Source organism: Eriocheir sinensis, unplaced genomic scaffold (assembly GCF_024679095.1).
Source record: "Eriocheir sinensis breed Jianghai 21 unplaced genomic scaffold, ASM2467909v1 Scaffold761, whole genome shotgun sequence".
Classification (NCBI taxonomy): Eukaryota; Metazoa; Arthropoda; class Malacostraca; order Decapoda; family Varunidae; genus Eriocheir; species Eriocheir sinensis.
The window spans coordinates 13,273-85,361 of NW_026112122.1; the positions used below are offsets into that span (position 1 = coordinate 13,273).

Here is a 72,089-nt window from a genome sequence, read left to right on the forward strand (position 1 = left end):
TTCCACGGCTGGCACGCGTGACTGGCAGCTGCACTGGATTGGGTATAACAGAGTGGAAGGGAAAGTACTGCATAGGTTCGGCGTGTGTGTGTTACTGAACTGTTACTGTAAGAAAAGGGAGATTAGAGGGAAGGAAGAAGAAGAGGAAGAAGGGAAGAGGATGGAGAAATGGACAAGGATGAAGAAAACAGTAAATGATGATAAAGTATGAATGGAGGAAAGGAGAAGAAAATGACAAAATGAGAAGGAGGAGGAGGATGATAAGGCTTGATGGTACATAAGACTGGTTTGGGATGTTGGTCCATACTTTTAAACGTATCGGGCCTCCATTACAACCATTTCCCAAGGCCACAGACAAGATTAACTGGGTTTTACATAAGAACATGAGAACATCACCTCCCTCTTTCTCCTCCTCTTTCCTCTCCCTCTTCTTCCTCCTCCTCCCTCTCATCGACCTCCACTCCCTCTTTCTCCCCCTACTTTTCTGCCTTTCCCTTCCCATCCTCCTTCTCCTCTAATTTATAACTGAATATATACAAGGGTGGGTTGAAAATTCGAGGAGTGTTGCTATCGTGATTAAATTTGACATACTTAAAGTTTTGAGTCTTCTTCATTAATGACTGTATTCTTTCTTTCCAGGTAAACCTACATCTGATGGTCAAAGGAAGTCTTCAAAAGTGAGTAGTATCGAATCCTCTTGAAAACGGATTAAATTCTTGCGCTGGCTGTCCTGGGGTGTTGAGTAGCTCTCTTTCTTCGTACGCAAATGTCTATCTAAGAAGTATTGCACTGCTTCGGCGCCTGTGTTGATGAGGACAAGTATTGATGGTGTATAAGGCTGATTATGAATTTAGGGCTACTTTCACAGTTCGCCATGATGGGTTGGCAAGCCTCCAAACCAATACCAAAGACTTAAAAAAATTCCTTGTATAGTGTTTGGCGTTCATGTTTAGGTTAAGAAATTTGAAGAAACCGTGCGGGAAATTTCTTGTGTTTCTGGTGTTGCGTCGAAAACCTAACCGCTGTGGAGTGTGGAAGACTGAAGAGTTTGGCTCAAGGATTACAGAGCCACTGTGATGGACTGTGCTACTTGTCCTTAGTCTTGTGTGTTAGGTTGTCTTGTATTGGGTAGATTTCTTCCGCGTACTCTGTGTTATTTCAAGCGTTATCCTCACCGTCTCTTTTAAAGCCTTTCAACCCAAGGGAAGTGTGCCTCGACCTGCTAGAAATACAAAGTCTATCAACAATAATTAAAATATAAAAAATAATTAATAAGATAAATCAGATAATCAACACAAGAGGGGCGTGCCTCGATCTGCTAAAAATGCAAATCCTTCCAACAATAAATAAATGAAAATAAAAAAAACTATAAAATAAATAAGATAAATAAGTAGATAAATGGATGAACATAAAGCCTTTCAACACAAAGGAAAGTGTGCCTCAATCTGCAATAAATGCAAAGCCTTTCTACAATAAATATATAAAAAAATGAAAATTGGTACATACAACAAATAAAACCGATAATGAAATAAATAAATAAAGATAAAAAAAGGATTTCAACACGAGAGAAGTCGTAATAAGATGCCTTTCAACAGTGAATCAAAATAAAAGACAATTAAATAAAGAGATAGATAGACGGATAGCTAAATAGCCTTCAACCACAAGAGCAGTCAGCCTCAGTCTACTAACAATAAAAAAGAACTTCACTCAACTCAACCAACTAATTAAAAAAATAATAATAATATCAATAATCCTGTTCATTACAACCATATTCAAATTTATCACCGGGCCCGAAATGTTGTATTAAAATGTGTGTTTGTAGTGAATCCGTAATCAGGAGAGAGAGAGAGAGAGAGAGAGAGAGAGAGAGAGAGAGAGAGAGAGAGTTGCCTGTCACGTCCAATATATATAGCAGAGGTGACAGTTATGACGTACCTGGCAACTCCAATTTTACCGGACGAATGCGAGGCTGCCAGACGGATAAATATTTGAGGGCTGCGTGACTGGCTGCATCGTCCCGTGCTGGGGGTGTCGGTGCTGCTGGTGCTGGGGCTTCCTGGGCGAGACTTGGACTAATATGCAATGTACCCACGAAATGAACGGCTGCAGTAGTGTGAGTCCTCCCGAAATTGGCCCTTCTTTCAGCCACCTCTTTGGATTCTTTTTAGGAGCAGCGAGTTGCGGGCTTTTTTTATTATTGTTTCTTTTCTGTTGTGCCCTTGAGCTGTCTCCTTTGTTGTAAAACACACACACACACACACACACACACACACACACACACACACACACACACACACACACACACACACACACACACACACACACACACACACACACACACACACACACACACACACACACACACACACACACACACACACACACACACACACACACACACATACACACATCAAACTACTTATTACTTCACACAGAGTACATCGGAGAACTAGTCAAAATCGTAGTTCCTGATGGAATAATTTCATAAGTGTTAATTTAGGACTTTTGACAGCTTACATTTTTCCTTCTAAGGTCAGCAGCGGTCCATTAGTTCGTTAAGGGACAAGAGGATTATAAGAATAGTTTATAAGAATAGTTTGGTCTGCTGGTGATGATTTACAGCGGCAGTTCTGAATGCATATTTCAGGTGATCGAGTGTCGTCTATTTACTCCTGATGTCTATTTCAGGTGATCGAGTGTCGTCCATTTTACTCCTGATGTCTATTTCAGGTGATCGAGTGTCGTCCATTTTACTCCTGATGTCTATTTCAGGTGATCGAGTGTCGTCCATTTTACTCCTGATGTCTATTTCAGGTGATCGAGTGTCGTCCATTTTACTCCTGATGTCTATTTCAGGTGATCGAGTGTCGTCCATTTTACTCCTTATGTCTGTTTTACGTGACTGGGTCGGAGGAATCTGTTCGCATTTGTGTCCTTCATAAATTATTCGCATGATACTTTGTTTACTTCACACTACATAACCCGCTGGCCAGTATTAGGAGTCACTATGTTAGACTTGATTTATGTTTTGTTTTGTTTCGTTTTTGTTTGCTAGTTTTCGTCGATTTCTGTGTGCCGTGTTTCGTACCAGATTACACGTGTATGGTCAACTTGAATGACTTTGCGAGGGTTTTAGATGTATTCGACTTGAACTCTTTCAAGAGGAGAGTATCAAGGCACCTCCACCCGAAATTGACCTCTCTTTTGGCCACTCCTTATTTTTCTCTTTTATAGGAGCATCGATTAGCGGGCTTTTCTTTCTTCACTTTCTTTTTGTTGCGCTTGAGCTGCTTCCTTTACTGTAAAAATTCCTTTAATGTAAAAAAAAAAAATAGTGAAGCTTTTAGCATATACGTATTTTAAATTTTATGGAAACTGTGGTCAATGAACTCTGTCTGTCTCTGTAGTGTGACTGTGTCCAGGAATCTGCTCACATTTATATCCTTCATAAATTAGGTACTTTAATACTTTACTTTGTTAATATGACACTACATAAGACCAGCGGACCAGTATTAAGAGTCACTTTGATACTATTTTCCAGTTGATGTCTGTGCAGCGTGACTGTGTTGGGAATCTGGTCGGATTTGTGTACTTCATATATTAGGTATTTTGATACTTTATATACTTTGTTTATTTGGCACGACTCCAGACCAGTGAAACAGTATTAATAGTCACATTGATGCTTCTTAACTTGACATTATATAACACAAGATAAATCAGTGTGGGGATGGTGTGTGTGTGTGTGTGTGTGTGTGTGTGTGTGTGTGTGTGTGTGGGCATTCCTTCACCTCTATTCACACACCACCCAATCGTTCATCACATCGACAGCCTTAATTTCTGTCCGCCATTCAAAGCCATCGCGATACCTGAGCCGTCCAGCCGTCACGCGGACACCTGTAGCCCGGCTCCCACGCGACGCTGTTTACCAAGTCAACACTCCCCGGTCCTTCATCAACGGAACTGCGAAAGGTCAGGAACCCTCGCGATCCGTCCCTTGCCCGGCCAGAGCGAGGCTGTGAACGGATTGGATGAACGTTCCTGCCCATGAAAATACGCCTCTATACTACACTTGCTGCTGGGTATTTGCACTGTTTATAGATACGTTTTTTTAATAGCGTAGAACCAGACTGACAGACAGATAGTAAAAAGTGGGAAAGTATTAAGGAAAGGTCATGTCAGGTGAGTTAATGATAGGCTAGATTGGGTCAGGTCATGCTAGTTTAGGTTAGATTGATTTGGTTAGGATAGGTTAGGAGAAAGAGAGCCGGAGAAAGACAGAAGCAGAGAAGATAGACGGAGAAAAGACGTGATGGGAAAAAGACAGACGGAGAGAAGATACAATAAGAAGAGACAGACTAAGTAAAGATGGACAGAAAACAAAAGTATCAAAGAAGAGGACGTTGCCATAGATATAGGCGGAGAAAGAGGCCGGAAGAAAGAGAGTTGAATTAGTTAGAAGTTGGTGGTTAGGAGAAGCTGGTCGGCCGTGTGTTCTTCAGAAGGAAGGAGAACAAGGGGAAAGTATCAAAGACTCCCGCAAGACACCGCCCCCATAAAGAGAGACGGAGAGAGGCCGGAAAAAGAATGATCGAATTAGTTAGGAGATGTTAAGAAGTTTGTCGGCCGTGTATTATCGAAGAGTGTTTACTTTTAGGACAAAGGAGACAAAACAAAAGGAAAAGTAGTATCAAAGACGCCCGCAAGACGCTATTCCCATAAAGAGAGACGGAGAGAGAGCCCGGAAACAGAATGATCGAGTTAGTTAGAAGTTCGTGGTTAGGGGAAGCTTGTCGGCCGTGTGTTTACTTTCCCCGAGTGTTTACTTTTAAGGGCAAAGGAGACAGAACATAGAGAAAGGAAAGTACCATAGACGCTCATATGACACTGCCCCCATACTTATAGATAGACGAAGAAAATAATAAGAAATAGACGGAGAGGAAACAGACGGAGAGGCGGACGAAAGACAGTGAAAGGTAGGAGAAAGGAAATGATCAAAGACTCCCGCAAGACTCTGTTCCCATAAAAGATTGACGGAAAAAGAGCGATCGAGTTAGGAGACCCTGTTGGTTAGAAGCTGGTCGGCCGTGTACGAGGAGACAGAACAAGGGAAACAAGTATCAAAGACTCCCACAAGACGCCACTACCATAACGAAAGGCGGAGAAAGAGTCCAGAAAAAGAGCGATCGAGTTAGCTGAAGGGAAGGAAGTAAAGTGAGATTAGAGTACCGCGAACTACAGTATAGGAGAAAAGAAATGACCAAAGACTCCCACAAGACGCCGTTACCATAAAATTGACGAAAAACGAGGCCGAAAAACGAGCGATCGAGTTAGCTGAAGGGAAGGAAGTAAACTGAAATCAGATTACCGTGAACTATAGGAGAAAAAAAATTACCAGAGACTCCCACAAGACGCTGTTCTCATAAAGATAGATGGAGAAAGGCCGGAAAAAGATCGACTGAATGAGTTAAAAGAAGGTGATGATTAGAAGCAGGTCGGCCGTGTATTCTTCAGAAGAAGTATCAAAGACTCCCTCAAGACGCCGCCCTCATGATAATAGTCGGAGGAGGAGACCGGGCAAAGAGCGACCGAGTTAGCTAAAGGGAAGGATGCAAACTGAGACCAGAGTACCGTGACGCGCAACCCTCAAGAAGTTCCGCTCTTTGATATGACTTTCCCGGCTTCTGTAAAGACTCGCGCAACAAAGTGACAGAAAAATTACACCTCGGAGTGAGCGTCGACTTCTCTTGGCAGCAGACGAGGCAAGAAAGGAGAGGGAACGGGGAGGTTTCTGGGAAGGGCGAGGCATGGAGCAGGAAGGGCCAATTGTAGCCTCAGATGGGGATGGTGCACTCAGGTCGATGTTCTCAGACGCTTCTTACCCCTCACGTCAACTGTTTCCAAAGGCCGAAAAGGAGATTGATTGGGCTTTCATGAGTGGAAAAGAAGATTAATCGGGTTTTCATGAGTGCTTTTCCACGGTCATGGTACAGAAGAAGGATCAAACTACCACCAGGGTCATAAAAGTACCCCAGGAAATGCCACACACACCTACGAAAGCCTGTCAAATGTGAGTGCTTAGGGACCGGAATGTTTAAGAATATGACCCTCAGACGCTTCCACCTCTCATGTCAACTATTTCCAAAGGCCGAAGAGGAGATTAATCGGGCTTTCATGAGTGCTTTTCCACGGTCATGGTACAGAAGAAGGGTCAAACTACCACCAGGACCATAAAAGTACCCCTGGAAATGCCCCAAACTCCTAAGAAAGCCTTGTCAAGTATGTGTTCTTGGGGCCCGAATTGTTTAAGAACATGACCCTTACCCTCACTTTTCTTCCCTTGCTTGTGTGGGGTGGCGCTTCCTCCTCCTCCTCCTCCTCTTCTTCCTTTTCCTCCTCCTCCTTGCAAGACCGTGGAAGTTGCGAGGAGGATGGAGAAGGGAAGCAGTATATTGGCGGAAGATTTCAAGGGATCGCTGAAGGAGGCTGTGCGGCTCTTAAGTTTATAGATGAGCTCCTGAGCTCGACACAGTGATGAGGGGCGGGAAGTGGCGAGCAGCGAGTGGCGGGCAGGGCGGCGGCGGGGAGGGAGGCATAGTCCTGAACTGTAGTAGTGTTGAAAGTCCGGCCCGGTGTAGGTCAGGTTAGGTTAGGTTATAGTTTGGTTAGGTTAAGTTTGATTGGGATAAGTTTGATTGGGTTACGTCAGGTTAGGTTAGACTGGGTAAGGTCAGGTTAGGTTAATCTACGATAGGTTTGATTGGGGTTAGGTTAGGTTAGTTAAAGTTAGGTTAGGTTACATGTTGGGTTAGGTCAAGTTAGGTTTGGTTGTAGTTAGGTTAGTTAAGGTTAGGATAAACTGGGTCAGTTGAGGTTGGGGTAGATTGGGTTAGGTTAGGTTAGGTTAGAATAAGTTAGGACAAGTTAGGTTAGACTAGTTAAGGCTAGGTTAGGTTAGCTGAGGTCAGGTTAGCTGGTTCAGGGTAGGGTAGATTGGGCTAGGTCAGGTTAGGTTAAATTAGGGTAGGACAGGACTTTTTGCCGGGAAATACAATGAAAATAATTCAGAGAGCATCATGTGATTAGGTCAGATTAGGGTGGGCCAAGTTAGGTCTTTACCTGTACATACTGCCGATAAATACATGATAATAGAATAAAATAAAATAGAATAAAATGGAATGGAATAATATAATAAAATAGAATAGAATAAAATAATAAAATGAGAAGAAGTAGAATAGAATTACGTTATTAGTCACCCAGGGCTCAGGGGCTCGAGGTGGTGCCAATCTTGCATACTCTTCGGAAATATGCGGCCGAGAGAGAGAGAGAGAGAGAGAGAGAGAGAGAGAGAGAGAGAGAGAGAGAGAGAGAGAGAGAGAGAGAGAGAGAGAGAGAGAGAGAGAGAGAGAGAGAGAGAGAGAGAGAGAGAGAGAGAGAGAGAGAGAGAGAGAGAGAGAGAGAGAGAGAGTGTGTGTGTGTGTGTGTGTGTGTCTGGTGGAGGAGAAAGGAAGCACTCACCATAGGGGTCCGCTAATCCTCGCTGAGTTAGGTAATATAAAAGACATGATTCACGCCAATAAAACGGATTTAGATGGAGGAGCAGGCACTCACTCTGGGGTTCTATTTATCCTTGCTGTAGCGTGGATTAACAACGCCGCCTACTAATGCCCCGCCATATGTTTCCTGGGAGGCTGTTGTTAGTGTGTGTGTGTGTGTGTGTGTGTGTGTGTGTGTGGACGGGATGATAGAGAGTGGACTAGCGCTGGCTTATACTAGATTTATGGACAGAATGGGAGAGTTTTCGTGTTAATAATAGTTCAGTGTGAAATGAAAGGTTAGAATATGTAGATGTATAGATGAAGATGGAATAGAGTGGATGAGTGCAATTTATAGACGGAATGGGATTGTTTCTGGGTGGAGAGTTCAATGTGGAAAAAAAAGGTAAGAATATGATGGTTGTGCATTACTGGAGTATTAAGACAGAGTAGGATAGTTTGCGTGATTATAAGTCGGAAACAGTTAAAAATAGGCAGGTGAAGATGAAATAGGCTGATCAAATTATGCGTTACTATTCTATTTACAAGCAGAATTGGATAGTGTGCGTAATTATTGGAAGAATGGGATAGTGTCTGTAGTTATTGTAAGTGGATAAAAAGGTAAAATTGCTGAAGATGAAATACTGAGCGAGTTCTACCTGACGAGAGTTTACAGACAGAATGCTATAGTGTCCGTGTGTTGAGGTATTTGTGGAAGAAAAGTAAGAATATGAAAGTAAAGTGAGATAGAGGAGCGGATCTTCACATCAGTACAATTCATAGACGTGATGGGATAGGTTGTATATTTATGAGGATGAAATAATAGGCGAAATTTGCATGATTATTAGAACTTACAGACGGAGTGGGAGAGTACCAAGACTGACCTCTCCTATGACCTCTCGTACATTTTTTTTAGCGGACTTTTTTGTTGCTGTTATTGTTTTTTCATTTTTACCTTGAACTGCCTCCCTTGCTGTATAAAAATAGAGATTGCGTATTTATAAGTAGAAAATAGATAAAATACGTAGATAGATGTTGAAATAGAGTAGACGAGTTAGCATTACTAGAATTAAAGGACAAAATATGATAGTGTATGTAATTATAAACAAAAAAAGTGAAATATAGTGGTGGAGACGGTATAGAGAGGATGAATTCTGCGGTATATCAGAGTAAACAAGTCAGTATTACTAGAATTTAAAGAAAGAATACGATAGTGTATGTGATTGTGAACGAAAAAAAGTCGAAATACATAGGTGGAGATGGTATAGAGAGGGTCATTTTTGCATTACATTAGAGTAGAGAGGTTAGCATTACTAGAATTTAAAGACAAAATGTAGTAGTTTGTCATTGTAAGTGAAAAAAAAATATAGAGATGGAGAAGGAAGAGAGAGTATGAATTTTGCGTTACTATAATTTAAAGAAAGAATAGGATAGCTCATGTCATTGTAAGTGAAAAGAAAGTTGAAATACATGGATGGAGATGTTACAGAAAAGATGAATTATTCTGCGTTAGTATAATTTTTAAAAGACCAACAGAATATGAAGTTTCCTCCATTCGTTCATTTTTCAGTTTTCACAGCGGGAGTAAAAGCTAAATACCACGATAAGGTTGCGCATAAAGCAGTATATAAATGTGTATAGAGTTCGTATATGTTATAGAGGGCGATCAACTCTTCATTACTACACTATACACAGACAAACAATACATTTTTTCCTCCCCCCCGCCCGTTGTTTGTTGTTTTCGCCGCGGGGCCAAACGATAAACGCCACAATAAGCCTCGTGGAATTACTGCTGTTCGATGCTTGCTAAACTTTTTTCGCTTTACGTCCTTCCTTCCTTCCGCTTGTTCAGTGTTGTGTGTGTGTGTGGAATAGGAAGGGCGAAATGTGCGTGGCTGGATAGATAGATAGATGGACTGATAGATAGACCGGTAGGTAGATAGATACATAGATAGATAGATAGATAGATAGATAGATGGATAGATAGACACATAGATAAATAGGAAGATAGAGAAATAGACAGACAGATAGATAGATTGGTAGGTAAAAAGATAGATAGATAGATGGATAGATAGATAAATTGATAGATAGATACACAGATACATAGATAGATATGAAGATAGATAAATAGACAGACAGATAGACTGATAGATAGGAAGGCAAAGAGATAGATAGATAGATAGATAGATAGATTGGTTGATAGGTAAACATTGAAAATAGATAATTGATTGATTGACTCAGATAGATAGATCGATAGACACATTGACATATAAGTAGACAGATATTTAGTGAGCTAACCATACATTTGGCATTCGGTTCACAGACACTGATCATCAAAAGAAATACAAGACAAAAAAAAAATAGAAAATTGATCAAAAAGAAAAAAAGGGAAGAGAAAAGAAAGACAAAAGGAAAATATGAAAAGAGAAACAAAAAGATGAGAAAAGTAGATGTGAGAAAAGGTGCCTGAAAACAGTAGAAAAGAGTATAGAGGTGAGCATGTAAAAACAGCAGGTGACTAGAACAGCAGCGAATGAAGGAAGGGAAGTAGTTGTTATCCCTTTGGATGCAGACCGCCTACCAGAAGACATCACCAAGCTGCAGGAGTGGAGCAATGAGTGGCTGCTACAATTCAATGAAGAAAAATGTAAAGCCATATACCTTGGGAGGGGAAACCCAGCATACCAATACCACATGGGAAACACTCCACTATCCACCACAGAGGTAGAGAAGGACCTTGGAGTGTATGTTACCAGGCTACCAGTGAAGGGATATCCAGCACACCAATACCACATGGGAAACACTCCACTATCCACCACAGAGGCAGAGAAGGACATTGGAGTGTATGTTACCAGGCTACCAGTGAAGGGATATCCAGCACACCAATACCACATGGGAAACACTCCACTATCCACCACAGAGGCAGAGAAGGACATTGGAGTGTATGTTACCAGGCTACCAGTGAAGGGATATCCAGCACACCAATACCACATGGGAAACACTCCACTATCCACCACAGAGGTAGAGAAAGACCTTGGAGTGTATGTTACCAGGCTACCAGTGAAGGGATATCCAGCACACCAATACCACATGGGAAACACTCCACTATCCACCACAGAGGCAGAGAAGGACCTTGGAGTGTATGTTACCAGGCTACCAGTGAAGGGATATCCAGCACACCAATACCACATGGGAAACACTCCACTATCCACCACAGAGGCAGAGAAAGACCTTGGAGTGTATGTTACCAGGCTACCAGTGAAGGGATATCCAGCACACCAATACCACATGGGAAACACTCCACTATCCACCACAGAGGCAGAGAAAGACCTTGGAGTGTATGTTACCAGGCTACCAGTGAAGGGATATCCAGCACACCAATACCACATGGGAAACACTCCACTATCCACCACAGAGGCAGAGAAAGACCTTGGAGTGTATGTTACCAGGCTACCAGTGAAGGGATATCCAGCACACCAATACCACATGGGAAACACTCCACTATCCACCACAGAGGCAGAGAAAGACCTTGGAGTGTATGTTACCAGGCTACCAGTGAAGGGATATCCAGCACACCAATACCACATGAGAAACACTCCACTATCCACCACAGAGGCAGAGAAGGACCTTGGAGTGTATGTTACCAGGCTACTAGTGAAGGCCAAATCTGTGCCAATCGCAGCTGTCGGGTTAAAATATAAACGATTCAAACAAATTCAAAACACATTCGATTAAAACATCAAACCGGGAGAGGAAAAAAAAAACACTAATAAAAAATGAAACCAATAAGATGTACTGAAAAAAATATACAGGCCTATAAAATAATAATGAAAATATACCACCAATAGAATACAAACAATAAAAACTAGGGTACGAAAATAATATTAGGGAAGGAATAGTCACCCTGAGAAGTCGTCACGTATTCCAGGAACGTTGGCGTGTAGGTGACCGCTTGCGTGCGTAGCTTATGAGTCTGAGGAGTGCGTAGGGCAGGCAACACACGGCTTGAGACTTTGGGCGCAGCATCTGGTTAGTCTCTGTGTGTTGTAGGCTGTACTGGCCATCGGCTCAAGGGTCAATGGATCGGAGATGAGCATTGAGGCCACGCCCAGCTAGTCTTTGTTTATTTTTTATCCACCATTAGCTTCAAAGTCAATGGATCGGAGATGAGCACTGAAGCCACGCGCAGCTAGTCTTTGTTTATTTTTTATCCACCATTAGCTTCAAAGTCAATGGACCGGAGATGAGCACTGAAGCCACGCGCAGCTAGTCTTTGCTGATTGTATTCCCACCATTAGCTTCAGAGTCAATGGATCGGAGATGAGCACTGAAGCCACGCGCAGCTAGTCTTTGCTTATTGTATACCCACCATATGCTAAAGAGTCAATGGATCGGAGATGAGCACTGAAGCCACGCGCAGCTAGTCTTTGCTTATTGTATACCCACCATATGCTAAAGAGTCAATGGATCGGAGATGAGCACTGATGCCACGCGCAGCTAGTCTAAGGTTATTGATTATCCAAAATAAGCTTCAAAGTCAATGGATCGGAGATGAGCACTGAAGCCACGCGCATCTAGTCTTTGCTTATTGTATACCCACGATATGCTAAAGAGTCAATGGATCGGAGATGAGCACTGAGGCCACGCGCAGCTAGTCTTTGCTTATTGTATTCCCACCATATGCTAAAGAGTCAATGGATCGGAGATGAGCACTGAGGCCACGCGCAGCTAGTCTTTGCTTATTGTATTCCCACCATATGCTAAAGAGTCAATGGATCGGAGATAAGCACTGAAGCCACGCGCAGCTAGTCTATGCATATTGTATTCCCATTAAGAGCTTAAGAGTCAATGGAACGGAGATGAGCACTAAGGCCAGGCGTAGCTATATCGTTGGCCTTCCTTTCGATCATAAACTCACTCTATACACATTTATAAACATTGCTTTATGCCCTGTTATAGTTTTCCCCGCTATGAAAAAAAAGGAGTAATGGAGGAAACTATATTATGTTCGTCTGTAAATTTTAGTGAAGCATAACTACGAGTATTATCTGTTCTACCTGAATACAAAGTGCTTTCATTTGCTCTACGGGCTTTCTGTTCCCTGTATTTCCATGTTTCCATGTTTGCCATGTGATCTTCAGGACGCCGGCACACCTCACGCTCTGATATTAATTAACAGGTGAAGGGTCCGTCATGCACGCTATATTAAACAGGTAACTACTCTTTATATAATGTTAGCTGTATTGCATGGTGTTACTCCTCGCTACGCCCCTTAATCCTCACCCTCTCTGATGAGTATTACAACATTAACCCAAATCCTCCCCTTCCTTATAACAACATATTGCTAGAGGGATAAATTCAGCTACGCTGTAGTGCGTGGTGTTACTCATCGCCATAACCCTTAATCCTTACCCTTCCTGATGAGTATTACAGCGTTTGCCTCTATTTTCGCCTTCCTTGTAGAGTATTAGTATTAACATCTACGTAAATACGCTTTATATGTTAGCTATAGGGCATGATGTTATTCCTCGCCACAGCCTTTAATCCTTATACCTTTCCTGATCATATTACAACATTAACCTATATTCTCCCCTTCCTCATAATTTCAGAACATCGGAATTAATATATCTCGTTGCTAGTCACGTACTATTACGTTTGCTGGTAGTGGCGCCTCGAGGGATAAACTCAAGCTCTCCGTTTCCAAGATACAGAAAATTGAAAGGATCCATCTGTGAGGTTTGCCATCAGCGCGAGGAACCAGGGACCATATTCTCAAACATTTCGGGGATCACACACCCACATTTCATAGGGCTTTCGTTACGGGTTTGGGGCATTTCCAGAGGTAGTTTAATGAACCTGGCAGTAGTTTGACCCTTCTTCTGTATTTTGAACATAAGGAAACACTCATGAGAATCCGATTATCTCCTTTTTGGCCTTTGGAAATAGCTGACGTGAGAGGTGGAATACTGACCCTGGAGCACCGTGTTAAGCTGGCGTCGTTGCGGGCGCAGAGAGCGGTGCTGCGGCGCGACACACGGCGGTTCTCAGTTTTACTTCCAGCACCATTTTAAGGCGATCGTTGAGCGGAATACGCCATCATGAAACTCAGCGTATGCGGGTATAAAAGGAAGGAACGCGAGGGTCTCCGGTAGCGCTGCGAACAGTGTGGTGTGGAGAAACGGGCGGACTCAGGGCGTGTATGTGTGTGAGTGAGAGAGAGAGAGAGAGAAAGAGGAGGAAGGGAAAGGTGTAAGAATTTGTTAAACGTGTAGACTCGTAGAGGAAGAAAGAAATGGTGTCTTAGAGGGACCACATCGCCTATAGTGTGTCTAAAAACCACGAACTACAGGGTACCTATGTATGAGTGTTTGAGAGAGAGGAGGAAGGAAAGCCGAAAGATCTGTTTTAGTAGAGGAAGGAAGGAGTGGAGTCATGCATTGGCCACATAACCTATAGCATGGTGTCTAAGAACCAAGGTGTTTATGTGTGTTTACTAGAGAGAGGAATGAAGAGGCGTTAGATATGGTATGCATGTAGAGGAAGAAGTGAAGGGCATTGCAGGGGTCACATTACTTACAGTGTGGCGTCTAGAAACCAGGGACTCAAAGATATGTGAGAGAAAGAGAGGAAGACAGACAGACAGACAGACAGACAGATAGGGAATTAGTTTATAAAGAGGAAAAAAACGGAAAAAAGGAGATGGGAGAAATTAGAGTAAAGAAAAAAGGGTAAAATGAGAGAGAGAGAGAGAGAGAGAGAGAGAGAGGTTATCGTAATCATGTATATGTGTCGTGTGTGTGTGTGTGTGTGTGTGTGTCCACGTACGTTTGAGCACCTGCACCGCACTGATTTTAATTGGCAACACTATCTACTATCTTACGCACACACACACACACACACACACACACACACACACACACACACACACACACACACACACACACACACACATACTCGTTCAGGGTTGAGGAAGGGTTTGCTGTCAAGAGTAAATTGTCTCTTGATTTGAGTCGCCGATGTTTTATGGATGGCGAGGAGCTTCATGAATCGTGCGAGGAAAAAATCTTGTTGGTAATGACACGGCGCTGTCCTTATTATTACAGCAAGAGAGAGAGAGAGAGAGAGAGAGAGAGAGAGAGAGAGAGAGAGAGAGAGAGAGAGAGAGAGAGAGAGAGAGAGAGAGAGAGAGAGAGAGAGAGAGAGAGAGAGAGAGAGAGAGAGAATGTCTCGGTCTGGGTCTGGGTGTGGGTGTGTCAGCCCCGAAATGGTAGATAAATGGACCCTACCGTTTCGTCTTTCACCTTTCCTTTTTTTCTTTTGATTTCGTTCCTTCCTTCCCTCCTTCCCTTCCTCCTCCTCCTCCTTCCCTTTCTCCTTCCCTTCTGCTTGTTCCTTTTCTTCCTCCTCCCTTCCCATCTTCCTTCTTCCTCCTCTTTCTCCTTTCTTCTCTTCATCTTTCCTTTCTCCTTCCTCCTCCTTCCCTTCCCTCTATTAAATTTATGTGTTGGTGTCTTTCTCGTTTTCTTGTAACTCCTCTTTCACACGCCCTCTCCCCTCCTTCCATGTTCCTCTCCTCTTTTATCGCCTTTTTCTTGCTCCTCCTCTTCGTTTCACTGTTTCTGGTCATCACCTCTCTCTGTTTTCCATCTTACGTCTCTCTCTTCTCCTCCTCCTCCTCCGACTCCTCCTTCTCTTCTTTATTTATTTGTTTCTTTATCTCCTTCCTCTTTCTTACCTTACTCTGATTCTTCCTTCCCTTCCTTTCCTTTCCTTCTCTCTTTTCTTACTACTTCTTCTTCTCTTTCCTTTTCTTCCTCCTTCCCTTCTGCTTGTTCTTTCTCTTCCTCCTTCCTTCCCTTTCTCCTTTCTTCGCTTACTCTTCCTCCTCCTTCCCTTCCTCCTTCCTATCTTCTCTGGTTGCTCTTTTTTCTCTTCCTTATCCTTCATCGCAGTCTGGCGAACCACTACATGTTGTGCAAGAGGAAAGAGACCTCGGGGTCACCATCAGCAGTGACTTGAAACAAACAAAACACTGCAAGTCCGCCTGTAAGAAAGCCAATACAATGCTTGGGTTCATATCGAGGAACTTCGAATACAAGACGCCGGGAGTTATGTTATCCTTGTATAATTCGCTGGTAAGGCCCCACCTGGAATACGCCGTGCAATTCTGGTCTCCTAATTACAGGAAAGACATTGAATTACTTGAGAGAGTACAGCGCCGCGCCACGAAGATGATACCATCACTGAGGACGAAGCCCTATGAAGAGCGACTCGAGCGACTCAACCTCTTCACGTTGGAAAAGAGACGACTGCGGGGAGACATGATACAAGTCTTTAAGTACCTGAATAAGCTCAGCAACGTTGATCACTCCAAACTCTTCACGCTACAAACTAACCTGAGAACAAGAAACAACGGAAAAACAATTCAAGCAAAGCGATGCAATACCGACATCGGCAGGAGTTATTTCTCGAATAGAGTTGTTCGCCACTGGAACAGCCTTCCTGCAGAAGTGGTTAGCGCAGAGACCATCAACTCCTTCAAGAAACGCATTGATCGCCACTTTGCTGCAACGGGAGTGAACTGAACGTTCCCAAGAGTAGGTACACAAGTGCTTTAATCCTTCCCTGCAAGCCACTCCTGTGGCAAACGGATTGATTAAATCACTGAACGCAGGCAGCCTAGTAATGAGCCAACAGGCTTTCTGCTGCCTGCTAGTCCATGTTTCCATGTTTATCTCCCTCTTCCTTTCCCTCTCCTTCTCTCACATTTCTTCCTCTTACCCTCCTCCTTCTCTTCTACAGTTCCTCTCTTCCTCCTACCACAAGCCCACCATGGATGACTACCCAGGTTCAACGGGCGATTAATTTAAAGAAGAGAAAATACAACTTGCTCAAGGAAAACGGCACTGACGAGGCACGCGAACAGTATCATCAAAGCCTCAGAGCTTGCAGAACACTCATTCGCCAGCGTAAACGCGACTATGAAAAGCAAATTGCACGCGAAGCCAAGTCCAACCCGAAAAAGTTCTTCACGTATATAAGAACCAAAAAGAAGACAAAATGCAATATCGGTCCCTTAAAAGATGAAAGTGACGTGCTAACACAGGACAGCAGACAAATGGTCGAAATCCTAAACAGAAACTTCGCGTCTGTGTTCACGGTCGAAAATACCCAGTCCGTACCCGAGAGCCCTACCCCACCGATGGGAATCACTCCCCTAGAAATTGGCACAATCGACGAACGGGATGTGAAGAAGTACCTAGACAAACTCGAGACAAACAAGTCCACCGGACCCGACGACTTGTCACCCAGGCTGCTCAAGGAACTCAAGCAGCAAATCCTCAAGCCACTCACCACCATCTACAATCTGTCACTACAACAAAACAAAGTCCCAAAAGACTGGAAACAAGCGAATGTAACTCCGATCTACAAAAAGGGAGACAAAAGTGTAGCCCTAAACTACAGACCAATCAGCCTGACCTCTGTGGCGGGAAAAATCCTCGAGAAGATCATCAGAGACAAACTCGTTAGGTTCCTTGAAGACAACAACATCATTTCCGATGCTCAGCACGGTTTCAGGAACAAGCGCTCTTGCTTAACCAATTTATTGGACTTCTTCCAAGGTATCTATGAAAACTGGGATAATCATATCCCCAGCGATGTTATATATCTAGACTTTCAGAAAGCCTTTGACAAAGTGCCACACGAAAGACTCCTCAAGAAACTTAAGTCGGCGGGATTAGGCGGCAATCTGACAACGTGGATCAAGGACTGGCTCACTGGAAGAAAACAACGAGTTGTACTCAACGGACAGGCCTCCGAGTGGCTCCCGGTCACAAGTGGAGTGCCACAGGGGTCAGTGCTAGGACCCATACTTTTCATCATATATATCAACGACCTAGAACCAGGATTGAAATCCAATCTTTCAAAATTTGCCGACGACACTAAGGTGGGTGGGAAGGCCCTCACAACGGCAGACTGCGAAATTATCCAGAGAGACCTGGACCAGATCACTCGTTGGTCAGAAAAATGGCAGATGTCCTTCAACACTACCAAATGTAAAGTAATGCATATCGGATCCAGAAACAGCAACCACACATACCACATGGGTGGCGAACCACTACATGTTGTGCAAGAGGAAAGAGACCTCGGGGTCACCATCAGCAGTGACTTGAAACAAACAAAACACTGCAAGTCCGCCTGTAAGAAAGCCAATACAATGCTTGGGTTCATAGCGAGGAACTTCGAATACAAGACGCCGGGAGTTATGTTATCCTTGTACAATTCGCTGGTAAGGCCCCACTTGGAATACGCCGTGCAATTCTGGTCTCCTAATTACAGGAAAGACATTGAATTACTTGAGAGAGTACAGCGCCGCGCCACGAAGACGATACCATCACTGAGGACGAAGCCCTATGAAGAGAGACTCGAGCGACTCAACCTCTTCACGTTGGAAAAGAGACGACTGCGGGGAGACATGATACAAGTCTTTAAGTACCTGAACAAGCTCAGCAACGTTGATCACTCCAAACTCTTCACGCTACAAACTAACCTGAGAACAAGAAACAACGGAAAAATAATTCAAGCAAAGCGATGCAATACCGACATCGGCAGGAGTTATTTCTCGAATAGAGTTGTTCGCCACTGGAACAGCCTTCCTGCAGAAGTGGTTAGCGCAGAGACCATCAATTCCTTCAAGAAACGCATTGATCGCCACTTTGCTGCATCGGGAGTGACCTGAACGTTCCCAAGAGTAGGTACACAAGTGCTTTAATCCTTCCCTGCAAGCCACTCCTATGGCAAACGGATTGATTAAATCACTGAGCGCAGGCAGCCTAGTGATGAGCCAACAGGCTTTCTGCTGCCTGCTAGTCCATGTTTTCATGTTTCCATGTTTTACTCCTCTTCCATCTTCTTCCATCTGTCCACTTCACTCGTTCGGAAAAGTCTACAGTGTCTTTTCTCGTCTCGTTATGGATAAGTTTGCTTTTCTCTCTCTCTCTCTCTCTCTCTCTCTCTCTCTCTCTCTCTCTCTCTCTCTCTCTCTCTCTCTCTCTCTCTCTCTCTCTCTCTCTCTCTCTCTCTCTCTCTCTCTCTCTCTCTCTCTCTCTCTCTCGCTTGTCTATCTATCTATCTCTTATCTATCTCTATTTATCTATTTATCCTGCATTATTTCTTAGGTATTTGCACGTACTATTTTACCATCATATTAATCATCTGTATTCAATTTTATGTATTTGGTTTTATGTTGTATTGAGATTGTTATGTATTATGTATTTACTGCTGTGTGTGTTATCTTCATCTATTGGAAATTTATGTACGGTAAGGAAGGTCAGCAACGCACTAAGACCTTAACAAATATACAACACGGTAAGTATCCTATGCAGTGTAGACGAATGAGAAATAGATTCGTCCTCCAAGAAGCTCCACAGCTACATCCATTGTTATAGAAGGCGGCTGCTTGGGGGAAAGGAGGTTGGATTTAGATGTCAATGTGTAGGGAAACGTTAGAAGAGCGGCGATATTTTTTTTAGTTAATTTGGGATACGAAGACAAGTTTATTTTCTTTTTTTAGGTTAGGATAATTTGTTATACAGAGTTATCGGATTATTTAGCAGACTTCAGTGGTGTATTTTAGAGAGACCGACTACAGTGGTGGTCATTGTCTCTTTTAATTTTATTTGCTTTGAGAATTGATACATTATGCTTCCTCATTTTGCAACTAACTCGAATCTGAAGATGGTTTTTACTCTGAATTCAAGCCTGTATGAATTATATGGCTGTATGAGTAGCAATGGAAGAAGATGATGATGATGATGATGATGATGATGATGATGATGATGATGATGATGATGATGATGATGATGATGATGCAAATGATGATGTGAGAGAGAACGAGAGCAAACGAAAGAGCGAGAGAGAACGAATGAGCGAGAGACCAAGAAAACGAGAGAAACCGAACCTGAAAGAAACCGAGACCTAGACAACGAGAGACCAAGGAACCGAAAGACCTAGACACCGAAACCTGGAGACCAAGAAACCGTAACCGACACCAAGAGAACGAGACCAAGAGCCTGAAAGAGACCGAGAGAGAGAGAGAGAGAGAGAGAGAGAGAGAGAGAGAGAGAGAGAGAGAGAGAGAGAGAGAGAGAGAGAGAGAGAGAGAGAGAGAGAGAGAGAGAGAGAGAGAGAGAGAGAGAGAGAGAGAGAGAGAGAGCCCAGGCCAAGCTTCACTCTCCCAGATCATTATGTAGATTATGTTTGGGCAAAGTTAACCGCCCATACATATTTATCAACAGGCATCGCGGTCCTACATATACAATTTCCCCCATTCTTCACATCTCGGTAGGATAGACAAGCCAGGGAGGGGAGCGAGAGGCGCGTGGCTGTGCGTTCTGGCCCTGAGGCAGGACACGAGGAGAGAGGGAGGGAGGCTTGAAGCGCGTCTTGGTGGGTGCCTTCCGCGTGAGGACCCTCAAAAACCTTTACTTCAAGATGTACCCAAGAATAGCCCTGCGTGAGAATCTGAATAGATAGATATATAGATAAATAAGAACATAAGAACGCAGGAGTCTGCAAGAGGCCGGTAGGCCTGTACGAGGCAGCTCCTTTGACCCTAAGCTCCCGTGTATCTAACCCCACCTAACATCGCTGTCCATGAATTTATCTAGTCTATTTTTGAATGTGACAATTGTATTGGCACTCACCACATGACTGCTAAGCCTATTCCACTCATCCACCACCCTGTTAGTAAACCAATTTTTGCCTATGTCCCTGTTAAATCTGAATTTATCCAGTTTAAACCCGTTACTTCGTGTCCTACCCGGTTCTCTTACCAACAAATCCTTATGAATGTCTCCCTTATTAAAGCCCTTCATCCATTTATAAACCTCGATCATGTCTCCACGCACCCTTCGCCTTTCTAGAGAATGCAAGTTTAACTGTTTGAGTCTTTCCTCGTGGCGTGATCTATCTGTCGTGGGGTTTTTCCATTGACAATTGTATGCCTAATTCGTGGTGATATTAAATAATAATAATACATTGATATCCTACTATAACAAAACAACTCCTGCCGATGTCGGTATTGCATCGCTTTGCTTGAATTGTTTTTCCGTTGTTTCTTGTTCTCAGGTTAGTTTGTAGTTGTTTCTTGTTCTCAAGTTAGTTTGTATCTCAGGTTAGTTTGTGGAGGAGGAGGAGGAAGAGGAGGAGGCGGAGGAGCACAAAGTAACACAAAGAAAGAACAAACAACAGCAGACCTGCTGGTCCTTACGAGGCTGTTTGTGACAAGTTACACTAACTATCTAATCAAGGGTGGAAGATGAAGGACAGTAGAGGCGAAGGCTCCTCCCCCCCCCCCATCCCTCCAGCCAAAGCTGGCAGGAAAGGAAAAAGAACCATGCAGCATGGAAAAACTGCATGGAATTTATGTACGAAAGAGGAAAGAACTACCATTACTGCTACCACTAACCAGGCGATAAAAGCGGACAAGGACACCAGTATTCGAAAGAACTTAACGTTATTACGACAATGAGTAATATCTTAGTTGCTGGTTGGATTCAAAACACTTGTCTAATCTATTCTTGAAGGCCGTAACTGTTGTACTATCAATGACATCACAAGGTAGAGAGTTCCAAACATTAACAACTCGATTGAAGAAGAAGTGTTTAGCTTCGTACGACGAAAATCTTTTACCACTTATCTTCAAATGAGGAGGAGGAGGAGGAGGAGGAGAGATGAAGAAAAATGAAGAGGAGAAAAGAGACAAACTACTCCTCGAGGACTCTCTCTCTCTCTCTCTCTCTCTCTCTCTCTCTCTCTCTCTCTCTCTCTCTCTCTCTCTCTCTCTCTCTCTCTCTCTCTCTCTCTCTCTCTCTCTCTCTCTCTCTCTCTCTCTCTCTCTCTCTATATATATATATATATATATATATATATATATATATCCATCACCCTCTATCTATCTCTATTTATGGGGATGTGTTACGAGTGGGGTCCCACAAGGTTCGGTATTAGGTCCACTTTTGTTTATTATTTATATCAATGACTTAGACACAGGAATTAGTAGTGATGTTAGTAAATTTGCAGATGATACCAAGATCGGTAGAGTAATTGAGTCGGATCAGGACGCTAGTATTCTCCAAGGTGAACTCAATAGATTATATGACTGGGCGGATAAATGGCAGATGGAGTTCAATGTAGGGAAGTGCAGTATTCTGAGTGTAGGTAGGAACAACCCCTCACATAACTATTGCTTAAATGACACTCTCATAAGCAGGTTTGGGTGCGAGAGGGATTTAAGGGTCTTAGTGAGCTCTGATCTCCGTCCAAGAGCACAATGCATTCAAGCTAGAAATCGAGCTAATAGGGTACTGGGATTTATTTCAAGGAGCGTAAGCAACAGAAGCCCCGAAGTCTTCCTTAAACTATATTTAGCATTAGTTAGACCTCATCTTGACTATGCGGTTCAGTTCTGGTCACCCTACTATAGAATGGATATCAAAATGTTAAAATCGGTGCAGAGGAGGATGACTAAGATGATTCAGGGGTTGAGAAACTTGCCATACGAGGAAAGACTCAAACAGTTAAACTTGCATTCTCTAGAAAGGCGAAGGGTGCGTGGAGACATGATCGAGGTTTATAAATGGATGAAGGGCTTTAATAAGGGAGACATTCATAAGGTTTTGTTGGTAAGAGAACCGGGTAGGACACGAAGTAACGGGTTTAAACTGGATAAATTCAGATTTAACAGGGACATAGGCAAAAATTGGTTTACTAACAGGGTGGTGGATGAGTGGAATAGGCTTAGCAGTCATGTGGTGAGTGCCAATACAATTGTCACATTCAAAAATAGACTAGATAAATTCATGGACAGCGATGTTAGGTGGGGTTAGATACACGGGAGCTTAGGGTCAAAGGAGCTGCCTCGTACAGGCCTACCGGCCTCTTGCAGACTCCTGCGTTCTCCACAAGTATGAGAGAGTATTAACATGCACAAGGTGTCTTAACCATCCTCTTCCCCGCCGCCTGTGAGGAGAGAAACCAAGCATGAGTCTTGTCAGCCGGGCAGGGAATTGGTCAATGCTATTTGCCATGCCATACACTGCTTGTGGGAATATTTACAGGTTCATCACATGCAGCAAAAACATTCTTCCTTGTTGTTACTAAGGCAAACAGCTGATGTTGAGTTTTATTGTAATGCCTTGAAAACTAAGGACACCTTCCTGTACAAGATACTACAGAGATACTTAGTAGCATAACCACTTTTAATGTATATGAAACTAGTCCAGAATTCTCCATTTCCTGCCTCTTGAGCCACGAGGCTGGGGAGTAAGGCTCAGCACTGCCCACAGACTGGCTGACCAGCTCAGGGCTCTCTCAGGGCCGAGTCCTGGCCAGAGTGGGCACCATGGGCAGCCTCCCTAACCTGAGTCTCCTCTACACCCACCACTGAATGGGTATCACGTATCAACGGGGCTGTGCCCTTCCTCCCCAGGGGGCTCTAAACTCTATGCAGAGATCTGTCACTTATGAGCTTCATGCCTTCTCGGGGAAGGTAGTGACGGACAATCCTGAGTCTATTGTGTGATGAGATCATGGTGAATTACACACACACACACACACACACACACACACACACACACACATTTCTAACTAACAGGGACATGAGGACAATAATCAAGGACAAGGCTTCCAAATGGTGCCCAGTGAGGAGGGGTCCCAAGGTTCAGTGCTGGCAATAATGTTTGCTGTTTATATAAATGATATGGTGGAGGGAGTGACCAGCTATGTGAGTTTGTTTGCAGATGATGCAAAGCTGTTGAGACGAGTCAATGATGTGAAGGACTGTGAGGCATTGCAGAGGGACCTGGACAAAATATGGGAGTGGAGTGGTACATGGCAGATAGAACAACCTTGGGATATGTAAAAAAATAGAGTTTGGTAGGAGTGGTAGAAGATGTGAATACAATTATAAGATGGGAGGTGAGATAATATGCAGAGGAATGGAAGAAAAAGATTTGGGAGTGACTGTCTCAGAGAACATGTCACCGGACAAACACATCAACAGGATAACATAAGGACAGCATTTGTGTATTTTGGACGAGGAGATGATGAAGAAAATAATAGTTACAATGATAAGGCCAAGGTTGGAGTATGCAGCAGTGGTCTGGTCTCCTCACGAAAAGAAGAACATAAAAAAGCTGGAAAGAGTGCAGAGAGTGGCAACTATGGTAGTACCGGAACTTAGGGATCGGACTTACGAGGAGAGACTCAATAGCATGGGGCTCACAACCCTGGAGAGAAGAAGAGAGAGAGAGAGGAGACCTGATAGCGGTGTACAGGGTGGCAAGCGGGGTGGAGAATCTGGACAGAGAGGACCTGTGTGTGTGGAGCGAGAGGGAAACGAGAGGACATGGAAAGAAGTTGAGGGCGTCCACGTGTAGGCGAGATGTGAAAAAGTTTAGCTTCCCAAACAGAAGCATTGAGCTGTAGAATAGACTGGAGGAGGAGGTGATTTGTGCAAGAAACATTCATGATTTTATGGAAAAGTTGGATAAGAGGATATGGAGACAGGACAGCGTGAGCGGAGCTCCTTTCCTGTGTCACAACTAGGTAAACACACACACACACACACACACACACACACACACACACACAGACAGACAAACCCACACACACACACACACACACACACACACACACACACACACACATAAACACACACACACACACACACACACACGGCCCGGTAGCTCAGAGGTAGAGCGTCTGGCTCACAACCAGAAGGACCGGGCTTCGATTCCCCAGCCGGGTGAAGATAAGTTGGGTTTATCTTCTTTCACGTGTATCCCCTGTTCACCTAGCAGTGAGTAGGCACGCGACGTCAGGCAAGGAATTGTGACCTCGTTGTCGCGGTGTGTTGTGTGTGAGTGGTCTCAGTCCTACCCAAAGATCAGTACCATGAGCTCTGTGTTCCTCCGTAGGGAAACGGCTGGCTGTCTCGAGAGAGACCCGCAGCAGATCAAGAGGTGAATTGCACACACACACACACACACACACACACACACACACACACACACATGTAAGAAACAATAAAGACTGTAATTCTGCAAGAAGACCTAAACAAGATTTGGAAGTGGAGTATGGAATGGGAGATGAAATTCAATGTGAAAAAATGTCATGTTATGGAAATGGGAAAAAGTGAAGGAAGACCAAAATGGACATATAAAATGGGAGATGGTGAAACATTAAAGAAAGTTCAAGAAGAGAGAGATCTGGGAGTTATAATGCAAGATAACAAACAGCCAGAGAGTCATGTTAATCAGATATTCGGTGATACGTACAACATGGTGAGAAATATAGGAACAGCATTCCACTACATGGATATGATGAGAAGGTTAATTACCACACCATGACCAGACCAAAGTTGGAATTGCAGAGGCAGTGTGGTCTCCCCATAAGAAGACACACATAAAGAAACTAGAAAGAATACAAAAATGGCTCCAGAGCTGGAGGGATTGACATACGAGGAAAGACTAAAGGAAATGGACCTACCAACACTAGAACAAAGAAGAGAAAGGGGTGACCTAATACAAATCTACAAATTATTGAGCAAAATGTAAGAAGTAGACAACGAGGAGTTACTACTAAAAGAGGAAATTACCGCCAGGAACACAAGAGGACACAGTAAAAAATTGAGGAAAGGAAGATGCTTGAGAGACATAAAGAAATATAGCTTCCTGCAAAGAAATATAGAGCTTTGGAACAGACAAAGTGAGGATGTAGTATTGGCGAGGAGTGTGCTAAGGAAAAGTTGGATGAGTGTAGATACGGAGACGGGACCACACCAGCGTAAAGCCCAGGCCTGTAAAACTACAACTAGGTAAATAGACACACACACACACACACACACACACACACACACACACGAGATCCTTCTCTTTGATCTTCCTGTGTTAGTCTTCCCTAAGCTGGCCTTCCCTTCCCTTCACTCTCTCTCCCTCGCCTTCCATCCTGAACAAACCCTTGCAGCCCTTCATGCTCCCTCTTACTCTTTGTCTAGGAGTGGCCCATCATCTGTAGTCTTGGCCACCCTGCCCTTGGCCATGGCCGGCACCGTGGGCAGCAGCATCTTGGTGGTCAGCTCACGGCCACAGACCTTCCCACGACCTGACCTTTGGAAAAAAGAATGGAGGTGATTTCCAGCAAATACCACTGATAAATAAATGGCCAGGAAGGGGCAAGGCTCAAGTTTAATACCTGTGGACACTACGCTGCTTTAATAGCAAGATCTCACACACACACACACACAAAAAAAAAAAAAATATATATATATATATATATATATATATATATATATATATATATATATATATATATATATATATATATATATATATATATATATATATATATATATATATATATAAAGATTAATCTGAAAAAAATTTAACTAAAAAAGTATAAACTATATGGAATATTCTCTCTCTCTCACACACACAAAACTAGGTAAATACACACACACACACACACACACACACATACACACACACACATACACATCCTGCCTCGCCACACCAAGAAACATCAGATTAGCTCAGGCAGTTGTGTCAAGAACAGGAGTGAGTCCTTTGCTCTCCAGTACTGAACGAACATCACATCATGAAGCCAAACACCAGATTCTCAAGTGTGCGTCTAGTGGTGGGTGGCAGGTGACCACGACCCACCTCAGGTGAGGCTGCCCATCATGAGTGAGGCCCCGGCCAATGCTCTCCTCAACAATGAGCAAAGCTGAAATGTCAGGGGAAATTCTCAACAATACTGGCAGCATGGAGCATCACCAGGGCTCAAGGCAGCTCTCCCTTAGTTTCCGAGACATGAAAATAAAGAGAGCTGAGAAGAAGGGCGCGGACTCAGTTCTGGATGACAAGTTTTCCCTGCTCTTCCAGGCACAGTTCAGTGTTGGTGAGGTGGTGTTCCAAGTGTGTCACTGCCTGCAGTGTTCATGGCAGCCAGGAGCCTCATGCTTGGCCCACAGTCTGCTGGGATGATGCATTTGCCAAGCAAGGGCGCACACACTGCCTCAGAAGGTTCCATGGCAACAGGTTTTGGACGTGTTTCATGCCAAATTCCAATCTGCCACAGGAAGAGGCTTGACAGAAGACAACCTAAAGTTCTTAGCTGGAAAGGCATTCAGGAGTCCTCAAGTACAAGATTTCACTAACATGTCATGGTCATGGTTCTGCAAGGAGCCTCTGTCAGGACAGAACTAAACTTTTTGGGAGTGGTTCTTTGAAGGTCACCAAGGAGCACAGCCTTAGAGCTTTTAGCTTTGTGGGACACCCGCAGGCTGAGGAAATGATAAAAAACTCCAAGCCTAGGGCTCCTGCACTTCTCTGACCCAGAAGTTGGGGGAGGCAATATGGCATGGAAGACACCACTAAAGACTGTGTTCAGAGGCAGGTATTCCTGCTCCAGCCTTGTACCAGTAACTCCTTTGTCCGCTGGGTGAGGTGGTAAGGTACAGTCTGGGGCATGTGCTCTAGCAGACCTTCAATTCGTCCTGTACCTGAACCTAAAGAGCAGCAAGTACTACACCACAGCCAACAATGGGTGTGTCAAGCCTCGTCTAATTCTTAACATCCCAGCAGCAGGGCACGTCAGGGGAATCTTAGCCCAGTGCTCCACAAGCAATGTATCCAAGGCATGATGCCGTAGATCCACCTCCTGTGAGCACCAAGCCATCTCATTGTGCTTGGTATTATAAGACACTTTGGCTTCTCACATCGGCTATTTCTGAAGGTCAAAGAGGGGGTCAATCAGGTTATAATGAGTGTTTTTTAAGGGTCATGCTACAGAAGAAGGATCAAACTACCACCGGGCTCATAAAACCACCCCTGGAAATGCTCACAACTCCTAGGAAAGCCTTGCCAAGTATGTGAACTTGGTTAACAAAATGTTTTAATATAGGAGTGACAATGTGTCTCCACAACGCCCCCACAACAACCCTGCTGATTGTCCTGACACCCTGGAAAGCCTGCCAGACACAGACTTCTCAGCCTCCATGTGGTCCTCAGTGTTTGGCAGCGTGACAGACAGGGACTGACTGGAAAAGTGGACACTTGTCCGTGGTGGAAAATATTATTTGCATGCTGTTCACAACTAATGGATGTTAAGAAACAGTACAGAAATCTTCTCATATTTGTCTGTCATAAACCTAGTAAATGTTTATCAGTGTTTGTAGGAGTTCCTTTTGGGGTGTTGTATTAGCTAATATGAATACAAGTGTGCCGATGGAGGCTCATAAGTGCTGCAATCTATTTTTTCATAATAATAATAATAATAATAATAATAATAATAATAATAATAATAATAATAATAATAATAATAATAATAATAATAATAATAATAATTAACAAAATTATGTGGGCCAGGTTCAACACTTTGCTCTTGTTTAGGAAGAAATTAAGTATGATTTGCAGGTACCTGAAAGGATCACTTGACCTTTGGCCTCAACCCATGGAGATTGCTATCAGGAACACTCAACTGAGACTTTCCATTCATACACACACACACACACACACACACACACGCACACACACACATTCTCTCTCTCTCTCTCTCTCTCTCTCTCTCTCTGCGGCTCAGTCACCCACCTTTTCCACTAGTGCAGCAGAGTGCTGTAAAAATCGTTCAGATGGTGAAACAAGCATGAAATTTGGCACAAACATTCCTAAGACTACGCTCTCTTAGAAAAGGGCGCTGGCCACCTGAAAATCCAAGATGGCGGCTATTTTTCAAAATGGCCGCCATCTATGTTGAGATTCACTGGTTTGGGAGCATCTATTGGATGGAATATGCCAGTTTTTTTTTTTAAACCTCGACTTTTAGGTTATAAAAATGTCAAGGCCCTTAGTACTAGCCTGTCTGAGATCAGATGCAGGTGCCACTTTCTCACAGAAAATGCAAACTTCATTGTCATGACTGGTTCGGCGCAGTTTTGCACGACTAGTCTCAGTGTTGCTGGTCTGGTCATTGGATTGTCGCTTTCTTGCACGGTCCAGTTTAGTGTTGTTAAACAACAAGCGACAGTTCACATGGTATTTTGCTGCATTTTTCCTGAGAGTGGCCTCTATGCCATCACCTTCATCCAGCCTTGCTGGATCCATTATCAGTGGCATTTCATTAATTTCACTGAACATGGGAATGTTCCTTGCCAGCATTGTGTACCTATCATGGTCTAGGACATGATGACTTGGAGGTGATATCAAGTTCTCACCTCTTTTGTCCTTCTGACAAAGACAACACAAACTCCAGTTTGTTTTTCTGCTGCTCAATATTGGATTGGCATCACATTCTGCCATGATTTCACTTTTGATTAAGGCCGAGGGGTTATCCTTTTACCACCTTAAACAAAGCACACATTCCTGTATGGGATTCAACTAGGTTCGGTCTCCCTACACCTAGCCCGATCATTCATCCAGTGCCATTTAAGTCCCGTGTGATCTGTACACCATCCGGGTAAGTACATGAACCATCATGTACAGCCCCCATACCCTTGGCTCGGCTCTCCCGCGCTGGCACATCCTGTCTATTCAGGTGCGGCTATCTAACTATAGCTGGTCTGGGGCTGTAAGAAAGCATTTGGGACACTAAACTAAACTATACTACAACTACTAGTCTAAGACTACAGGATTAATAAAGCTGGATTAGCTGGCACTGAACCCCATGCTGAGTTACACAGCAGTGATGTCACCAGTGTGCCCTGGTTGTGTGCAGACATACACTCTTTTACATTTATTAATTTTCCTTCAAAATTGATGAGTTATTCGAAAGAGATGGCCTCATTAGGATCTAAAACCACAGAAACCAAGATCCATGCTTAAAACGATAATTGTTGAACGGGCATTATTTCTCATTATAATTATTGTTTCTACCTTTTCTTGGCAGCCATATAGCCCCCATATTTAAAGGTAAACTGTACTGGGAAGCTACAGAAACATAATATTCACAAGAAATAGTATGGAAGAGCTTTACCATATTGCTAGAAGCAAATACATGCCATTCTAGTGAAAAATTAGCCAAAATCTGTCGATACTGGCCGCCATATTGGAATTTGGCCGCCATATTGAATTTTTTGCGTGGCCAGCGCCCTTTTCTGATAGAGGGAACTTTAAAGAGCACTTGTGCAAAATTTCATGCTTGTTTCACTATCTGAACGATTCTTATGAAATATGCAATTATCTGCTGCACTACACGGCCTGGCCTCCCAGCACAGAGAAGGTCACCCCCACGGCCTTGCTCATCAGGGTCTTGATCCTCACCACACATGACACCTTGGCGCCATTCAGGTAACACTTGACCTGCCGGCAGCCACAGGCTGTGAGGCGGAGGGGAGGAGGGAAGGAGTGTCAGTGAGGGCCGCAGAATGGTCCCCAAAATAGTGGCTTCGGAGCTAGTGACGTTTTCTTACTTTTTGATATCGCTGGGCACATGAGAGCAACAGCATCACACAGCATTGACTCAAAGCCTGTGTACTGCTGCAAGGGGATGAAGGAATGAAGAGGCTGCTTACTCTTGCATAAGGGACTTGGACAGCACAGGGAAGAGCTAAAGTAGAAAAAGAGTTTGTAGGATGGGTCAGGCTGGGTTAGGTTAGAAAGGGGGTGAAAGAATGAAGAAGCTAGTTAACTCTTGCATGAGGAATTTGGACAGCATTGGAATGAGCTAGAGTAGAAAAAGAGTTTGTAGGATGGGTCAGGCCAGGCTAGCTTAGGTGTGTGGGGGGCTGGGTTAGGTTAGGAAGGGGGTGAAAGAATGAAGAAGCTGGTTAACTTTTGCATGAGGGATTTGGACAGGATAGGGATGAGCTACAGAGGAAAGTTTGTAGGATGGGTCAGGCCAGGCTAGGTTAGGTGTGGGGGGCTGGGTTAGGTTAGGAAGGTGGTGAGAGTGAGGAAGCTGGTCAACTCTTGCATAAGGGATTTGGACAGCATAGGGATGAGGTAGAGTAGAAAAAAAGTTTGCAGGATGGGTCAGGCCAGGCTGGGTCAGGTGTGGGGGGCTGGGTTAGGTTAGGAAGAGGAGGGGACAGTGGGATTGGTTGGTTTAGTAAGGGCAGGAAAGAACGAAGAAGCTGGTTAACTCTTGCATACGGGATTTGGCAGCACAGGGATGAGTTAGTGTAAAACAGAGAAATACAGACACACAAACCCTCACATAAAACTCAAAAGATCAACACAAGACTTAACTCAACTTGTGTCTACTCCAACAAGGCATATCCGGACACACTCACCTCCACATAAGAGCCGAGGAAGGCAGCCACAAGCGCCGGGCCAATGTTCACCGCGACAAACAGCGGGTAGGGGAGAGTTAGCGCCTCCTGCTGCACCCCGCAGTCACTGTCTGAGGCCCGGCTAAGGAAAGTTGGTGGGAAACTTAAGACAGTATTCATTTGTTAATCATTTACTAGCATCATAATTCTTTTCATCACTCTCCACTCCCCGTCCTAACCTATCCAAAGATGCCACACCTGACCCAGCCTGGCTTGACCCAGCCTTCAAACTTTTGTTCCACTCAAGCTCATCCCGATGCTGTCCAAATCCCTTATTTTTTATTATTTTTTTTTTTACAGCTAAGGAGACAGTTCAAGGGCGTAAAGAAAAATATAAAAAAAAGCCCGCTACTCACTGCTCCTGAACAGAGGTCAAAGGAGTGTCCAAAGCGAGAGGTCAATTTCGGGAGGAGAGGTGTCCTGATACCCTCCTCTTGAAAGAGTTCAAGTCGTAGGCAGGAGGAAATACAGATGAAGGAAGATTGTTCCTGAGTTTACCAGCGTGAGGGATGAAGGAGTGAAGATGCTGGTTGACTCTTGCATAATGGGTTTGGACAGTATAGGGATGAGCATGAGTAGAAAGTCGTGTGCAGCGGGGCCGCGGGAGGAGGGGAGGCATGCAGTTAGCAAGTTCAGCAGAGCAGTCAGCATGAAAATATCGATAGAAGATAGAAAGAGAGGCAACATTGCGGAGGAATTTGAGAGGTAAAAGACTATCAGTATGAGGAGGAGAGCTGATGAGACGCAGAGCCTTTGACTCCACTCTGTCAAGGAGAGCTGTGCGAGTGGACACCCCCACACATGAGATGTGTACTCCATACAGAGTGAACCAGCATCTTCATTCTTACATCCCATTCCTAACCTAACCCAGCCTGGCCTGACCCATCCTGCAAACTTTCTTTCTACTCTAGCTCATCCCTATGCTGTCCAAATCCCTAATGCAAGAGTAAATTCCGCCGCAATGTTGCCTCTCTTTCTATCTTCTATCGATATTTCCACGCTGACTGCTCTTCTGAACCTGCTAACTGCATGCCTCCCCCCCTCCCGCGGCCCCGCTGCACTCGACTTTCTACTCATGCTCATCCCTATACTGTCCAAACCCCTTATGCAAGAGTTAACCAGCATCTTCACTCTTTCATCCCTCACGCTGGTAAACTCTGGAACAATCTTCCTTCATCTGTATTTCCTCCTGCCTACGACTTAAACTCTTTCAAGAGGAGGGTATCAGGACACCTCTCCTCCCGAAACTGACCTATCTTTCGGCCACCTCTTTGGATTCTTTTTAGGAGCAGTGAGTAGGGGGCTTTTTTTTTATTAATGTTTGTTTTTTGTGTGCCCTTTAACTGTCTCCTTTGCTGTAAAAAAAAAAAAAAAAAAAAAAAAAAAAAAAACAGCACCTTTATTCTTTCCCATCCCCTCACTCCCCTTACCCAACCTAACATACTTGCCACAGCTAACCTAGCCAAGTGTATCCCATCCTCCCCTTTCCTTCCCAACCTAGCCAAGCTCCCACACCTAACCCATCCCCCAGCAGTCCCCCTTCCCAACCTAGCCTAGCCAAGCTCCCACACAACCCAGCCTAACCCATCCCCCTCTGTCCCCTTCTGTCCCCTTCCCAACCTAGCCTAGCCAAGCTCCCACACCCAACCCAGCCTAACCCATCCCCTTCTGTCCCCTTCCAACCTAGCCAAGCTCCCACACCTAACCCATCCCCCTTCTGTCCCCCTTCCCAACCTAGCCTAGCCAAGCTCCCACACCTAACCCAGCCTAACCCATCCCCCTTCTGTCCCCCTTCCCAACCTAGCCTAGCCAAGCTCCCACACCTAACCCAGCCTAACCCATCCCCCTTCTGTCCCCCTTCCCAACCTAGCCTAGCCAAGCTCCCACACCTAACCCAGCCTAACCCATCCCCTTCTGTCCCCTTCCCAACCTAGCCTAGCCAAACTCCCACACCCAACCCATCCCCTTCTGTCCCCCTTCCCAACCTAGCCTAGCCAAACCCCACACCTAACCCATCCCCTTCTGTCCCCTTCCCAACCTAGCCTAGCCAAACTCCCACACCTAACCCATCCCCTTCTGTCCCCTTCCCAACCTAGCCTAGCCAAGCTCCCACACCTAACCCATCCCCTTCTGTCCCCCTTCCCAACCTAGCCTAGCCAAGCTCCCACACCTTACCCATCCCCCTTCTGTCCCCCTTCCCAACCTAGCCTAGCCAAACTCCCACACCTAACCCATCCCCTTCTGTCCCCTTCCCAACCTAGCCTAGCCAAACTCCCACACCTAACCCATCCCCTTCTGTCCCCTTCCCAACCTAGCCTAGCCAAGCTCCCACACCTAACCCATCCTAACCCATCCCCTTCTGTCCCCTTCCCAACCTTGCCTAGCCAAGCTCCCACACCCAACCCATCCCCTTCTGTCGCCCTTCCCAACCTAGCCTAGCCAAACTCCCACACCTAACCCATCCCCCTTCTGTCCCCCTTCCCAACCTAGCCTAGCCAAACTCCCACACCTAACCCATCCTAACCCATCCCCCTTCTGTCCCCCTTCCCAACCTTGCCTAGCCAAGCTCCCACACCTAACCCAGCCTACAGCACACCCCTTCTGTCCCCATTCCCAACCTAGCCTAGCCTACCCCACCCCCCCCACCCCAAACACCAGCAGCAGCAGCAAGGATACACATCTGGAGCCAGGAGTATTTGCATTTGGAGAGTGACTTGATGGTAATGTCAATCCCACACACAACAAGAACCGTGAGCAGCATCACCAGCCAGCGCGCCGCGTCCTTCTTCCCACAAACGTGTAGCCCTGCGTGCGCTCCTCGTCCAGCCAGGCAGAGTTGACGCACGTGTCGTAGTCCAGGCTCTGCGGACACAAGGCTCGGTTAGGGGGAGAAGAAGCTGAGCAGGAAAGGAACGGGGGAAATTGCCCTAGAAATTCATGAAGTAAAAATTGCCCTAGAAATTCAAAGATAAGTTAAAATTGACATAGAGATTCAAGGAGTTAAAATTGTTTGTAGAAATTCAAAGGTAGGTAAAAATTGTCGTAGAAATTCAAAGATAAGTAAAAATTGCCATAGAAATTCAAGAAGTAAAAATTGCTGTAGAAATTCAAAGATAAGAAAAAATTGCCATAGAAATTCAAAGATAAGTGAAAATTGCCGTAGAAATTCAAGAAGTAAAAATTACAGTAGAAATTCAATGATAAGTAAAAATTGCTGTAGAAATTCAAAGATAAGTAAAAATTGCCGTAGAAATTCAAAGATAAGTAAAAATTGCCGTAGAAATTCAAAGATAAGTAAAAATTGCCGTAGAAATTCAATGATAAGTAAAAATTGCTGTAGAAATTCAAAGATAAGTAAAAATTGCCGTAGAAATTCAAAGATAAGTAAAAATTGCCGTAGAAATTCAAAGATAAGTAAAAATTGCCGTAGAAATTCAAGAAGTAAAAATTGCCGTAGAAATTCAAAGATAAGTAAAAATTGTCGTAGAAATTCAAAGATAAGTAAAAATTGCCGTAGAAATTCAAGAAGTAAAAATTGCCGTAGAAATTCAAAGATAAGTAAAAATTGCCGTAGAAATTCAAGAAGTAAAAATTGCTGTAGAAATTCAAAGATAAGTAAGAATTGCCGTAGAAATTCAGAGATAAGTAAAAATTGCTGTAGAAATTCAGAGATAAGTAAAAATTGCCGTAGAAATTCAGAGATAAGCAAAAATTGCCGTAGAAATTCAAAGATAAGTAAAAATTGCCATAGAAATTCAAAGATAAGTAAAAATTGCCATAGAAATTCAGAGATAAGTAAAAATTGCCGTAGAAATTCAAAGATAAGTAAAAATTGCCGTAGAAATTCAAAGATAAGTAAAAATTGTTGTAGAAATTCAAAGATGAGTAAAAAATGTCGTAGAAATTCAAAGATAAGTAAAAATTGTTGTAGAAATTCAAAGATAAGTAAAAATTGTCGTAGAAATTCAAAGATAAGTAAAAATTGTTGTAGAAATTCAAAGATAAGTAAAAATTGTCGTAGAAATTCAAAGATAAGTAAAAATTGTCGTAGAAATTCAAAGATAAGTAAAAATTGTTGTAGAAATTCAGAGATAAGTAAAAATTGCCTTACAAATTCAAGAAGTAAAAATTGCCTTACAAATTCAAGAAGTAAAAATTGCCTTACAAATTCAAGAAGTAAAAATTGCCTTACAAATTCAAGAAGTAATAATTGCCTTACAAATTCAAGTAGTAAAAATTGCCTTACAAATTCAAGAAGTAATAATTGCCTTACAAATTCAAGAAGTAAAAATTGCCGTAGAAATTCAAGAAGTAAAAATTGCCGTAGAAATTCAAGAAGTAAAAATTGCCGTAGAAATTCAAGAAGTAAAAATTGCCGTAGAAATTCAAGAAGTAAAAATTGCCGTAGAAATTCAAGAAGTAAAAATTGCCGTAGAAATTGACCGAGATGAGTAAAAATTGTCTAAGAAGTTCACGGGTAGATAAACGCTGCCTTAGAAAATAGAAACAGATATAGAAATAGCAAGTTTAGGAGAGGTAGGCAGGGCTGCGTTAGGTGGAAGGAAGCTACTCAGGAAGAGGGAAGGGAAAAATTGTATTAGAAATTCACAGATAAGTAAAAAATTGCCCAAGAAATTCAAGGAAAGGTCAATGCTGCCTTAGAAAACAGAAATAGAAGTAGAAAGTTTAGGAAAGGGAGGCAGGGCTGTGTTAGGGTGGAGGGAAGCTGTTCAGGAGAAGGGAAGGGAAAAATTGTATTAGAAATTCACAGAGATAAGTAAAAATTGCCTGAAAATATGAAGGATAGGTAAACGCTGCCTTAGAAAACAGAAACAGAAATAGCACATTTAGGAAAGGGAGGCAGGGCTGTGTTAGGGTGGAGGGAAGCTGTTCAGGAGGAGGGAAGGGAAAAGTGCCTTAGAAACCATTATTTGTTTTATATTTCACAGCACAGGAAGGAAGAGAAGGGGAAACAAAACCATTCATGAAGAGGAGGAAGAAGATGAAGAAAAAAAGTAGAAGCAGAAAAAGATGAAGGGACAGGAGAGGAGAGGTAAAAACTGCCTTAGAAATTCAAGGCTAATATAATAATAATAATAATAAAAAGAAGAAGAAGAAGAAGAAGAATATAAGGAGTGAAAAATGTCTTACTTTTTTTATGTACTATAGACTAGTTATTTTGAGAGAGAGAGAGAGAGAGAGAGAGAGAGAGAGAGAGAGAGAGAGAGAGAGAGAGAGAGAGAGAGAGAGAGAGAGAGAGAGAGAGAGAGAGAGAGAGAGAGAGAATACACACACACACACACACACTATAAGAGGAAGTGGTGGGTGAAATAAGGACTTGGAAGGTGGAAAATGAAAAAGCAAATGTAGTCCTTTTAAAGAAGTGATCGAACAACAATTGTAAGAAGACAAGGAAAGGGTAGAGAAGGAGGCGGTTAAGGCCTTGAAGAAACATGAGGAGCTGGTGTGAGAGGCGGCAGACAAGACCAAGAGTGTGCTGATGTTTGGCATGAAGGAAAGGAACATAACATACACACCAAGAAGGGAAAAGGAGGAACGGAAATCTGTAAAAGACTTACTTAAGAACTTAAATGATGAAGAACGGCAAAACACTGAGGAGGAGGTGGAGGAAATCTATAGGATGGGCCCCTACATGGAAGGGAAGACCAGGCCAGTTAAAGTGAGATTAAGATCACAGAAGCCAACAGAGGAATTATTGTACAGGACAACTAAGTCAAGGGAAACAGAGGGATGCAAGAAAATATATATATAGATATATATATATATATATATATATATATATATATATATATATATATATATATATATATATATATATATATATATATATATATATATATATATAAAGAAAAATAGAAAGGAAGAAATGAAACAAACTTCTAGCAGAGGCAAAAGAAAGGAGTACTGTAAAATCTGAAGAGGAAAGAAGAGGTATTTTTTTGGAGAGTTCTGGGAGATCGGGTGAGGAAATGGCACATAAGGGAAAAGCCGAAAGAGAACAGAAGCTAGACGAGATTGCAACTGATAATGGATGTATACGAATGTAGACGGGATACTGTCTAGTAAACTGGAATTACAAGACTACCCACAGGAAAAGGAGCCCAAGATAGTATGCTTAACAAAAACTAAACTAAGTGAAGACATCCAAATAGTGTTTGATAATAACTACAATGTATGGAGGAAAGACAGAAAGGGCAAAGGTGGTGGAGGAGTGATGGTAATGACGAGGAAGGAGGTATTAGTAAAATCAGTCGTATATGGAGGAGAGGCAGAAATAGTGAGTGTTAATCTGGAGAACAAAAACAGAGAAAGGATGACGATTATAGCAACGAATGTACCACCAAGAACTAGCTCATGGAGTAGAGATGAATATGAGGCCATGATTGAGGATACCATTCAGAGTTAAGTAGACTACTCAAGACAAACAAAAGACTTCTGCTAGGAGGTGATTGTAAGTATAAGGAGGTAAATTGGGAGATTTCTGAAAGTGGAGGTAGTAATACGGCATGGGGGGAAAGGTTTTTAAGATTGACGATGGTAGACGATGATGCAATGGGTGAAGGAAAACACAAGATATAGAAGTGACGACGAACCAGCGAGACTGGACCTGGTGTTAACAAAGGGAATGCACTTGATGAGTGAATCAAGGTATGGATGCCCTCTGGGTAAGAGTGACCACGTGATCATAGAGATGGTAACAGAGGAGGAAGGAGGTGAAGGGGATGATTCCTATAAAAGAAACAGGTTAAGCTATAGGAAGGCAGATGCGGAAAACCTCAGGAAGTACTATGGAGAGCTGGACTGGGATGAGTTAAAGAGAACAAGTGAAGTGCAAGAAAAGTATGACATTTTCCTGGAGGCGTATAAACCAGGGGTTATGAAATTTGTACCAGAATACAAACCTGAAGAAAAAGGAAAAAAGGACTGGTTTAATGCAAGGTGTGCTGAGGCAAGAGAAAAGAGACAAAGCTTGGAAAAGATTGAAAAGAAATAAAAACCAAAGGAATAAAGAAGATTTTAAGGTAGCGAGAAATGAATACGTGAAAATAAGGAAGGAAGAAGAGAAGGGACATGAAAAGGATATTGTGGAAGGTGCAAGGAACAACCCAAACTGTTTTACAGATTCATAAATGGAAAGATCACACCAAGGGAAACAATGGAAAGACTGAGCGATGGGAATGTGATAATTGAAGATCCTTAAGACATGACTGAGCAAAACAAAAAGTTCCAGCAAGTCTTTACAATAGAATCAAATTTCAAGTTACTGCACCACCACAACCGCACTGATGATTTTTCAGTACCGCGCCACCTCTGGCAGACAGCTATACGAGCCTGTTTGCAGATGATGCAAAACTGCTAAGACATATTAGGAGCAGTAAGGACTGTGAAATCCTCTAAGATGACCTGAACAAGATTTGGAAATGGAGTATTTAATGGGAGATGAAATGTGAAGAAATGTCATGTAATGGAAATGGGAAAGAGTGAAGGGAGACCAAAATGGACATATAAAATGGGAAATGGAGAAATATTAACCCGGCAGCTTCGGCGGACCCCGTTTGGGGCTTGACTCAAAACCCCTAATTCCAGCTAAGTGTAGGTGGCGGCATAGTGCAACCCACCATGCATGGTCATTGTGGTGGGTGAGTGATCTTGAGGTGGGCTTATTTGTCACAGGTTGTGTTGTAAGGTCATGGCAGACTGAATTAGCTACCCATACAGTAATCACTTGTTAAATTCTCTAAAGTAGACAACAAGAGACTCTCGGCTAGATGCCGCGCGTCACGACTGCTTGTTTTGTAACAAACACTGCCCATAACAATGGAGTAGAAGTAAATATTTTTAACGGCTTTATGGTTATGAGAGGAGTACTCTGATATACGTTCCATGCTCTTTTCTTAGTCTCAAAATGCAGTGTAATGTTGCCGTTTCTCGGCCACCTCTCAGCTTTCCCATAGCCGAAGAACACGGGCTAAAGAGAGTTCAAGAAGAGAGAGATCTGGGAGTGACAATACAAGATAATCAACAGCCTGAAAGTCATGTAAATCGGATATTCAGTGATACGAATAATATGGTGAGAAATATAGGATTAGCATTCCGCTACATGGATAAGGATATGAAGAAAAAGTTAATAACCACTATGATTAGGCCAAAATTGGAATATGCGGAGGCAGTGTGGTCTCCCCATAAGAAACACAAAAAAACTAGAAAGAATACAAAGAATGGCAACAAATGTGATTCCAGGGCTGGAGAGATTAACATATAAGGAAAGACTAGAGGAAATGGACCTACCAACACTAGACCAAAGAGGAAAGGGGAGACCTAACACTAATTTATAAATTATTGAGCAAAAAGGAAGAAGTAGATAATGAGGAGTTACTACTAAAAGAAGGAATAAACACCAGGAACACAAGAGGACACAGTAAAAAATTTAGGAGAGGAAGATGCTTGGGAGACATAAAGAAAAATAGCTTACCGCAAAGAAATATAGAGGTTCGGAAAAGACTAAGTGAGGATGTAGTATCGGCAAAGAGTGTGCAGAGCTTTAAGGATAAGTTAGACAAATACAGATACGGAGACGGGACCACACGAGCGTAAGCCCAGGCCCTGTAAAGCCACAACTAGGTAAATACACATAATAACAGCCAATGTCTCCCCTAAAACCAAAGGTTGGAATGAGGCAAGATATAACACTATGCTGGAAGACACAATACGGGCACTGACAGATGAAATAAAAAATAATAAAAAGGTATTATTAACAGGAGACTTAAATTGCAGAGAAATGAAATGGGAAAATTAGACAAGAGAGGGTGGTGAAAATACCTGGGGAAGTAAACTATTGAGGCTGGCAACAGATAACCTGGTGACGCAGTGGGTGCAAGGAGAAACAAGGCTGAGAGGGGATCACCAACCATCAAGACTTGACCTAATTTTCACAAAAAACGTGGAGTTGGATGAAGGAGTCAGTCACGAGTGCCCCTTAGGAAAGAGTGACCATGAACTATTGGATAAGAAAACTTTGGAAGGATGTGAATATTGAGATGAGGCTTATAAGGAAAAAAGGAAAAACTACGTTAGGGCAGATTACGTTGGACTCAAGACTCTTCGGCGGGGTAGACTGGACTGATATGAAGAGGAGTACTGATATTCAAGAGAAATATGACATTTTTATGAATATTTACAACAGAGGAACAGAGATATATGTTCCATACTACACAGTAAAAACTAAAGGAGAGAAAACATGGTTTGGATGGAGGTGCGGAACAGCAAGAAGAAATATCAATAAAGTAAGGAGGAATTTAAAGAAAAGACCAAATAAGAACACTAGGGACAAATATAAAAAGCAAGAAATGATTACGTGAAAATAAGGAGAGAGGAGAAAGCTAAATTTGAAAGAAGAATAGTTTCATATGTAAAGAAGAACCAAAAATGTTTTATAAATTAGTAAACGGGAAGTTAAAAAGAAATGAAGGAGTGGAAAGGATGAAAGAAAAAAATGTATTCTACGAAACAGACAAAGAAATTGCAGAAATATTAAATAAAAAATTCATAAAGTGTTTACGAAAGAAACCGACTTTGACTGGGGCTCGGAAATTGCAATGAAGGGAAATTAAATCTTGTAAATGTTGAGAAAGGGGAACTGTTGCAGCTGATGAAAACCTTAGAGGGAAGGAAAGCTACGGGACCGGATGACATCTCCGGTCAAGTGCTAAAAGAGTGTAGAAATGAATTACTGGAGCCACTTCATGACATAATAACATGCTCTATGAATACAGGAAAAGTGCCCTTAGAGTGGAAGAGAGCGAACATTATACCAATTTATAAAAGTGGAGATAAAACTGAACCACTAAATTACAGGCCAGTCTCTTTGACAAGTGTAATGTGCAAGATTTGTGAAAGTATAATAAAAAACAATGGGTTGATCATTTAGAAAAGGAAAACATGATAAATGAGGGACAGTTTGGATTTAGAAAAGGGAAATCGTGTGTCACCAACTTACTGTGTTTCTACTCAGGAGCAACAGACAGCTGGTGCAAGAAAGAGAAGGGTGGGCTGATTGTGTATATCTCAATTTGAAAAAAGCTTTTGACAAGGTTATGCACAAAAGGTTAACCTGGAAACTACAACTGTGGGGAGGAATGGGCGGAAAGGTTATAATGTGGATGAAGGGTTACTTAACGGGAAGAGAAATGAGGACGGTGATTAGAGAAGAGAAATCAAATTGGAGGAGAGTAGAGAGTGGAGTTCCTCAAGGCTCAGTTCTGGCACCAATAATGTTCATGATATATATAAATGATATGCCCATGGGTATAAAAAGTTGTATGAGCCTTTTTGCAGACGATGCAAAGTTAATGAGAAAAGTGAGGACGGAGGAAGACTGTGAGGAGCTGCAAAAAGACTTGGACAGGGTGTGTAGATGGAGCCAGTTATGGGAGGTGGAGTTTAATGCAAACAAATGCCATGTTATGGAAATGGGGAAAAGTAAAAAAAGACTGAGGAAAACATACAGGATGGGAGGAGACAACTTAAAGGTGGTACATGAAGAAAAGGATTTGGGAGTAACGATGCAAGACACACTATCCCCAGAAAAGCATGTAAACAAGCTGTTTGGAGAAACCTACAAGATGCACAATATAACAGGAGCTGCCTTGTATAGGCCAACCGGCCTCTTGCAGACTCCTTACATTCTTATGTTCATTCCATTTTACAGACAAATAAATGATATAGAATTGCAACTAAAATGGTCCCAGAACTCTTGAATATGACGTATGAAGACAGACTGAGGGAGATGGACTTGACGACACTGGAACAATGAAGGGAGAGAGGAGATCTGATCACACTGTATAAGTTGGTAAATAAGTTTGATGAGGTGGATAGGGATGATCTCTTCTCAACTGTGAGGACACAGGGGCTGAGAGGACATGGAAAGAAACTTCATAAAGGAACCTGTTTGAGTGACTTCAAAAAGTGGGTATAGTTTTCCACATAGAAGTGTTAACACATGGAACAGCTTGCAGGAAGAGGTGGTGGAGGCGAGCAGTGTCCACCAAATGAAGGAAAGGCTGGATGAATGTATTTATGGAGACAGGACTACTAGAGCTTAGCTCGGGCCACCTAGACTACAAATAGCTAAATACACACACACAAACACACACACGCACATCTATCCTTCCCTCTCTCTTCCTTTTCCTTCCCTACCCTTTCGTCCTTTCCTTTCTCTTTCCCTTCCCTTGAGTCTAGTATGGATCAAACCATGGGTGCATGAGTCTCCCCTTCCCCTACACACACACACACACACACACACACACACACACACACACACACACACACACACGTGGAACAGACTTGACGAGGAGACTGTGTGCAAAAACGATTCATGAATTCAAAGCCAAACTGGATAATAAGCGTTATGGAGACGGGACAGCACGAGCCTAGTACGGCTCTTTTCCTGTATTTCACAACTAGGTAAATACACACACACACACACACACACACACACGGCAGGCTATGGCAGACAGCACCTGTGTGAAGACTGCCGCTGCCCGTGCCTCCGTCATGCGTCCCTCCGTGGTGATGGTGTTGAACAGCTCGCCGCCGCCGCCAGGGAATTCCACCACCAGATGAATGTGCAACAGGGTCTCCACCACCCTGAAGAGCCTGCAGTGATGAAATGGTGGTGAGGATGGTGATGGTGGTGGGAGGGTGTGTTACTTAACCACTAGAGCGGAGGTTCTTAAATTTTTTGCTAGCTACTTTTCTCCCAGAGTTGACGCCCCTCTTGGAAATTATTAGCGGCAGCACACCCTCCAGTTCAAGAGCCAGTGCACTAGAGTACTGGTGTGTTACAGGTACACTCTCTTCACTTATACATCAAGAATAAATATCTAAGTCGTCCCTCAATAACTGTTCTCTGTCAAGGTTGTGTGCCTGCCCAGACTGTGCAATTCCGTGTTCACCACTACAGACTGTCTCACACACACCCTGCTGCTAATGCTGACAATGATGATGATGGTAACTGCAAGACAGCATTTAAAAGTTACACCTCAGTTTCTGGCAATGTGAAAAGTTTGGAAAGTTTTGTTTAGTTGGTGCAACATATGTGGTCGTATGCTGGAGAGAGGGAAGGGGAAGGAATTATAGGAGAAGGGAACAGATCACAGGAGACGGGACACAACCCCCGATTAATACCTGGAACCCATTCACTGGTGGGTGGACAGGGGTGTAGGATATCGGAAAAGCCGCCCAAATTTTTCCACTCCGCCCGGGAATCGAACCCAGGCTCTCTCGGTTGTGAGCCGAGTGTGGCAATGTGTAGCAAACACAATATACGTGCAAATGAAATGCACACTAATTTATGATCGCAGGAACCGAGGTGTTCTCCTACCGTGACACTACTGACTAGGTTATCTTGGGTCGTTATAACAAGGTCGAGTATGTTATTTTGTCGAGTTGGCTCAGAAACCATTTGGCTTAGATAATTTTCTTCTAGAAATTCGATCATTCTATGTGACTCTCGCCTTCTGTACCTGACAGTGTCGCCCAGTCGATATGGGGAGGTTAAAGTCTCCTAATATCAGTGAGTCGTTGTTATTAAGTGACTGCCTTAAGACGCTGTACATTTCAAGGTCGTCATCGAGTGATTGCCCGGGAGGTCTGTAGGTGACAGATACATTTAAATTGACTTTTGCAATGTTTACTCGCACGCACAAATGTTCAACGTCACTGTTTCCCGGAGTTTTGTCAGTGGGTTGCAAATAGTTTTTGACAAAAAGGGTGACGCCACCGCCTCTACGGTTTACACGATCTTTGTTGAAGAGTCTGTAGCCATCTATGTTGTATTCGGAACTTAAATCATGTCGATAAATGTTTCGGTTATAGCAATTATGTCAAAATTTTCTGTCAGAGCAAGACATCTTAGTTCATCAAACTTGTTTCTTAGGCTACGAGCATTGAAACTAACAATTTCTAAGTTATCAAGAGGCTTGGTAATAGAGGTGGTGGTACTTGCGGGATCACTGTTACGGGTTTGTTGCGATGCACGGCATCTATTTACACGGGCGGGGTGGAGGGACGTGGCTGAGGGTCGTTTTCTGATCGGGTGTCACGTACTGCGTCGTTGAGGAGCCTTCCGAATCTTGCTGCCCCGATGGGAGAAATGTGTAATCCGTCCCTGTGGAAGCGCTCACTTTGTCCATAAAAATTGTCCCAGGCATTAAAGAACTCCACGTCAAGCTCCCTACAAAGAGTCTGTAAGCGGTTGTTTAGGCTGAAGGCCTTACTGAAAAAGTCGCTCTCTGCCCAAGTCCGTGGTAGAGCTCCTGAAATCAAAATGTTAGGGTATTTAGTCTTATACTGCTGGATGAGCCTACGGTACTTCTCCAGGAGTTCCTCAGACCGGGTCGTGGTGACGTCGTTCGTACCTGTGTGAATAACAAACAGTGAATCATTAGTAGCCTGGGGGGAGATCTCCTCAAGAGCAGCAGTTATGTCGTCGATCCCAGCACCAGGATAGCAATAGTTCCGTCTTCGACGAGGAACTCTGCCGAAGAACTCAACGACCTGCTAGCGAATCATGGAGTCACCCACCAGGAAGGTGCTCTCCTGCTCGTCCTCCTCCTCCAGAATGGCAAACCTGTTGAAGCAATGAACAGGATAAATCGCTTGTCTGGCTGGTTTGGCTCCTCCATTCACGACGGTGAAGCCATCATGGTCGGTGCCACTAGCATCCTCCCGTTGCGTGGTGTTGTCCGCTGGTGTCGACGGTACCGCTGAGGGCAAGGGGGCGGTTGGAGAAGGGTTTGGCACCACAGCAACGTTAGCCTGGATGAATTCCTGCAAGGAGGCAACAGTGCGAGAAAGCTCTATTATTTTATTCTGACCTGCTTCCATCTTCTCTTCCTGCTCCTGCAGTCTTGTCTCGAGATGCTGCCTGGTGAGAGAAAGCTCTATTATTTTATTCTGGCCTTCTTCCATCTTCTCTTCCTGCTCCTGCAGTCTTGTCTCGAGATGCTGCCTGGGGAGAGAAAGCTCTATTATTTTATTCTGGCCTGCTTCCATCTTCTCTTCCTGCTCCTGCAGTCTTGTCTCGAGATGCTGCCTGGAGAGAAAGCTCTATTATTTTAGTCTGGCCTGCTTCCATCTTCTCTTCCTGCTCCTGCAGTCTTGTCTCGAGATGCTGCCTGGGGAGAGAAAGCTCTATTATTTTATTCTGGCCTGCTTCCATCTTCTCTTCCTGCTCCTGCAGTCTTGTCTCAAGATGCTGCCTGGGGAGAGAAAGCTCTATTATTTTATTCTGGCCTGCTTCCATCTTCTCTTCCTGCTCCTGCAGTCTTGTCTCGAGATGCTGCCTGGAGAGACACAGTCGACAGACAGCAGAACGCCCTGTAAAAAAGTGAGCTGAGAAGCTACCGTTACAAGTACTGCACTTCTTCGGCGCCCTCTCTCTCTCTGTGTGTGTGTGGGTGTGGGTGTGTGTGTGCCTGTCGATTTTGTGAAAGAGGAATCTCTGGCATTATTATGATTTTCTTGTTGGGATCTCTACTAGTCTCTCTCTCTCTCTCTCTCTCTCTCTCTCAATGTGTGTGTGTGTGTTTGTGTGTGTTTGTTTGTGTGTGTGTGTGTGAGTGTGTGTGTTTGTTTGTGTGTGTGTCGGGTTATCATGAGACTCTCGTTTACCTGCGGATTAGCGCAGTCACTGTACCCTTGACCCAGCCTCCAGAGAGAGAGAGAGAGAGAGAGAGAGAGAGAGAGAGAGAGAGAGAGAGAGAGAGAGAGAGAGAGAGAGAGAGAGAGAGAGAGAGAGAGAGAGAGAGAGAGAGAGCCTGCTGCTGCTGCTGATCTCAGGGAGAGAGAGATTTACACAGATATTGAAACCACACACACACACCTAATGGTCCACACTGGGCGGCCTGCCCTTAAACCTGCCCTGAGTGAAATTATATTAATCAAATGGCACCAAGACTTTGCATTTCTACTTTAGTGATACTGAGGTGAAGGAAGTGTTAGTCAAGCTTGTTTTTAAGGGGAAGAGAGAGAGAGAGAGAGAGAGAGAGAGAGAGAGAGAGAGAGAGAGAGAGAGAGAGAGAGAGAATAAATAGAACAATGAAGAAAAAATATGCAATTGAAATTGAAATGACAAACGATGACCCAGAGAGATGCAAGGGTCAGGCCACAGAAAAAGAGCAAGTTTGGAGCACTACAATGACCCAGAGAGATGCAAGGGTCAGGCCACAGAAAAAGAGCAAGTTTGGAGCACTACAATGACCCAGAGGGATGCAAGGGTCAGGCCACTCACCAGCACAGTAGACATCCTCTGGTCCGCCCAGGAGGGTGTGCCGGAGGGCCAGGAGCACCTCATCCCCTGGTCTATGGTGCTGGTGATGAGGGGACCAGCTCACCCACGCCCAGGCCAGGAGATGCTGCTCAGCTTCTTCACACAGCTGGGGACACAGGGCACAGAGTTATAGTGATAATACTTTCCTATAGGTTCATGGTACACCAGAAGGGTCACACTGCCATCTTTCTTTATTTCTGTTTAGGTATTTCAATTGTTTATTTTCCAGAGAGAAGGAAAACAAAACTTATCCAAGTTAGGTAACAATAGTTTTGTGAACCTTCCCACCATGGCAGTGTTATGAGTTACAGGAGGCAGGAAAGCTGTGTTACTGATGCCAAGATTCTGAGTTTAAAGAGACAGAGAGAGAAAAACTATCCAGGTAGGGTATAGTTAGTTTGTGAAACTTCCCAACATGGCAGTGTTATGAGTTACATGAGGCAGGAAAGCTGTGTTACTGACACCAAGATTCTGAGTTTAAAGAGAAAGAGAGAGAAAAAGTATCCAGGTAAGGTTACGTTAGTTTTGTGAACCTTCCCACCATGGCAGTGTTATGAGTTACATGAGGCAGGAAAGCTGTGTTACTGATACCAAAATTCTGAGTTTAAAGAGACAGAGAGAAAATATATCCAGGTAAGGCTGCGTTAGTTTTGTGAACCTTCCCATCATGGCAGTTAGATCAGGCAGGGAGGCTTGCAAGGCTGTTTTACTGACGCACAACTTCTCAGAGTTTCAGGAGAGAGAGAGAACGAAACTATCCAGGTTAGGTGAGGTTAGTTTTGTTGTGGCTTTCTGAGGTGGCTGAACTATGCTACACCTGGACTGACTTTTCTTTTTCCTTTTTTTCTTTATGATTATTTTGGGGCAATCACTGTTTCAAGGGAGAAAACAAAACTATCAAGGTTACTTTAGGTTAGTTAGTAACAGTAGTAGTAGGAGTAGTAGCAACAATTACCAAAGACTAGAACCTTATATTCGTTCCTTCAATAATGATGATAATAATGATAATAATAATGATAACAATATTAATGATATTAATAATAATAATAATAATAATAATAATGATAATGATGATAATAATAATAATGATAATAATAATTGGCATGGTACTTATGACATAACTAAGATTTAACTCATTAGCAATTATTTATTTATCAATTATTATTGTCATTTATTTACCATTACTTTATTAAGTTAGTTTTGTGTGCCTTCTCACATCATGGTGATATTTTGAGGCAGCAGAACTAAACTATACATTTACCACATTTTTTTTTCTTTCTTCTTTATTACTTTATATTTAGTGTAAGCAAGAACAAAAGGTGCCAACAGAGAGACAGGGGAGCCACCAGGAACAAAATAGCATTGCCTGCATCAGGAGACACAGTGCTATCAATGTAACCAGTCTGTCTGCCTTGCCTTCCTGCCTAAACACACCACCGGGCCACATATTCCTGAAGTCTCTGCAGGTGTGTGGTTCCTGAGTGAAGACTCTCGGCTGTAACTTGAAAACTAACCACGGGCCATTCTGGAAAATACTTTCATTGTGATTCCCGCTCAACATTATCTGTAATACTTCCTACCTAACCTTACATAGCCTAACCGCCAAGTGGCCACAGACTACCCACATGCTGTCCAGAAGGCCACCCATCAATCCAGACTCTAGAAGAAACCGCCCAGTGAATCAAGAATGAGTTCAAGGGGGCAGCATGAGCCAAGCATAACTGGCGCCACAATAAAAAATTGCCTGCGCCATGACAGCCTTGGGCCGACCACCATCCAGGCCCCTGAAGAAAGCCTACCGGAGTTACAGGAGGAGATGTAAAAAAAAAAAAAAAAAAAAATCTATCCTGCCCTGTTCAAGAGTAGGCGGAACACACCCGTACAGACTTCAGGAATATGCATTCCTGCCACCATCAACTCATATTTACAGGCATTCCAGGCCTCCCAGGCACAAAACCTCAGGTGGGATTATTCATGAGAGGGTCGCCTAATAATTTTGAGATGCTGACTGCTTATTTCTGGACAAAATATGATGCTGTTTATTATGGAGATAGTATTCATTTCCAGATATCACTATTTGATTGACTTTTCAATGCCTGTTGTACACCCGTCACCTCCCACTGCCTCAACATAGCTGACAGAGAGGTTCACTTTGCTTACTGATTAAACTCAGCGCTCACCAAGATCACAAGTGGACAAACCAGAACAAAACCAGGCAAATTAATGTTTTTTGCTGCTGTGTGTGTTCCCCCAGTGAGCGTTGGACGCCAGCGACTTACTTATCCAAAATCTCTAGAATCACACCCAAGCTTATTGAGGAAAAAAATGGACAAACCAGAACAAAACCAGGCATATTAATGTTTTCCTGCTGTGTATTGCATGGTGGACACCAGAGCCACTCATTTCTACAGGAGGCATTTTTCACAACACCGGCGTGCATAGTGGGCCACCCCTGCCCTGCACTGTGTATTCCCGCCACCCCTCACTGCCTGCCCAGTATATTTAAACTAACCAAGCCTTACTTTACGTAACCTAGCGAACAGGGGGACTTTGCTCCCTCTCAACCCCCTTCTATTTCTAGGAAGTCCCTTGTTAATGCTCTGCATTCAGGCACTAAAAATAATCCATGCTGTAAGCATTAACTTGGCCAGAGGTGGCTGTGCACGCTTTCCTAAATATTTTGCAGAGTCAGTCTTATTAATTGAATGCTGTTTCAATCATCTGTTTATATATTAAACCTTTTTTTCACTTCCTTCTCTCTTCATGTAACTTAGTATTGAGCTGGTCATCCTTCCATAGGTGTACCTCAGGACCCCTGGGTAAGGAGCACACTGTGGTAACCCAATGTGACAGAGATGAGCACCAAGGCAATGAGTAGCTATGCTCTAGACCCCAAACTTCACCTGTCACAAGCTTACCTCTTGAGTCTTTAATTTGACAGAGATGAGCACTGAGGCAAGGTGTCCCGGAGCGATGGGTGCCTGTACCTGCACCCCATAGGCCCCCCAGGGTAACGGAGCTACGCCCTGGAGCAACGAGGACCTGGGGAAGGCACACTGTGGTAACTCCGATGTCACGCCCGCCCTGTTACAACGCAGGATGTGACAAAGATGAGCTCTGAGGCGACGCGCACCTATAGTAGTAGTAGCAGCTATAGCATAAGCCCTAAACTTGACCTTACACTCAAATTTAAGGTCTGCAGGAAGAGGGAAGAGAGAGGAAGAGGAGGAGGAGGAGGAGGAGGAAGGAAGAGAGTACGTAGTAGAAAATTTTACCTAACCCTCACCCAGCACCCATATTTATAGGTCTACCGCTCCACTAGACCGCCCAACTATAAGCTTACCGATGCCCCAAGGTCTCTCCCATAGGCCTACTTACTTTTAAAGGCGGGCGAGGTCAGGAACGTGAAATAAACGTAGATCATTTTGAACGCCGCCCACACGTGCACCTCCCCGCGGCAAAACGTAAACAAACCGAGTCGACGCGTTCTAGCGGCTCCTTTTTTTCTTTTCCCTTGTCTCTCCATCTTTTCTTTCTTTCTCTTTGCCTTTTCTCTTCCTCGTTTGTCTCATTATCTTCCTTTCTCTTTCTTTTTTTCATCCTTTTTCTTCTTTTCCTCCGTTCGTATCTCTCTCCTCGTTCTAACGGTTTCCTTTTTCCTTTTTCTTTTGTCTCTTCCTCTTTTCTTTCTTTCTCTTTGCATTTTCTCTTCCTCTTTTGTCTCCTTATCTTCCTTGCTCTTTCTTTTTTCATCCCTTTTCTTCTTTTCCTCCGTTCGTATCTCTTCGTTCTAGCGGTTCTTTTTTTTCTATTCTTTCTTCCTTTCTCTCTCTTCTCTTTCTCTTTCTCCTCCTTTCTTTCTGCCTTTCTTCTTCCTTCCTTTCTTCCTTTCTCTTCTTTTCCTCCGTTCGTATCTCTCTCCTCGTTCTAGCGGTTCATTTTTATATGTATTTTTTCTCTTAATTATCTTTTATTATGACTTTTAAGGTTGAATCAAGGAATATTAGATTAGTTTAAATATAAAGGGAATATAATCAGACCTTAATTATGGCATCGTTTTTCTCTTTTCTCTCCGTCTTTTCCGTTTCTCTTTCCTCTCCTTCTCTCTTATGTTTCGCTTCCTTCCTTTCTTATCCTTTCTCTCCTCTTTAATTCTTCCCTTCGTATCTTTTCTCTTCTTCCTTTCTCTCTTTTTCTCTTCTTTTATCTCCTTCATTCTGTTTCCTTTTCTTCCTTTCTTTCTCTCCCTTTTTCTTTTTAGAAAAAATATTTTTAGAAAGAAGTTTAAGAAGTAGTGTAATTTTGTTGATCTCAAAATGTTCCTCCATCATCTGGCTCTTTAGGCTGCTAATATGACGCTCGTAGCTATTTCCAGTTTTCAGATGTAGGCGACGAGAGACAAGTCTCTAAATCGTGCGAGCCATCCCCACCCGCGGCGATGGCTCGGCCAGGGAGGTGGGACGGTACGGACACACATAATACTCGCCATAATATTAATATAACTTAAGCTTGATTGGCTAATAAACAAGATTATATCTTCTACAAAACATTTGTATAAGGACAAAAGTATCCTCTCAATATTTAGAGGGAAAAAAATAAAAGAGAGCTACAAGGAATCTCAAAAATTTTGATATGTCTTCCTTCTCTTTTCACAAGCATAATATCGGAATATAAATCAACCAAATTAACCTTTTTATAATCGTTGCAACACCTATCATGTTTAAATTGATATAAATGTAATAAAAATCATGAAAAAATCCACCGTCCGAATCATCACGACTCTAAAAAGCAAATGTGTGGTCACGTCCTTTTCCAGCACGAGGCTTCACGGGTGATACACGGCAACACCTTCGCCGGGCATCGCTGCGTCACCGAAATAATTTACATCTCGCTAATTGGCACGTTTTTGAAGCGAGAGCTTACGATACACCCTGACAATATTACATACGAGATGCAAAAAATCATAAAATAGGACTTGCATCGAAAATAACAGCTCTGAGGGCGTGGTTGTCCCTTTGTGGGCCAAGGCAACAAAGTTTTGCACATTCACACAAAATCTCGCGGCACTCAGTCCCATACACTTTACAATAAGTGCTATGGCCGGACCATCCCACTGTCCGAATCATCACCGCTCTCCCCTACCAATTAAATAGGCTACACTAGAGGGGGGGAGAGGGAGGGAGGTGGTTTGGGAGAGCTAAAAATAGACAAAAGTGTGTTCATGACATTGGCTAGAGCGTTTGTCGGGACGAGAGAGAGAGAGAGAGAGAGAGAGAGAGAGAGAGAGAGAGAGAGAGAGAGAGAGAGAGAGAGAGGTTAGGAAGGGAATGGTAGGGAAAGGTGGAGACAGGAAGGATTGTGAAGAGATGGGTATGAATGGGTTGAGAGAGGAAGTAAGGAATGGGATGAGAAGGGAAGGGATGGGAAGGGAAGGGAAGGGAAGCAATGGAAAGGGAAGGTATTTATGGGTTGGGATAGGTTGAGAAGGGAAGGGAAGGGAAGGGACGTGAGGGGTAGGGAACGGATGGGTAGGGTAGGGAAGGGGAGTGATGAGCAGGGGAGCAACGGGACAGGCAGGGAAGGGAGCGGAAGGGACGGGACGGCAAGAAAAGCGTCGGGAAGGGAAAGGTAGGGAAGGGTTAGGAAGGCAAGGGTATAGGGTTGGGAAGGGAACAGATGGGATGGTAAAGGAAAGGGAAGGACAGGGATACTTTCCTTCCTTTCCTTCCTTCCTTTACCATTCCATCTGTTCCTTGCCTTCCCAACCTTTCCTCCTTCCTACCCTTCCATTCCTTTCCTTTCCTTTCCTTATCCTTTTTCTGATACTTTCCTTCCCATCCTTCCCTCCATCCCTTCCTTCCATACTCTCCTCTTCCTATCTCCTCCCTTCCATTCCTTTTCCTTTCCTAACTTTTTTCCGATTGGTTGGGAAGGAAGGAACCGCTAGGATGGTAAAGGACGGAAGGGAAAGGAAAGGGACGGGAAGCGAAGGTATGGGCAGGAAAAGGATAGGAAAAAAGGGTAAGGAAAGGCGAGGAATGGACGGGAGGGGTAGGGACGGGAAGGAAGGGTGGGGAAGGGGAGAGTCTCGAATGGAAGGGATGGAGGGAATGGCAGAGGGAAGGGGAGAAGGGTGGGTATCCGTCTATCTGTCTGTCTGTTTAGTTTCTCAAGAAACGTATTTTACTGTATTTTATTATTCTTTTATATCTCTTAACATTTTTGCTTCTATTTTTCTACTTCTATTCCTAATCATATTTTCTCTTGCTATCTTTTTCTTATTTTTTTCCTCTCATCATTTTTATTGTATTTTTTTCAATCCTGTTCTGTATATATCCTTTTACTGTCATCTTTTTCTCATTCCGTTTATTATCATTTTGTCTCTATCTTTATCTCTATCTATCTATCTCCTCAAGTCTGTACTTTTTTCTTCTTCTTCCTTTTGTTTTCTCTCCTTTTCTTCCTCTCTTTTCATTCTAGTTTTCTTTTCCCTCTCCTCTCCTCCTCCTTCTCTCTCTTGCTCCTTTCTCTTCTTTTCCCTTCTTTCTCTTCTCTTCCTTTTCTCCCTCTTCCTCTTCCTTCATTTTTTTGTTCTTCTTCTCCTCCTCCTCCTCCTCCTCCTTTCCTTCTCTTTCCTCATGCCTTCCGTCTCCTCTTCATCCTCCTCCTTTTCCTACTCCTTCATTTTCTTCTACTATTTCTTCTCTTCTCCCTCTTTCTCATGCCTTCCTCCTCCTCCTCCTCTTTCGCTCCTGGGTACGCGGACGCCTTTCCCGGAGGCGCCTCCTCCTGACCTTGGAGGTGTGCCCTTCTTAACCCCAACACAGCTGTCCATTGCTTTCTCTCTCTCTCTCTCTCTCTCTCTCTCTCTCTCTCTCTCTCTCTCTCTCTCTCTCTCTCTCTCTCTCTCTCTCTCTCTCTCTCTCTCTCTCTCTCTCTCTCTCTTGATTGATTGATAGTTTATTGTTGCAAGTAAAACAACAAAGGAGAAAGGAGGAGCATGCCATCCCAACCCCCAGGCAGTACAGAGTGTGATTATACAACTAAGGATACATGTGTAAGAAGCACCAGGCAACTCAAACGATACTCTGGTAGGGGACAAGTGTTAAAAATAAAGGCCTTGATTTAGTCAAGGGAGCAAACATAAGGGACTGTACATATGGACTACAATCTAGGGGCAAATGCAGGATACTCACTAAGCACAGCTGAAGGAACATTATTGTTAATGAACCAGCCCGCCAGCCCAGGCAGGTCCCAGTGGCCCTGTGGGCGGTAGGCACTAATAGCAGAACATTGCAGGACATAGTGTTTGAGCGTGTGACCCCCTGGCCTGACACACAAGCGGCAAGGTACAGGGTCAGCCCCACTGACCTCCCAGTAATATCTATAGCCCAGCCTCAGCCGCATCACCACCAGATCATAGGATGCACTCAGCCTACCATAAGTGTGGGTGCGGATACTTGATACCTGGGCATAGTGAATGCTGGAGGGACTGCCATCCTGACACCTCAAGGCACTCTTTATTCCAGTTCTTCCTTTCCCTCTCTCGTTATTTATATATTTATTTCCTGTTTCATCTCTCTCTCTCTCTCTCTCTCTCTCTGTATACAAATTCTTCATTTACCACTCTCGTTATTTATATATTTAATTCTCTCTCTCTCTTTATTCCAATTCTTCCTTTCCTCTCTCGTTATTTATATATTTAATTTTCCTCTCTCTCTCTCTCTCTCTCGTATAATTTACTTATATATTTTATTCTCCCTTCTTGCTTTCCTTGTTCTTGTTTTCCTTCACGAAGAGAGAGAGAGAGAGAGAGAGAGAGAGAGAGAGAGAGAGAGAGAGAGAGAGAGAGAGAGAGAGAGAGAGAGAGAGAGAGAGAGAGAGAGAGAGAGAGTGTTTCCCCTATTTTTAAGAGGAATGTCTTCACTTTCTTACCATTGGGACTCGGTCACTGATCTGTTCACGTTGGCTATGTATGTTTTCTCGTCTTTTCCTTGACGAATCTTAATAACAATAACAATAACAGTAAAATAACGATAATAACAGTGGTAATATTGTTGCCGTAGTGAGGTGAAAAGCTTGGGAAACCACAGCATATATCTTTTTCCGTTTTTCCTCCTCGTCCTTTTATGATCCTGATGAATAGAAGAATTTGGGGGCAAAGGCTGCGTTTACATAGAACTATACGGTATACGGTATACGATATTCGCTATTCGGTATACGCTATACGCTATACTCTATACGGACACGGCGGGTTACATAGGGCTGCACACGTACACTATACTTCCAGTCGGATGCCGTCAACATGGATTCTTCAGACGAAGCTATTAAACAATCATAAAATATGCAATGATGTTACTCACAGAAGTTATCCTCTTCTACACCTTCGGGTGGTCAGACTCAGTTCAGTCAATAAACTGAAAGTACCAGACTCACGAAAAAGCGACAGCGATTGTGACTGGATTGAGACGTGGATGATACTCGTACGCGACGTGTACAGATCCTCTGTGTCCATCCTTTCAAAACGTGCTACCCGAGTATAGCTCAAGGCTGCGTTTACAGAGCTATACTATACGGGTATACGGGCACGTTTTCGGGGCACGCGTATAGCTGAAATCTAACAAAGGGAATTCCATATACCGCGCTACATAGGAGGGCACTATACGAAATGCCGTATAGCTGCGTATAGTATAGTATAGCGAGAATCGAACATGTTCGATTTTCGTGCACCGTATACCGCCAGATAACCATCGTGCTTAGTTGTGGCAGGCTGTATTTTTTCCAAGGTAAGTTAATAAATACATAGATTATTGAGATTCATTTCAGCGGAATTTCGAAGCACATGCACAATTTGCATTTTAGCATTAAAAAAAGTATTTTGTAGCCTATTTGTATTTATATTTACTATTTAGAGTTAAATAATTTGAGGAGAGAGAGAGAGAGAGAGAGAGAGAGAGAGAGAGAGAGAGAGAGAGAGAGAGAGAGAGAGAGAGAGAGAGAGAGAGAGAGAGAGAGAGAGAGAGAGAGAGAGAGAGAGAGAGAGAGAGAGAGAGAGAGAGAGAGAGAGAGAGAGAGAAAGGATGGACACCGTCTCATCAGGATGATCGATCAGGTTCTGAAATGTGGTGTGGAACTCCCCCAACTCAGGTCTCATTTGGAAGTGCTGTCGTACCCATGTTTTTCTTTTCTTCCCATGTCTCTCCTCAGCCTCCATCAGTAAAAAGAGAGCCACATCTTCTTCGTCTGAAGAATCCATGTTGACGGCATCCGACTGGAAGTATAGTGTACGTGTGCAGCCCTATGTAACCCGCCGTGTCCGTATAGAGTATAGCGTATAGCGTATACCGAATAGCGAATATCGTATACCGTATACCGTATAGTTCTATGTAAACGCAGCCTAAGTAAACGCAGCCAAAGAAGGAGGAGGAGGAGGAGGAGGAGGAAAATAAAGGAGGAGGAGAAAAAAGATGAACAGCGAAGACGACGAATGAGAAGGAGAAGGAGAAAAAAAAATGAACAGCGAAGAAGATGATGAAGAAGAAGAATAAGAAGAAGGAGATCGAAGGAGGAGGAGGAGGAGGAAGAGGAAGAGGAGGAAAAGAAGATACAGGAGGAGGAAAAAAAAGATGAACAGCGAAGAAGGAGAATGAGGAGGAGAAAATAGTAAGTAGAAGTAAGAATAATAGTAACAGTAACAAAAAGGAGAAGAAGGAGAGAATTAGAAGAAGAAGAAGAAGAAGAAGAAGAACCTTCGACTCGGCTCGGCTCGGCTCGGCTCGGCACGGCAGTTCCCGGCTTGGCGTCCCGTTGCTCGTGACGGTGTGATCCCGCGAATCATTTTTGTTCATTTTACTGTAAATACGCGGTGCCAGCGAGCCATGGCGCCACAGCAAGTATAACAAGTGCCAGAGATTACTTGGGTGCCATTCCTTTTCCGCGGGAAGGCTTAGAAAAGGAGGTAAAGGCGTAGGGGAGGAAGGGAAGATGGCGGGGGAAGGGAAGATCTTAACCCGATGTGCCAACGTTATTTTTCGTGTTTTCGTGCGATTTACGTGTATCCCAAAGTGCCGAGTGCGAGGAAAGGAAAGCAAAGGTGCCAGTGATCTTATAGTGGCAATCCTAGCGTGTGGGGTAAAGCATATAAAAGGCTGGAAATAAGAGAAAAGTGAAGGGAATGGCGGGAGTGAGTGTTAATGGTGGATTTTTCAATTTACCTCGAATTACGTGTTTGCCGGAGCGTCACGGTGCAGGGAAGGTGCCGGTGACCAAGTGGTGCTGGACGTGGTGATGGAGAGAGTTAGGAAAGTAAAAGAGAAGAAGGTGAGAAAAGGCCTGAAATTTGTGTGTGCAAGTGTGTGTGCGTGCGTAGATGTGTCTGCGGCTATATAATGTAGCAATATTTATGTAACTTTCTAAACTTAATGAACACCCCAAGAGACTCTAGTGAAACGAGAAAGTGTGTGTATGCCGTTTCATATCTTGTCCATGTAAGAGAGCACGTAACTTCTTGTAAAGCTTCTATATACGTATATCTTATGGACCATTAAATGAAGTTTATACACTTAATTAAGTCAACAAAGCAGCAGTCTTACTCACCCACTGGTCCAGCACCCTCAGGCCCTCCACACAGCCGAGGCAGCTCACGGGCCGAATCGGAACGCACCCACGCCCTGGTCCTGGCCTGCTGCACGAGATCCATGGACGCCTGCATGTGGTCGGGGAACCTGGTCCAAGAAGCGATCTGAAGGACTTCACCGAGGTCATGGAAGAGCTACGGGTCATGGTAGACGGCCCTGCAGCGACCCCGGCAGGCAGCGTGTGTACCGAGCCATGCAGGGAGGGGGAGGACAGAGCGAGGCTGGATGGGGGTGTCTGGAGGAGGCTGGAGGGATGGATAAGTGGGTCAAGGTCGTCGGTGAGTGTAGGCGCCCGGAAGGGGCACAAGGGGTATTTGGAGGGCCAGTACGGGGTCATGGAGACGGTGGAAAACTCAGGAAGACCAAACGAGGAAAAGGAAACAGCAGTGCCATCGGGAGCATCAGCAGCAGGAGCGGTAGCAGATGCCTTCGTCTCGGCAGCACCAGTAGTAGTAATGCTGGAGGACATCGTGAGGAAGGAGGTATACGGGTAGCGGGGGAGGGAGTGGACCCACGGGAGGGCCTTGGGTAGCCGACTTGCAGGACACTGGTTATTCCGTGCCATGGAAGGGGGCGCTCTAGTCCTCCTCCTCCACCGCCTCGCTTCCGCCGTCATCGCTCGACTTCGCTGTGGAAAGAAGACGACGTTAGAATATGGGTATGAAGTGATAGTGACAGGTACACACGGAGCACACACTCACCCTGCAGCACACCTGCATGAACACCACCAGAGAGAGAGAGAGAGAGAGAGAGAGAGAGAGAGAGAGAGAGAGAGAGAGAGAGAGAGAGAGAGAGAGAGAGAGAGAGAGAGAGAGAGAGAGAGTCTAAATATTTGAATTAATGTCCGTCAATGTAATCATGTCTATATAAATATATAAACACACACACACACACACACACACACACACACACACACACACACACACACACACACATATATATAAATATATAAATATATATATATAGATATATATATATACATATACACAGATATATATATATATATATATATATATATATATATATATATATATATATATATATATATATATATATATATATATATATATATATATATATATATATATATATATATATATATATATATATATATATGTATAATTTTTTTTTTTTTTTGCAACAAAGGAAACAGCTCAAGGGCACACAAAAAAGTGAACAATAGTAAAAAAAACTCGCTTCTCGCTGCTTACAAAAAGAATCCAAAGAGGTGGCCGAAAGAGAGGTCAATTTCGGAAGGAGAGGTGTCCAGATACCCTTCTCCTGAAAGAGTTAAAGTTGTAGGCAGGAGGAAATACAGAAGAAGGAAGATTGTTCCAGAGTTTACCAGCGTGAGGGGTGAAAGAGTGAAGATGCTGGTTAACTTTTGCATAAGGTGTTTGGACAGTATGAGGATGAGTAGAAAGTCGCGTGCAGCCGGGCCGCGGGGGGTGGGGGGGGTGGGTGGGGAGAAGCATGCAGTTAGCAAGTTCAGAAGAGCGGTCACCTTGAAAATATCGATAGAAGATAGAAAGAGAGGCAACATGGCGGCGGAAATTAAGAGGTAGAAGACTATCAGTAAGAGGAAGAGAACTGATGAGACGGAGCCTTATATATATATATATATATATATATATATATATATATATATATATATATATATATATATATATATATATATATATATATATATATATATATATATATGCACATCCACCATCTGGCTAAAACTTCATTGTCATTCTATTATTATATACATATGTGTTTTTTATCTCTCACCTAACTCTACTATGTAAAATTCTTTGACTATTTGAACTCTAAAGTGGAGCACATCTTGACTCACTCTCCCTTCGCTGCAATCTCCATCTTGGGAGATTTCAATGTTCACCACCAGCTTTGGCTTTCATCCTCTTTCACTGACTAGCCTGGTTAACAAGCCTACAACTTTGCTCTCCTCAGCGACCTAGAGCAGTTGGTTCAGCACCCTACTCGTATTTCCGACCGTCTTGGAGACAGGCCCAACATTCTAGACCTCTTTCTTACCTCTAATCCTTCTCCTTACTCTGTCAAACTGTTCTCTCCGCTGGGATCCTCCGATCATGACCTTATTTCTGTATCCTGTCCTATCAGTCCTGTACATCCTCTGGACCCACCGAAGAGGCGATGCTTTTGACATTTTGCTTTAGCTCGTTGGGATGACCTGAGGACATACTTTTCCGATTTTCCGTGGAATGATTACTGCTTCCAGGAGAGAGACCCCACTGTGTGTTCCCTGCACATCACAGAGGTGATTGTCTCTGGAATGGAGGCATACATTCCACGTTTTTTCTCTACTCCTCATGCTAAAAAGCCTTGGTTTAATCATGCTTGTTCACGTGCTGTCAATGATAGAGAGGCAGCTCACAAAAGGTACCAGAGCCTTCAAACTCCCGCTTGCTTTGACCTTTACATTTCAGCCCGGAATCGTGCCAAATCTATTCTCCGACTTACCAAAACTGTTTTTATCGATAGAAAATGGCAATACCTTGCTTCTTCAATATTCGGCCTGTGACTTCTTGCATCTAGCAAAAAATATCTCCTCCAATTTCACTTCTTCCTCTTTCCCTCCTCTCCTTAATCTTGACGGCAGCACTGCCGTCTCATCTGTGGCTAAGGCTGAACTCTTCGCTTAAACTTTATATCTGATCGCCAGCATGGGTTCCGCATGGGGCGTTCTACTGGCGATCTTCTTGTTCTCTTAACCGACTCTTGGTCATCCTCTCTTAGCCGTTTCGGTGAAACTTTCTCAGTTGAGCTAGACATATCGAAAGCCTTCGAAAGAGTATGGCACCAGTCTTTGCTCTCTAAACTGCCCTCTTTCGGATTCTATCTCTCTCTCTGTTCTTTTATCTCCAGTTTCCTTTTCGGCAGTTCCATCTCTGCGGTGGTACACGGTCACTGTTCTTCCCCTAAACAGTGGTGTTCCACAGGGCTCTGTCCTATCACCCACCCTCCTCCTGTTATTCATCAATGATCTTCTTTCCATAACAAACTGTCCTGTCCACTCATACGCCGACGACTCCACTCTGCATTATTCAACTTCTTTCGATAGAAGGCCATCCCAACAGGAAGTACACGACTCCAGACTGGAGGCTGAATGCTTAGCCTCAGACCTTGCTATCATTATGGCAGAAGGAACTTTGTGTCCTTCAATGCCTCAAAAATTAAATTTCTCCAACTATCAACTCGACACAATCTTCCAAACACCTAGACCCTATTCTTCGACAACACTCAGCTGTCACCTTCTTCAACACTAAACATCCTCAGTCTATCCTTAACTCAAAATCTCTTTCTATCTTCTATCGATATTTCCACGCTGACTGCTCTTCTGAACTTGCTAACTGCATGCCTCCCCCCCTCCCGCGGCCCCGCTGCACACGACTTTCTACTCATGCTCATCCCTATACTGTCCAAACCCCTTATGCAAGAGTTAACCAGCATCATCACTCTTTCATCCCTCACGCTGGTAAACTCTGGAACAATCTTCCTTTATCTGTATTTCCTCCTGCCTACGACTTGAACTCTTTCAAAAGGAGGGTATCAGGACACCTCTCCTCCCGAATCTGACCTTGCTTTTGGCCACCTCTTCTGATTCTTTTATGGGAGCAGCGATTAGCGGGCATTTCTTTTATTATTGTTTTTGTGCCCTTGAGCTGCCTCCTTTGTAAAAAAAAAAATATATATATATATATATATATATATATATATATATATATATATATATATATATATATTACATGTGACCTATAGCCCCAGTAGGCTAATTCATATGGGCCTGATGGTCGGTCCGAGCCCGTCGTGGCGCAGGCAGTTGTTTATAGTGGCGTCATTATTATTGGGTCATGGTGCCCCCGGAGTTCATTCTTGATTTCACTTGCGCTGTACATTTTCTTGAGTCTGGGTTGATAGGTGAGCTTCAGGACAGCATGTGGGTAGTCTGAGGTCACTCGGCAGTTACTGAAAAATCCCAGGACAACGCGCGGATTGGTGGGTCGGCACGCTAGCCATTCAGCCACCGCCCCCCCCCCCCCCCGTTTATATATATATATATATATATATATATATATATATATATATATATATATATATATATATATATATATATATATATATATATATATATATATATATATATATATATATATATATATATATATATATATATCTATATATATATATATATATATATATATATATATATATATATATATATATATTTATTTTGGGAAAGCTGTGGCTGAGTGATTAGTGGTCGACCGCATTCGCCGCGTATTGGATGATGCGTGTTCGAACTGCCGCTACCACCTAGGATTTTTCAGTCACCGCCAAGTGGCCTAAGACTACTCACATGCTGTCCTGAAGATCACCTATCAACCTGAACTCTCGAAGAAGCTGCCCAAGTGAAATCAAGAATGAGTTCCGGGGAACAGCATGAGGCAAGAATTATGGAGCCATTATAAATAATTATCTGAGCCTTAACGGGCTCGGGCCAACCATCAGGCCCCTAAAGAATTTACCGGCGCTATATAAATATATATAGATATATATATATATATATATATATATATATATATATATATATATATATATATATATATGTTTGTTTGTGTGTGAGTGAATGTATGTATGTGTGTGTATGTATGCTTGTGAGTGTGGTCAGGAGGAGGATGGGAAGGAAATGAGAGAGAGAGAGAGAGAGAGAGAGAGAGAGAGAGAGAGAGAGAGAGTCGGACAGGCAGACAGACAGAGAGAGCATCATCGGTTAGGTAGCAACAAAAAATAAAGATAATCTAACAACAAACAAAAACGAGAAATGGACTCGGCGGGACACAGCACGCGGAGAACTGACATCAGGAGGACAGCCAACGCAACAGTGACGACCCAGAACATGTACAAGTCAGGGCGGGCAGAGGGCGAGCAGGTGGAGAGATTACATTAGATCATTGGCCGGAGCAGGATGGAGTACACTAACATCAAACAGAGAAAGGTAGAGGAACAGACAACTGGGAAAGGCCTTTTTAATAGACTAGTAATAACTTACGATGATGAATATTAGAGTATTGCAGTCACTTAAGTTAGAGCATTTGCCGGAGCAGGATGGCGTAATCTAACATCAAACAGAGAAAGGTGAAGGAATAGAGATGGACCATTGAGAAAGACTTCTGTTCTGCCATAGACTGACGATACGAAGTGTACAGTGTCAGTCCCTAAAGTTAGAGCATTTGCCAGAAGTAGTAACAAATGTACGGAAGTGGGGGTAATTTGGAAGTGGGGGGGACTGGAAGTGGGGGTTGGGGGGGTCAGCGGTCAGCGGGGGGGTTACGGAAGAGGGGGTATCTGGACCCCCCCCCCCCCTCTCTTTTACCTTTTCACCCCCCCCCCCCCCCCCCCTCACCCCCTCTCGGACTAGCGTACGGAAGCGAGGGTGACGGGAGTAGGTCGGTGCCAGCAGGAGGGGGTGACGGGAGAAGGGATACTTGAAGGGTTAAGATAAGATCTTTCTTTGACCCTCGAATGACCACGAGATTATAATCACGGAAAAGGTTAAGGACATTAGGTTAATGACCAGGCTGAAATATGAATTTACTCTCTAATGCAAGTCCGAAAATAAAATAAAAAATCGCCATTGAACGTAAGACTCGATAAATTATTTAAGTTTTTGCTGGATGTATTGTATCATTATCTTCTTATTTCTCATTTCTCAACTTGTTTCTTCTTATTTCTTTCCTCAACTTATATATATATTTTTTTACTCCGGTTATTTGGTGCCATCTAACCCTAAACACTGCAGCACCAAGTCTTTTTTTTCTGATTTATCGAATTTACCTTTTCCGTGAAAAAGGGATCATGTAATGTGTGTGTGTGTGTGTGTGTGTGTTCCATTCCTCCGATTCTTGAGAAATCTGCGGCTAGCTCGAAATTTTGTGGGCCATCTTTTTTAGCCGATTATATGCTCCGAAGCGGAATTTAGTGAGGATTCTTATGGTATCTTCAAATTCCTCATACGTCTATTAGTTCCCGAGTTACACCGAGAAAACTGAATTTTTTTTTCTCTCGTCAGAGTAGCCTAACAAATAAAAAATCACTCATTAATTAATGTCTTATATTTCATTTCTTAACTTATTTCTTCTTATTTCTTTTCTCAACTTGCATTTCTTTATATTTTCTGCCTGCTCTTCGGTGTCATATGACCTTAGACGTTGCCGCATCGAGTTTACCTTTTCCGTGAAAAAGGGATCGTAATAATGTGTGTGTGTGTGTGTGTGTGTGTTCCATTCCCCTCCGATTCTTGAGAAATCTGCGGCTAGCTCGAAATTTTGTGGGCCATCTTTTTTAGCTGATTATATGCTCCGAATCGGAATTTAGTGAGGATTCTTATGGTATCTTCAAATTCCTCATACGTCTATTAGTTCCCGAGTTACACCGAGAAAACTGATTTTTTTTCTCTCGTCAGAGTAGCCTAACAAATAAAAAACACTCATTAATTAATGTCTTATATCTCATTTCTTAACTTATTTCTTCTTATTTCTTTTCTCAACTTGCATTTCTTTATATTTTCTGCCTGCTCTTCGGTGTCATATGACCTTAGACGTTGCCGCATCGAGTTTACCTTTTTCCGTGAAAAAGGGATCATGTGTGTGTGTGTGTGTGTGTGTGTGTGTGTTCCATTCCCCTCCGATTCTTGAGAAATCTGCTGCGTGCTCAAAAGTGTGTGGGCAAACTTTTTTAGCTGATTATATGTTCCGAAGCGGAATTTAGTGAGGATTCTTATGGTATCTTCAAATTCCTCATACGTCTATTAGTTCCCGAGTTACACCGAGAAAACTGATTTTTTTTTTCTCTCGTCAGAGTAGCCTAACAAATAAAAAACACTCATTAATTAATGTCTTATATCTCATTTCTTAACTTATTTCTTCTTATTTCTTTTCTCGACTTGCATTTCTTTATATTTTCTGCCTGCTCTTCGGAGTCATATGACCTTAGACGTTGTCGCATCGAGTTTACCTTTTCCGTGAAAAGGGATCGTAGTGTGTGTGTGTGTGTGTGTGTGTTCCATTCCCTCTGATTCTTGAGAAATCTGCTGCTTGCTCAAAATTTTGTGGGCCAACTTTTTTAGCCGAATATATGTTCCAAAGCGGAATTTAGTGAGGATTCTTATGGTATCTTCAAATTCCTCATACGTCTATTAGTTCCCGAGTTACACCGAGAAAACTGAATGTTATTCTCTCGTCAGAGTATCCTAACAAATAAAAATCACTCAAAGCTCCTCATCTACGTTCCTTAGAAAGATTGCCATATGTTACTATTAAGAAACTTATCCCAACAACTGCAAATTTGACGCACTTTCAGCGAAAACTTAATTTTAATAATTTTTATTTACTTTTATGGCGCGTTTCGCGTCATCGTCCGCCAGAACCTTTTACCCTTGATGACATGAAATGCGTCATCGTGCGCGAGAGGGTTAAATAAGTCAGATTTATCTCAAATTCACTGTCTGGGCAGACAAATATTCGGAAATGAGAAGGCAAACCAGTTTGTAGATATATATAAATATGCCGTATATTCACGTCCTTATGGATATCTTCTTGTTGATTAGGGTATAAATACTCCTGAATCCCTACAGTTTCGCTCAAACATTGTTGGAGAGCCTCCCAGATGAACGCGTATTCCAATGGTGAACTCCAGGAAAAAGGAACTCTTACACGTTCTATACTCCCAACATAACGAACCCTATGGTTTAAGCTCTCAGCTACTTCTGATCTTACTCTCTTAAGCCTTTGCAGTTACTTTCTTAAACCATCGAAGCCCGCCTTCCTGAAGTCAGGTATTAAGTGTTGTTTCTGCTGACTCTATCCTCCCATTTAATATTAAATTTAATTTCCTTATGATCACTGTTACCTAATGAACCACCAAACTCAATGTTGCTTATTATGTCCTCTTTATTAGTTAACAACAAATATAAAATATTTTCTTCCCTCGTTCGCACTGTTTTGTATATAGAACGAACTTACATTAGCTGAACTCACACTGTTTTGATTATAGAACGAACTTACATTAGCTGAACTCACACTGTTTTGAATATAGAAAGAACTTACATTAGCTGATCTCACACTGTTTTGAATATAGAACGAACTTACATTAGCTGAACCCACACTCCTGGAAGAAGCTAAAATTTTCTAAAGGCTACAATAAAATCAATATGACCGATGAAGATACGGCACGTCACAATGAACAAACTCACTGTCTTCTCTGTAAATACGGGTTTTAAAAGGTAAAGGAGTAAAACATCATGACCATGAAAAATCAGGAAACAATTACATGGAAGCTTATTGTAATAGATGCAACCTTCAAATGAAAAAAATCACAAATTGCAGCGCACTCTCATTGCACATTATGCGGATTACGACATGACGTTAATCCCGCGTGAATTAACGCTACCTGGCTTTGAAAATCAAACTAAGACCAAAACATTCAGTTCAGAAATACCATGAAGTCATCATAAATGACTTGAGATTTATTGACACGTATGTCTTTATGTCTGGTTCACTCGCGGCTTTAGCGAACCAATTCATCAGCACTGGGAACGAGCCCATGTGCACACAACAGATGTTGAGAAAGATGTGCCAGCACCTGCGTTACCATTATTGATCAAGGGAAAGCAGGTTTTTTGTTATGACCATATGGACTCGATGGAACGACTTTCTGAGACACGTTTTCCATCCCGCGAAGATTTTTTTCAATTCGCTTCAAGAAGCAGAACTTTCCGAAAGTGATTATAAACATGCTCAGAATGTTTGGAAAGTAGCTGGATGTCAGAGCCTGATGGACTATTTGTTGCTTTATGTAAAAGTGGATGTTGGCCTTCTATGTGATGTCTTCCTAGAGTGGAGAGGTATTTTGAAAACCCAGTGGAGGTTGGATATTGTAAATTATGTTAGCCTGCCAGGATTTGCCTATGACTCTTTTTTGTTAAAAACACAGCAGGAATTAGAGATGCTTAGTAGCCCACACATATATCATTGCATTCAAACAAATGTGCGTGGGGGCTACACAAGTGTTGTGCGTCGTTTTGTACGCACCAATAACATCTACACGAACCCTCAGTTTAATCCAAAACATGATAGAAACACTTTCCTTTCATATCTTGACTTCAACAGTCTTTATCCCACTGTAATGCAAGAGAAGTTACCATGTGGAGATATGAGAAAACTAGATGAGACAGAAATGCACTGGTTTTTGAGCGGGAGGGGGGCTAGGTCAATCAAGCAACCGATGGCGATTTTGGATACCTCATTCTGTGCAATACTGAGGCTGTCTCACGTGAAGTCATTGAGAAAACGGATGACCTCCCACTGACCATCAGAAGACACAATATCATCAATAGAGATATATCGTCAGCCGCACGAATGGTATGAAGAAGAAAACCGTCCAGTACCGTGTAAGAACATAAAACAGATTGGAACACATGTTGCTCAGGAGAAAATGCTGTTTGCTCTGTCCCTCCTTTAACTGCTATTCAACTAGGCCGGGTTGTTAAAAAGTGCATGCTATTTATATGTTTCAGCAAAAGCACTTTCTTGCGGACTTCATTCAGGATAACATAGAAGCCCGCAAAAGTGCTACTTGCCCTATCAAGAAAACTGCAATCAAATGTATTTCAAACAGCATTTTTGGTCGATACCTGATGAACGCGGCCAAATATAGTGAAGACATAGATATTGTCACCAACCGCGAAAAGTTTTTGAAGCTGGCCCGAAGTCCTTACTTTAAACGCGTTGTACCCTCAATGATGGTCATGTAGTTGTAGTTCGCCATAAGAAATATTCACAGGCGAATCATCCAAACTACATTGGCTACTACGTCCTAGAGCTGTCCAAGCTGCGACTATATGATTTCTTTACAGTATCATGAAGGCTCATTACGGGATCGGGCGAAACTAGTGTATTTTGACACTGATTCATTAATAAAATAAACTGAAACTCTGATCTATTAACAGAGTACTCGCAGGAACCCTTTAAAAGCTATATAGACACAAGTAACTTTAGCTCCTCACATTCCTTGTACAACACAGACAACAAAGGCAAGCTCGGATTTCTCAAGTCTGAAGTGAGGGAAAGAACCATCTCAGAATTTGTAGGTGTAAGAACAAAGTGCTACTCCATCCCCATGGCAGACAGTGACCGGTTGAGTTCAGCTAAGAGCGTTCCAAAGCTCATAAAGAAAACAAAATTGCTCATCAGCGATACAAAGACGTCCTATTCCAGAAGCAAACATTTACCTTTGGCTATCAGGGATTCACAGTGCGTAATGGACGAATGAGTACAGTAAAATATCCCAAGAGAGGGATATCTGTAGTTCAGGACAAAAGACACTGCTTTAGCACCTTGGAGTTACGACCTTACGGTCATCCCGATAATTCTACAGGGGTAGAGGAGGAGGAGAAAGGAAGCTGTAATCATAATTTGACCAAATTCCAATAAACATTGAGTGTTTGACTTGTTTATATGTCCTTATCAAAAAAATGAATGAAAAACAATAATTGTCTTAAAATTTATTCGATTTGTGGAAACATGTAGACAAAACGCGTCTATGTTTCGATCTGGCTCATATAAAAAAAAAAAAGGAAAAGATGGACCATTGAGAAAGACTTCTGTTCTGTCATATGACGATACGAAGAGCAGGTCAGAAAGTTAGAGCAGAAATATAAAGAAATGCAAGTTGAGAAAAGAAGTAAGAAAAGTTAAGTTAAAATGAGATATAAGACATTAATTAATGAGTGTTTTATTTGTTAGGCTACTCTGACGAGAGAAAAAATCTTTCTTTCTCGGTGTAACTCGGGAACTAATAGACGTATGAGGAAATTGAAGAAAACATACGAATCCTCACTCAATTCCGCTTCGAGCATATAATCGGCTAAAAAGATGGCCCACAATATGTCGAGCTAGCATCAGAGTTCTCAAGAATCAGAGGGGAATGGAACACACACACACACACACACACACACACACACACACACACACACATGATCCCTTTTTCACGGAAAAAGGTAAACTCGATGCGGCAACGTCTAAGGTCATATGACACCGAAGAGCAGGCAGAAAATATAAAGAAATGCAAGTTGAGAAAAGAAATAAGAAGAAATAAGTTAAGAAATGAGATATAAGACATTAATTAATGAGTGTTTTTTATTTGTTAGGCTACTCTGACGAGAGAAAAAAAAATTCAGTTTTCTCGGTGTAACTCGGGAACTAATAGACGTATGAGGAATTTGAAGATACCATAAGAATCCTCACTAAATTCCGCTTCGGAGCATATAATCGGCTAAAAAAGATGGCCCACAAAATTTCGAGCTAGCCGCAGATTTCTCAAGAATCGGAGGGGAATGAAACACACACACACACACACACACACACACATGATCCCTTTTTCACGGAAAAAGGTAAATTCGATCAGAAAAAAAAAAAAGACTTGGTGCTGCAGTGTTTAGGGTTAGATGGCACCAAATAACCGGAGTAAAAAAAAATATATATAAGTTGAGGAAAGAAATAAGAAGAAACAAGTTGAGAAATGAGAAATAAGAAGATAATGATACAATACATCCAGCAAAAACTTAAATAATTTATCGAGTCTTACGTTCAATGGCGATTTTTTATTTTATTTTCGGACTTGCATTAGAGAGTAAATTCATATTTCAGCCTGGTCATTAACCTAATGTCCTTAACCTTTTCCGTGATTATAATCTCGTGGTCATTCGAGGGTCAAAGAAAGATCTTATCTTAACCCTTCAAGTATCCCTTCTCCCGTCACCCCCCCTCCTCCTCCCTCCCTGCTGGGCACCCCTACTCCCGTCACCTTCTCGCTTCCGTACGCTAGTCCGAGAGGGGGTGAGGGGGGGGGGGTGAAAAGGAAAGAGATGGGTGTGGGGGGTAGGGAGGGGCTCCAGATACCCCCTCTTCCGTAACCACCCCGCTGACCGCTGACCCCCCCAACCCCCACTTCCAGTCCCCCCCACTTCCAAATTACCCCCACTTCCGTACATTTGTTACTACTCACACACATACACGCACGCACGCTCGCACCCTGCACGCACGCACACACGCAGACAGGCAGGCACACACGCACGCATGCATGCACGCACGCACGCACGCACGCACGCACACACACACACACACACACACACACACACACACACACACACACAAGCAAGCACGCATGCACGCACGCAGGCAGGCAGGAAGGCACACATGCACGCACGCATGCATGCACACACACACACACACACACACACACACACACACACACACACACACACACACAAGCACGTACGTACGCACGCGCGCACGCATGCACGCACGCACGCATGCACGCACGCACGCACGCACACACACACACACACACACACACACACACACACACACACACACACACACACACACACACATACTGTTGTTGGAATATCTGGTATTAGCTTATCGAGAGCGTGCGCTAATACTAAGATATTTGTGAAAAAGTGCAAAAAAATTATTGCCTCTATTAATAATTTTTCTATGGGGCTCTTAAACATATTTTGCTAATAAATCTAAGAGGGAATATATATATATATATATATATATATATATATATATATATATATATATATATATATATATATATATATATATATATATATATATATATATATATATATATCTATATATATATATATATATATATATATATATATATATATATATATATATATATTATGTCGGTCCCTCCATGTACGCAACTTCCTTGTTGGTTTGCAAGTGGTGAATGCTGACCCACCCACTGACGAAAGCCCACCCTCTCTGGGTGAGATCAGGGAGGCTGTGGCCAAGTTGAGTGGTGGGAAGGCACCTGGTGCCTGTAACATCAGCGCGGAGCTGCTCAGAGGTGGAGGTGAGGCCATGATCCATGGGTTGCATGTGGTCTTGACTGCCGTATGGCAGTCCGGTACCATTCCTCCTGACTGGAAGAGGGGGTTGGTAGTCCCTATCTGGAAAGGGAAAGGGGACCGCCAGGACTGCAACAACTACCGTGGTATTACACTGCTCAGTGTGCCAGACAATGTGCTTCCCCACCTATTACTGATGCGAGTTCGCGGCTAGCTCCTGAAGCTGCTGAGACCTGAACAGTCTGGGTTCACGCCTGGTAAGTCAACAACTGATCGTATCCTAGCGCTTCGCGTACTGGTGGAGCACCGAGGTGAGTTTCGACAGGGGATGCGTGCAGCCTATGTCGATCTCGAGAAGGCGATTCATTCAGTGCATCGTGAGGCACTCTGGTATCTTCTGCGACTCCGTGGGATTCTTGCGAGGACTATTGGTCTGCTGACTGGCCTGTATTCTGGGACAGAGAGTGCTGTGAAGTGTGTGTGTGTGTGTGTGGGGGGGGGGGGGGCTCTCGAGGCACTGCACGAAGAGGCGAAGCCCTTGGGACTCCCAGTCTCCTGGGCCAAGACCAAGGTACTCTAGTTTTGTGGCTTGTTGGAAAACACAGTATAGTCTGTTCATGCGTGTGGCGAGGACGTTGAGATCTCGGAAAGTTTCACGTATCTTTTTGGCGTAGTTCATAACAATGGTCAGCCTTGCCAGGAAGTCTTACGGCGGATTGGTCTGGCTCAAGGTGTAATGGACTCGCTCAGCACAAGTATATGGCGTTGTCGATACCTATGCAAAAGAGCAAAGATCAGGATCTTCAAGTTCCTTGTGCTACCTGTCTTATTCTATGGTTGTGAGACATGGACACTAAACAGGGACTTGTAGACGCGGATTGATGTCTTTAGTAAAGAGTGTCTACGCAGAATCATGGGGTATCACTGAAATGACTTTGTGTCAAACCGGCGACTACTCCATGAGACTGATTCGACATATATTACCTGCATTGTCCGTCAACGACAACTCAAGCTATACGGGCACGTGGAGGAGGCCAAGGGGATGCCCACAGAGTTCGTGGCTTGAGCAAGTCGATACATCCTGCCGGGAGGTACTCGGGTTGGGAAGGGGGCCTGCTTGGAGACTCGCCCGGAGGGACCCCCGGGCATAGCGTCGTGGGGTGGATTAGGCGTCGCGTCCCCCATATATATATATATATATATATATATATATATATATATATATATATATATATATATATATATATATATATATATATATATATATATATATGTCGATTCAGCGGTGGCTGAATCGACAGAGTAACACCACGGCGTTCAGGAGGACGCGAGTTCAATCCCCGCCCGGTGCCACCAAGCTGGGATTTTTCAGCCGCCGCCGAGTGGCTTAACACTACCCACATGCTGTCCAGAAGACCACCTATCAACCCGGACTCTAGATTCTAGGATTAAAGATGAGCTCCGGGAGGGCAGCATGAGCCAATGCAAGATGGCGCCACTATAAACACTCGCCTGCGCCAGAACAGGCTGGCCCGACTATCAGGACCCACTGGGAAGAAGCCTTGGACCGACCACCAGGCCCCACTGGAAAAAGCCTACCGGCGCTATAATCCGCGACGTAAAAAAAAAAAAAAAAAAATATATATAGATATATATATCTATATATATATATATATAAATATATATATATATATATATATATATATATATATATATATATATATATATATATCCTAGGAGATTTCAATGTTCACCACCAGCTTTGGCTTTCATCCTCTTTCACTGACCATCCTGGTGAACAAGCCTACAACTTTGATATCCTCAACGACCTAGAGCAGTTGGTCCAGCACCCTACACGTATTCCCGACCGTCTTGGAGATCGGCCCAACATTCTACACCCGTCACCTTCTCGCTTCCGTACGCTAGTCCGAGAGGGGGTGAGGGGGGGGGTGAGGGGGGTAAAAGAGATGGGTGTGTGTGGGGGTTAGGGAGGGGGTCCAGATACCCCTCTTCCGTAACCCCTGCTGACTGCTGACCCCAACCCCACTTCCAGTCCCCCCCACTTCCAAATGACCCCCACTTCCGTACATTTGTTACTACTTGTGTGTGTGTGAGTGCGTGCGTGCATGCGTTCGTGCGTGCGTGCGTGCATGTGTGTGTGCATGCGTGCGTGTGTGCGTGCGTGCGTGTGTTCATACATACGACAGCCGTCCAGATCTAGACTCCCTCTTTTTTTCCGCCCCAACTCCAAGGTAAACCGAACTGAACAAAACTAACCGTTGAA

General features: G+C 43.3%; 1 long non-coding RNA gene and 1 pseudogene across 1 annotated transcript; one reads left to right on the top strand and one right to left on the bottom strand.

The window, feature by feature from the left end:
• Nucleotides 1-26,291: 26,291 nt before the first annotated feature.
• Nucleotides 26,292-26,930, top strand: LOC126994260 (signal transducer and activator of transcription 5A-like; annotated as a pseudogene).
• A 2,855-nt stretch (nucleotides 26,931-29,785) lies between these two features.
• LOC126994261 (uncharacterized) lies at nucleotides 29,786-42,899 on the bottom strand. The gene is made up of 4 exons (XR_007748922.1): nucleotides 42,405-42,899; nucleotides 33,541-33,726; nucleotides 30,826-30,935; nucleotides 29,786-29,910 (listed from the first exon to the last, which is right to left on the bottom strand). It is a non-coding gene; the product is annotated as an uncharacterized LOC126994261 (long non-coding RNA).
• Between the last annotated feature and the right edge of the window lie 29,190 nt (nucleotides 42,900-72,089).